Here is a 72,089-nt window from a genome sequence, read left to right as displayed (position 1 = left end):
TCCATGTGCTCGCCAGAGGTGCCTGACTGCCATTAGGTACCGAGATGAGACCATATGTGAGACCATATGCTGGTGCAGTTGGCCCTGGGTTCCTCCTAATGCAAGACAATGCTAGACCTCATGTGGCTGGAGTGTGTCAGCAGTTCCTGCAAGAGGAAAGCATTGATGCTATGGACTGGCCCGCCCGTTCCCCAGACCTGAATCCAATTGAGCACATCTGGGACATCATGTCTCGCTCCATCCACCAACGCCACTTTGCACCACAGACTGTCCAGGAGTTGGCGGATGCTTTAGTCCAGGTCTGGGAGGAGATCCCTCAGGAGACCATCCGCCACCTCATCAGGAGCATGCCCAGGCGTTGTAGGGAGGTCATACAGGCACGTGGAGGCCACACACACTACTGAGCCTCATTTTGACTTGTTTTAAGGACATTACATCAAAGTTGGATCAGCCTGTAGTGTGGTTTTCCACTTTAATTTTGAGTGTGACTCCAAATCCAGACCTCCATGGGTTGATAAATTTGATTTCCATTGATAATTGTTGTGTGATTTTGTTGTCAGCACATTCAACTATGTAAACTTTCATTCATTCAGATCTAGGATGTGTTATTTTAGTGTTCCCTTTATTTTTTGGAGCAGTGTATATGGGGGATACAATCTTCCCAGCTCTACAGATTTTAGAGTCATTAGATCATTTATTTTGGTATTGTCCATATGTAGCTTATTTTTGGTCACAGGTCCACGATTGGCTGAAGAATTGCAACATTTCCCTTGAACTAACGCTGCAGATAGCAATACTGGGTGATTTGAAAAGCTATAGTCAATCAATCAATAATATAATAATTATTTTAGCAAAAATGTTTATTTTTAATTTACAATCTGTAGAAGCAATGAGAATAAAAAGGTTCAGTACTTTTGTGAAGCTTCACAGCACAGTTGAAATATATAATATATGTATATATATATGGTGTGTTGAACGCAGTCTTCCACTCATTCCCCTCCCTTATGCAGACAAGGTACAAGGTATTCCAGAAGTCGAGTTTGCAGAGCTGATGAGTGGCAAGGGGTACTTGTTCATAACAGTGATATTATTCAGCCCACGGAGGTCTATGCACGGCCTCAGTGACCATTCCTTCTTCTTCTCAAAGAAATACCCAGCACCCACCGGGGAGGAAGACCCAGCACCCACCGTCGTACGGACGATGAGGCGGCAGCGACAGGGGATGGTGCTTGCTGAACACAGGAGCTAGATCGTGATACTCGGGAAGAACTGATGACAGGTCCGGAGGTTCTGGAATGAACACAGACTAGGCAGGGGAAAGGACAGAATGTAAACAATTAGAGTGACAAAATGAACTCCAAGTGGTTACCTTTCCGGCGGACCAGTCAATCTGTGGGTCGTGTAGCTTTAACCATGGATGGCCAAGAACCAGGTGAGAGTAAGGACAGTTGATCTTTTCAAGGTGACTTCCAGAGAGACGAAGGGTGACAGGGACAGTTCTCTCACAGACACGGGCGAGGAGCTGTCCGTTGAGACCGTTGGCATCGAGGGGTGAATCGAGTGGGACAGTGTCCAGGCCCAACTGGGTAACGACACCTCGGTCCAGGAAGCTCTCGTCAGCGCCCGAATTAATGAGAGCAGATTGAGGAAAAGCCTGGCTCTGCCACACAAGGTTGCCTTCAAGCAGGGGTTTGGGGGGAGATGGGCAGACGATTTGGCTCAACAGTATATCCCCCACTACTGCCGAGCCCCCGCTACTGCCGAGCCCCCCTGGACACCAACGCGTCCTTGAGGTTCTTAATGTGCACGTTCCGAAATACTCCCTGAAGGGCCTCCTCATTCCAGCCCCTCTCATCGGCGAGGGTGCGGAACTCACATGACATCTCAGCAACACTATGGGGGCCTTGACGGAGGGACAGGAGTCATTTAGTGGTATCCTTACTGCAGACCGGGTGGTCTAAGACTTTCTTCATTTCCTCCGTGAATCTGGAGTAGGAGAAGCAGATGGGGGAATCTCTCCCACACCGCCGTGGCCCAGGAAAGCGCTGCTCCACGGAGGCAGCTAATCAGAAAATAAATCTTGGCCCGATCACTTGCATAAGAGTAGGGCTGTTGCTCAAATACTAGTGAACATTGTACCAAAAAGGCTCTGCAAGCTCCAGGTTGCCATCTTAATGCTTGGGAGTTGGAACAAACGGCTCCCGGAGCAGAGGAGAAGGACTTGGGACTGGTTGTGAGCTCTGGGCAGACTCAGACGAGGAGACTGGGATAAAGTAACCAATTATTTATTGAAACACAAGGGGGAGATGGGAGTGCAGGTCAGGGGAAGCTTGGGCATGTTGCTGAAAACCGGGTGTTGAGGCTGAGGCTGGAACGAGAGGGGTTGAGACAGGGTAAGCAGGTCCGGAGGGGAATCCAAGGTTGTAGTAGAGTGGGGAATCCAGGACAGAGTAGCAGGATGACGAGACATGGGGCTGGAAACAGGGACCAGAGTCAGAGTGGGCAGAACTGTAGTGGAGAGGAAAACAGCTTCAGGCAAGGAAAACAGGCACACCCGAATAACAGGATCGGAATAGTAACAAACGGCTAGAAACGTAGACAGACTGAGCAGAGATTACGATCTGGCAGCGTGAAAGTGGCAGGGCTGAGTATTTGTAGAGGTCTTGATTATGGAGCAGGTTGCAGCTGGTGGGGATCTGCTCTGACTCCAGCACACCTGTCTCCATCCACACAATCACACACACAGAAAGAGAGGGAGAGGGGGAGAGTACTGGGGGAGTGGCGGCAGGTCAAGGAGACACAGGATGGGTTACATTATTTCTTATACATCAGAGAGGAAGAAACGTGCCAATACTAGGCTGAGAGAAATTGAAAGAGAGTTTGGGGAACAGGAGAACGTTTTTAGGACGAATTCCTCGTATACAGTCCTTGAGAAGATCACAAAGTTAAAATATGAATACAATACCATCCTTTCGAAACGGGTGGGCTCTTTACTTGCTAGAACGCAACAAAGTTACTTTGAACTGGGTGACAAACCACATAAATTATTAGCAAGACAGCTAAGGCATGTACAGGCATCTAGAGCTATTCACAAAATAAAAGACAAGAAGGGTAAAATAGTAACAGATCCGCAGGATATTAATAAATGCTTTGCGCAGTTTTACTCAGAGCTATACCAATCAAAATGTGATGCTACTGACCCAAAAACTATGGAACGCTTTCTCGCTGAATGTGAACTTCCTCAACTAGACAGGGAGGCAGCTGCTGCACTCGATGCAGGGATAACTTTAGAGGAAATTAACACAGCGATAGCACAATTTCCAAACAGCAAGGCCCCTGGGCCCGATGGATATGTAATAGAATTCTATAAGAAGTACTGCGCCAGTCTATCTCCACTTATGTTGCGAATGTTTAAACGATCCAAAGAAAATGCCAAACTCCCACAAACACGGTATGAGGCTACAATAGCACTGATCTTGAAAAAAAGATAGAGATTCCATGGAGATGTCGTCTTATCGCCCCGTGTCGTTACTCCCCATAGAAAACAAGGTGTTGACAAAGATATTGGCAAACCGATTGAAAACATATATTTCTGACATCATACACCCTGACCAGACAGGTTTTATCCCGGGCCGACATATATACCACAATTTGAGACTCCTTTTCAATGTAATGTATCACGATCATAAGGTTGAGGCAGTGGTAATAGCTCGATGCAGAGAAGGCGTTTGATCGGATTGAGTGGAAGTATATGATGTCGGTTCTGGAGCACTTCGGGTTCGGAAAGGAATTTATTAATTGGATAAGAATTATTTATGCACACCCAATGGCGTCTGTGGTAACCAATCAAGAAATGTCGCAGTCATTCCGCTTGTTCAAGGGAGCCGACAGGGGTGCCCTATTTCGCCTGCTCTCTTCGCCATAGCCATGGAACCCCTTGCTACTCGCATTCGGGCATGTGCCGATATAGCTTCTGTTAAAATAAAGGACACACAGCAAAAAATGTCCCTATATGCAGTCAATGTTTTCTTTTTGTCCAAGCCTAAAACTTCTATTCCACCCTTACTTAACTTGATAAACACATTTGGCTCCTTCTCTGGCTACAAGATAAACTGGCAAAAAAGTGAGTTGATGCCAATATCACGGCCTGTGGATATGCAATTTCTGCAATCTACCCCGTTTAGAACAGTGATGGACGAGTTCACAAGCCTTGGCATTGTAGTGACAAGAGACCTTGATCAGCTATTGAAAGCGAATTGGGACATGAAAATATATCAGCTTAAACAAAATATAGATTTTTGGAAAACTCTGCCTATCTCCTTGGTTGGTCGTATAAACGCTATTAAAATGGTTGTCCTACCCAGGTTTCTTTACCTCTTCCAATGTCTACCCAATTTCATACCACAAAGCTATTTTAAGAAACTGGATTCAATAGTAACTCCATTTTTATGGGATAACAAGGCAGCCAGAATTTCAAAGAAGCATTTATGCAAGTACAAGATAGAGGGGGGCTTTGGCCTTCCTCACTTTAAACTGTATTATTGGGCTGCTAATCTGAACATTGTGTCTTTCTGGAGGGAAAGTTCACCTGCGATGAGACAGAAGGATATGCCTGCATGGCTTTTGATTGAGCAGGCCTCCCGTCAACGTTCCTCACTCCCTGCACTTGTTAATAGCCCATCATATGTGAAAAAATCCACTTATGACTCTAACCCAGTCATTTGTCATACGCTTAGGATCTGGAAACAGATGAGGTATTTTCTTAACATACCCACTGTATACATTGACAGCCCGATTTGCCTGAATCATGCTTTCCACCCCGCATTGGATGGTGTGGTGTTTTCCCAGTGGAGGGAGAAGGGGCTCACAACAATTGGTAATCTATACATAGATGGTCAGTTAGCTTCATTTCAACAATTGCAGGGACAGTTCAACATGCCAACAACACATTTTTTCAGATACCTCTAAATCAGGAATTTCGTAAGGACACATATCCCACAGTGTGGCATTAAGCCAAATAGTCCTACATTAGATAGCTTGATCCTTGTCAAACCCCATTCAAAAGGGTCGGTCTCTAGACTGTATGATGTGCTACAGGCTCACATAGAGGTATCCACAGACACCATTAAAAGGGCTTGGGAACAAGAACTTGGGTCAGAAATCTCAGATGAGGACTGGGTAGAAGCTCTCAGGAATATAAACCACAGTTCAGTGAATGCCAGACACAACCTTGTACAGTTTAAGGTGATACACAGGTTACATTACTCAATAGTAAAACTGCATAAAATATTCCTGGACACCTCACCACTGTGTGAGAGGTGCAAGCAGGATGAGGGGACGTTGACCCACTTATTCTGGACATGTCCTAAGTTACATGTTTACTGGGCTCTCATTTTTGATTATTTATCTAGAGCCTTTGATAGAGTTCTAGCCCCAGACCCATTGACCGCTCTGTTTGGTACAGTTGATGGGAATAACCACGACGGGAAAGCTGTCTCTCTTTGTACTCTATTAGCTAAAAGGCTCATATTGCAATTTTGGAAACTGGAGACTGTACCTACCTTTGAAATGTGGTTACGGGACTTAGGGAATGTAATACATATGGAAAAGATTCGATACAATACCTCCAATAGAAGTCCAATGTTTTACAAAATATGGCAGCCGATACTGGATAAATGGTCTAGTCCCGCCTCATAACTGGGTTGACGATCTGCTGCTACTCTGTGCTGTACTCCACTCAATATCTATTTTTAGTATTGCGGTCTTTTTTATTAGATTTTTTATTGTAAAATAATAAACATATTATTTTAAAAATTAAAAAGGAGAGAGGATGAGCAGTTGACGGTGTTGCAGGAGCAGATGTGACACTACCATAAAGGCCTGATTGATGGAGTGCTGCAGAGATGGTTGTCCTTCTGGAAAGTTATACCATCTCCACAGAGGAACTCTAGAGCTCTGTCAGAGTTACCATCGGGTTCTTGGTCACCTCCCTGACCAAGGTCATTTACCCCGATTGCTCAGTTTGGCCGGGCGGCCAGCTCTAGGAACAGTCTAGGTGGTTCCAAACTTCTTTCATTTAAGAATGATGGAGGCCACTGTGTTCTTGGGGACCTTCAATTCTACAGAAATATTTTGGTGCCGTTCCCCAGACCTGTGCCTCGACACAATCCTGTCTCGGAGATCTACGGAAAATTCCTTCGACTTCATTGCCTCTAACATGCACTGTCAACTGTTGGACCTTATATAGACAGGTGTATTTCTTTCCCAATCATGTCCAATCAATTGAATTTACCACAGGTGGACTCCAATTAAGGGAAGGGGTCTGATTACTTTCCGAATTTACATCAATTAACAACAAAAAATCATTTGCAATACGACTTTTTTCTCACGGCCATTTTGGCCAGCAACAGATTTATTTATTGGCTTTTCTTTTTTCTCCCAAAGCCGTCAATTGCCGGCTAACAGAAACCCTGGTACGTACGGTCACTGTGAGGATAATGCCATTGATGCACTTATTAATGAAGCCAGTGACTGATGTGGTAAAGTCTTTGATGCCGTCTGTGGAGATTGTAAATGAGAATGTGTTCTCGGTCAACTTACCCGGGAAAATACAGATCAAATAAATGTAAAAAGTAGGTTATATCAACACAAACACACACACACTCTCTCTCTCTCTCTCTAAGCCAAAGCAGCAGTCAGAGCATCAGGCAGTCACTGGAGGAGCCACAGCCTGAAAAACCTCGGACACACTCCCTCACACTCCACAGCACAGCTGCTCAAACTTTAACCGAGAGAGATACAGAGGACAGCTGACTATCTGCACAATTAATTTTCATAGGACACCGGAGGTAATCTAGCTCACACTCCACTTCTCCCAGAAGGACATCAGCTGACAGACGGGGAGATCTCACTGGCATGCCGAGAGAAAAGACATCATCCTTCTTCCCTTCCAATTGTAAAAGCAGATCTACAGAGAAGACATCCGACTTCAACATCTCCTCCCTGCTCTCTGCTGTAAAAGAGGATGTCACAGCTACAACTGGGGAAGTTCTTCTACTGGCCACTAGGGAAGAGAACCGCTCTGCCTCCATTCAGCTTGGGCTCTGAGAGGTTGTCTGTCACTTACAGACTGGAGGTACTGTAAACAGGTCATGCTGCTCTGAACTAGTGGAGTCACTGAACACTGAATACCTGATAAGGATGAGGTGAGAATGAATACCTTTACCTTTCTACTGGGGTCATTCTGACCTGGGTTGGGAGTGGAGTACGAGGAAGACAAAGAGACTAATACTTAGAGAAAGAGATTGAAAAGGAGAGGGAGAGAGAGAGGGTGGGGAAGAGGAGGGAGACATAGGAAAGGGAGAGAGGAAGAGTAGAGAGAGGGAGAAAGGAGGAGAGAAAGGAAGCAGTGAAGGCATTAAGAGAGAGAGTGGAACAGCGAGATATACAAGGAGAGAGAGAGACAGAAAGCTCACCTGGAGGAGAGGTAAAGGATTAGCTAACATCATATTGAAGAGGAGAGTGACTGTGTGGAAGTCCTTCTGGTGCTGGAGAGACACCATATCTGGGAGACGACTGAGATATCAGCTGTGAGTAGCCTGTCTTTCACATCATTTAATGACTCAGGAAATTAAACACTGAACAAGGGAATTGCTCAGCTATAGTATGCCTACTGCTAGTGTTTGATTTAAACAGTGAAATTGCTCTGGTATAATAAAAAAGACCGATATGAGAAGAATTAGTCAATATTTGATGAGTTTATCCTGAATTAGATCACATGATGAGGTAGATTGGCTTCTACTTCTCTGTCTGATAAATATTTGATGACAATATTGCACAACTTACACTTTTAAAAAAATGAACACAAAAAAAAATTAAAAGTAAGCTATAGGTTACCTATATAATTAGAAAGATATACAATTATATTTTAAGGGTATGCCCTCCTCTCCTTTATGCAGCCTGAGTGTGCTCCTAAACGCCAAGAGCCTAAGCGTAATTTGGCGTCCACAGACACTGAGAAGCGATAGTACCACGTCCCATTGTGACATAGTTATGCGGCTCTAAAACCACCATCAGTGGGGGGACCGCACACCTCCCGAAATTCCCAACCAAAGCGCCTCCGCGTACGCGCCCTCTATTCATTTGAATGTGTTGACAGTTAGGTTTTATTTATTCACGGCAAAGAAAATAAGTGATAGACAAAACAGTACTTTTTTTTTTTTAACTGGTGAAAACGGTGTGCAGGTGAGGTTGGAAGCCCAAAATGGCTGGTATGAAAACCACAACACAAATATAAGTACAAAAAATAAAAGTTTATTCAATCATTTAAACAAAGCATATTAATTATAATTGTACATGATATACTCATTGTACAAGAAAACCCATGTTTGATTATGTGTGTGTGTGTGTGTGTGTGTGTGTGTGAGAGTTAGGCTACATGGAGGGGATTATTGGGTAGTTTGGTTCATCAGGCTGACCCCCAGTCTTCGTGGAGGGGATTATTGGGTAGTTTGGTTCATCAGATTGACCCCCAGTCTTCATGGAGGGGATTATTGGGTAGTTTGGTTCATCAGATTGACCCCCAGTCTTCATGGAGGGGATTATTGGGTAGTTTGGTTCATCAGGCTGACCCCCAGTCTTGTGGGGGGATTATTGGGTAGTTTGGTTCATCAGGCTGACCCCCAGTCTTCGTGGAGGGGATTATTGGGTAGTTTGGTTCATCAGGCTGACCCCCAGTCTTCGTGGAGGGGATTATTGGGTAGTTTGGTTCATCAGGCTGACCCCCAGTCTTCATGGAGGGGATTATTGGGTAGTTTGGTTCATCAGATTGACCCCCAGTCTTCGTGGAGGGGATTATTGGGTAGTTTGGTTCATCAGATTGACCCCCAGTCTTCGTGGAGGGGATTATTGGGTAGTTTGGTTCATCAGATTGACCCCAGTCTTCGTGGAGGGGATTATTGGGTAGTTTGGTTCATCAGATTGACCCCCAGTCTTCATGGAGGGGATTATTGGGTAGTTTGGTTCATCAGATTGACCCCCAGTCTTCATGGAGGGGATTATTGGGTAGTTTGGTTCATCAGATTGACCCCCAGTCTTCATGGAGGGGATTATTGGGTAGTTTGGTTCATCAGATTGACCCCCAGTCTTCGTGGAGGGGATTATTGGGTAGTTTGGTTCATCAGATTGACCCCCAGTCTTCATGGAGGGGATTATTGGGTAGTTTGGTTCATCAGATTGACCCCCAGTCTTCATGGAGGGGATTATTGGGTAGTTTGGTTCATCAGATTGACCCCCAGTCTTCGTGGAGGGGATTATTGGGTAGTTTGGTTCATCAGATTGACCCCCAGTCTTCATGGAGGGGATTATTGGGTAGTTTGGTTCATCAGATTGACCCCCAGTCTTCATGGAGGGGATTATTGGGTAGTTTGGTTCATCAGATTGACCCCCAGTCTTCATGGAGGGGATTATTGGGTAGTTTGGTTCATCAGATTGACCCCCAGTCTTCATGGAGGGGATTATTGGGTAGTTTGGTTCATCAGATTGACCCCCAGTCTTCATGGAGGGGATTATTGGGTAGTTTGGTTCATCAGGCTGACCCCCAGTCTTCGTGGAGGGGATTATTGGGTAGTTTGGTTCATCAGATTGACCCCCAGTCTTCGTGGAGGGGATTATTGGGTAGTTTGGTTCATCAGATTGACCCCCAGTCTTCATGGAGGGGATTATTGGGTAGTTTGGTTCATCAGATTGACCCCCAGTCTTCATGGAGGGGATTATTGGGTAGTTTGGTTCATCAGGCTGACCCCAGTCTTCGTGGAGGGGATTATTGGGTAGTTTGGTTCATCAGATTGACCCCCAGTCTTCGTGGAGGGGATTATTGGGTAGTTTGGTTCATCAGATTGACCCCCAGTCTTCGTGGAGGGGATTATTGGGTAGTTTGGTTCATCAGATTGACCCCCAGTCTTCGTGGAGGGGATTATTGGGTAGTTTGGTTCATCAGATTGACCCCCAGTCTTCGTGGAGGGGATTATTGGGTAGTTTGGTTCATCAGATTGACCCCCAGTCTTCGTGGAGGGATTATTGGGTAGTTTGGTTCATCAGATTGACCCCAGTCTTCGTGGAGGGGATTATTGGGTAGTTTGGTTCATCAGATTGACCCCCAGTCTTCATGGAGGGGATTATTGGGTAGTTTGGTTCATCAGGCTGACCCCCAGTCTTCGTGGAGGGGATTATTGGGTAGTTTGGTTCATCAGGCTGACCCCCAGTCTTCGTGGAGGGATTATTGGGTAGTTTGGTTCATCAGATTGACCCCCAGTCTTCATGGAGGGGATTATTGGGTAGTTTGGTTCATCAGATTGACCCCCAGTCTTCATGGAGGGGATTATTGGGTAGTTTGGTTCATCAGATTGACCCCCAGTCTTCGTGGAGGGGATTATTGGGTAGTTTGGTTCATCAGGCTGACCCCCAGTCTTCGTGGAGGGGATTATTGGGTAGTTTGATTCATCAGATTGACCCCCAGTCTTCGTGGAGGGGATTATTGGGTAGTTTGGTTCATCAGATTGACCCCAGTCTTCGTGGAGGGGATTATTGGGTAGTTTGGTTCATCAGATTGACCCCCAGTCTTCGTGGAGGGGATTATTGGGTAGTTTGGTTCATCAGATTGACCCCCAGTCTTCGTGGAGGGGATTATTGGGTAGTTTGGTTCATCAGATTGACCCCCAGTCTTCGTGGAGGGGATTATTGGGTAGTTTGGTTCATCAGATTGACCCCCAGTCTTCGTGGAGGGGATTATTGGGTAGGTTCATCAGATTGACCCCCAGTCTTCGTGGAGGGGATTATTGGGTAGTTTGGTTCATCAGATTGACCCCCAGTCTTCGTGGAGGGGATTATTGGGTAGTTTGGTTCATCAGATTGACCCCCAGTCTTCGTGGTGGGGATTATTGGGTAGTTTGGTTCATCAGGCTGACCCCCAGTCTTCATGGAGGGGATTATTGGGTAGTTTGGTTCATCAGATTGACCCCCAGTCTTTGTGGAGGGGATTATTGGGTAGTTTGGTTCATCAGGCTGACCCCAGTCTTCATGAAGGGATTATTGGGTAGTTTGGTTCATCAGATTGACCCCCAGTCTTCGTGGAGGGGATTATTGGGTAGTTTGGTTCATCAGATTGACCCCCAGTCTTCGTGGAGGGGATTATTGGGTAGTTTGGTTCATCAAGCTGACCCCCAGTCTTTGTGGAGGGGATTATTGGGTAGTTTGGTTCATCAGGCTAACCCCCAGTCTTCGCTAGAAGATATTGAGCAATGACGAGGTTTTGGCAAAAAAAAAAAGTACCTTTATTTAACTAGGCAAGTCAGTTAAGAACAAATTCTTATTTACAATGACGGCCTACCCCGAACGACGCTGGGCCAATTGTGCGTTGTCCTATGGGACTCCCAATCACGTCCGGTTGTGGCACAGCCTGGACTCGAACAAGGGTGTGTAGTGACGCCTCTAGCACTGAGAGGCAATGCCTTAGACCACTGCACCACTCAGGAGTCCAAAGTGAAGGTAATAATTCCAAGAATATGATACCTCTGTATCTGATAGAGAATTGAGTATGTGAGGTGCGGCAGTGGGGAAGGTGAAGGTTAATGCAGTGTCTTGTGTTATATAGATGTATTTCAGAATTAATCTGGAAGAATCCATTGAAGGGTTTAGGTAAACTGTCTGAGAGGTATGAGTATTTGCAGATAAAAGTGCATAATTGGCGTACATTATTGTGGTAAATAGACAAGATGTTCAGTTTCTTAAACAAAGGTGCAGATGGAGCCAGGACATAGAGGAGGTGGCTAGTCTTTCAAATGTATTTTGTATGATGAGTAATTTGTGTCAGTAGGAGGTATTTGTACTGGCCCAGACAATAGTTCAGTAAACGAGATATGGGTACATTAATTAAGCTATAGTATAAAGTTAGGAAGCAAGCCTGATGAACCAAAACACTAATCTTTCTGAAGATACCAACAGATTTTATCACTTTGCTACAGACAATTTGAATATAATCTTTCCAGGATACCTTTTCATCACTTAAAACTCAGAGTGGGTGTGACTAGTTTCATCACTTAGAACTCAGAGGAATCTAGTGGGTGTGACTTGTTTCATCACTTAGAACTCAGGGGAATCTAGTGGGTGTGACTTGTTTCATCACTTAGAACTCAGGGGAATCTAGTGGGTGTGACTTGTTTCATCACATTCCCACCAGACGGTGGGAGAAATAGCTAGAGCTGCTCTGAAAATTTGAAAAGTATGAAAGACAACAGTCCAATATTCTACAACGCTGCTGTGTGCACGTGCTTTGAACTCTGATAGGCGTTTAACCTGCCTCAACCTCTAACTGACAAAGGTTTAGAGAGGTGAGTTTCTAAAGAGGAACCATCTTTAAAACAATGGAGACAGACATCCAGCCACACAGAGGCATTTGGAGACTGGTTGTTAAAGACTCACTGCTCGCGGTTCATTGCAGTATTTCCCTCAGGGAATTTTTTTACAACAGTGTTGGCAAAGTTAGCATGTGGGGGAGGGGTGTGTGTAAGTGGGTGTGGTCAATGGCCGCGGAGACAACATTTTTGTTGTTTTAAAGCTAATTTCCTGCAATTCTACACATTTTGCCATGGCTTACATCATGTTCTTATGCTATCAAACATTATAACAAAATCAATGGGAGCCCCATGCCACTGTTTTAACATTTGAATCTTCCTGACGGTCTAGTTTTTTTATTTAGGTGATTTGTTAGTTCTCAAAGATGATCTTATTTAAAGATGAAATATGTAACTTTTGGGTGACCTGACCAAATTCACTTATAAATGTATGTTATAGCTCTGTCATTCTCATTGAAAGCAAGTCTAAGAATCGGTAGATCTGTTCTATGTACTCTATTTCTATGCTTCCTGTTCTTGTTTCATTTTTTCACATCTTTTACTTTTGGTTTTTGTACACCAGCTTCAAATAGCTGAAAATACAACATGTTTGGTTATGAAAAATATATTTCACAGAGGTTTAGATGGTACAATGATTCTCTAAACAATACCAGCTTATTTTGTCACATAAACTGAAATTAGGTGAACTATTAGAATTTTAGCAACCAGGAAATGGCGGAGCGATTGCTGCATAGTGCATCTTAAAAAATATATTTCGCTCCATCATTTGTTCTACATACTTCATATCTGATTTAAGTCATTATAGACTCTTCCTAGAGCTGGCCACCCGGCCAAACAGAGAAATCGGGGGAGAAGAAACTTGGTCAGGGAGGTATACAAGAACCCGATGGTCACTCTGACAGAGCTCCAGAGTTCCTCTGTGGAGATGGGAGAACCTTCAAGAAGGACAACCATCTCTGCAGCACTCCACCAATCATGTCTTTATGGTAGAGTGGCCAGAAGGAAGCCACTCTCAGTAAAAGGCACCCTAAGCACACAGCCAAGACACCGTAGAAGTCTATGACTGTCCTTGAGTGGCCCAGCCAGAGAGCGGACATGAACCCGATCGCATAAATCTGGAGAGACCTGAAGAAAGCTGTGCAGCGGACACTCCCCAATAAACCTGACGGAGCTTGAGAGGATCTGCTGAGAAGAATGGGAGAAACTCCCCAAATACAGGTGTGTCAAGCTTGTAGCGTCAAACCTAAGAAGAGGCTCACCGCTGCTAAATAAACATAGGGGAAACACAGTCATTGACGAGAGTAGTTGTTGCGACAGCCTCAACTCAACCAAGAACTAGCTGTTGCGACAGCCTCAACTCAACCAAGAACTAGCTGTTGCGACAGCCTCGACTCCTCAACCAAGAACTAGTTGTTGCGACAGCCTCAACTCAACCAAGAACTAGCTGTTGTGACAGCCTCGACTCCTCAACCAAGAACTAGCTGTTGTGACAGCCTCGACTCCTCAACCAAGAACTAGCTGTTGCGACAGCCTCGACTCCTCAACCAAGAACTAGCTGTTGTGACAGCCTCGACTCCTCAACCAAGAACTAGCTGTTGCGACAGCCTTAACTCAACCAAGAACTAGCTGTTGCGACAGCCTCGACTCCTCAACCAAGAACTAGCTGTTGCAACAGCCTCGACTCCTCAACCAAGAACTAGCTGTTGCGACAGCCTCGACTCCTCAACCAAGAACTAGTTGTTGCGACAGCCTCAACTCAACCAAGAACTAGCTGTTGTGACAGCCTCGACTCCTCAAACAAGAACTAGCTGTTGTGACAGCCTCGACTCCTCAACCAAGAACTAGCTGTTGCGACAGCCTTAACTCAACCAAGAACTAGCTGTTGCGACAGCCTCGACTCCTCAACCAAGAACTAGCTGTTGCAACAGCCTCGACTCCTCAACCAAGAACTAGCTGTTGCGACAGCCTCGACTCCTCAACCAAGAACTAGCTGTTGCGACAGCCTCGACTCCTCAACCAAGAACTAGCTGTTGCGACAGCCTTGACTCGACTAAGAACTAGCTCCTTTAGCATGGTCAACCTCAACCTGGAGTGTCCTGGTGTCTCAGTCTAAATCCTAGCACATTCAATATAATTCAGTGTAATTAGCCTAGACTAGCTCTATTTCCATCTTTTAGCAGACCAATGATCGATGTAATTGATCTGTCAACACACTGCTATTGAAGTGTAACCAAGCGTTCGTAATTACAACACTAAAAAGTAGGCGATAGGCCAACATTACTGTCGTTTGGTGATTGAAATTCAGATCAATCTTGGTTAAGCAAGAGAACATGTCCTGGTAGTGATTGTCAATCTTGTTATGTCATGTGAATCATTCTTGTGAATCATCAAAGACCTAATGTCTTTGACGCACACACACACACACACACACACACACACACACACACACACACACACACACACACACACACACACACACACACACACACACACACACACACACACACACACACACACACACACACACACGTGTCTCTTGAATATGATCACGTGTCTCTTGAATATGATCACGTGTCTCTTGTATATGATCACGTGTCTCTTGAATATGATCACGTGTCTCTTGAATATGATCACGTGTCTCTTGAATATGATCACGTGTCTCTTGAATATGATCACGTGTCTCTTGAATATGATCACGTGTCTCTTGAATATGATCACGTGTCTCTTGAATATGATCACGTGTCTCTTGAATATGATCACGTGTCTCTCTATGTGTGGGAATACTTGGGAACAGATTTATTCAATTAAAATCACTTGGAGCTCATTTCCTTTTGTTTTTACAGTCTTTTACTTACCACAATAAAGATTTTTTTTAAAATATTTAAATACAACTTTTTCTTTTGCTCAGAAAAATTGCAGGGTCAAATATAACCACACGCGGGCCGCCAGCTGGTAACCCTGCTGTAAAGTGTGGTGCTCTGCTCTGCTGTAAGTCTTGATGTGGTGTTGACCCACCGTCAAGACAGCCTGGCAGCCTTATAGCTTGCTCTGCTCTGACCTCCTCTGTTTGTGGCCTGTTTTAGCATTTGTCCCAAATGGCATCCTATTCCCTACAAAGTGCTCTATGGGCTCTGGTCAAAAGTAATGCACTAAATAACTTAACAGTAGATAGTGATGGAACAATAAGTTACAGGACTCTGCTGTGAAGCCATGAGCATTAAAAGGTATATAGATTAGAGACATAAATATCCCTGACCTTCCCAGGAACCAAGGTGAAAAATCTGTCGATGTGCCCTTGAGCAAGGTACTTAACCCTAATTAGCTCCAGGGGCACTGTACTACTATGGCTGAACCTGTAAAACAACACATTTCACTGCACCTATCCGGTGTATGTGACAAGAAAACATTTATTTATATATATATCATTTTTGATGTTTCTTTTTAAAAATGTAATCCCCATCAGTGGGAAGCATACTGGGAGGCCTGGTGTGATGTCCTGTTAGGTGTATGTCTTCAGTCCTGGGCTGATGTCCGGTTTCTCTCTCTCTCTCTCTCTCTCTCTCTCTCTCTCTCTCTCTCTCTCTCTCTCTCTCTCTCTCTCTCTCTCTCTCTCTCTCTCTCTCTCACACACACAGACAGACAGACAGACAGACAGACAGACAGACAGACAGACAGACAGACAGACAGACAGACAGACAGACAGACAGACAGACAGACAGACAGACAGACAGACAGACAGACAGACAGACAGACAGACAGACAGACAGACAGACAGACAGACAGACAGACAGACAGACAGACAGACAGACAGACAGACAGACAGACAGACAGACAGACAGACAGACAGACAGACAGACAGACAGACAGACAGACAGACAGACAGACAGACAGACAGACAGACAGACAGACAGACAGACAGACAGACTCACCATGATAGATCACTGATGAATCCTCCATTAGTAGTGCTGCGGCCTGCAGGGCTTTCAATTGATCCTCAGTGTTAATGTATACAGATAGACTGATGAGGTGTGTGTGTGTGTGTGTCTGTCTGTCTGTGTGTGTCTGTCTGTGCTTCCATGCATACGGTATTACAGATGAGGCAAGGTGCTATAGATGTTAAATAGCACAGGAGCAAGTGCATTGTGGTGCGTATGAACAAACAAATCTGATAGAGATGAGGATGGACACAATTAGACTAGCACAATGACAAGTGGTTATCCTTGCAGACGGTAACGTGTGCGTGCACTGCATTCACAAAAACATTCTATTCAATAGAATCTAAGATCTTCGACCACACAAAGGTTCAACCTTGAAGTGGAAATGATGTCCATTTCCTCTACAACGCCAGACTCTTTCCATCCAGTTATATTCAGAATGCAATCATCATCATCACCACCCAGACTGAGTTAAGATGGCGCCGGTGAAGAAGGCTGACATTTTACTTGTTTCTATTTAATTGTGTTTTTTGTTAGTTTCTTTGCGTTATTTCTAACTGGTAAGACAAGGGGCGACGGACTATGTATCTTTGTAAATAACAGCTGGTGCACAATACAGTGCCTTGCGAAAGTATTCGGCCCCCTTGAACTTTGCAACCTTTTGCCACATTTCAGGCTTCAAACATAAAGATATAAAACTGTATTTTTTTGTGAAGAATCAACAACAAGTGGGACACAATCATGAAGTGGAACGACATTTATTGGATATTTCAAACTTTTTTAACAAATCAAAAAGTTTTATATCTTTATGTTCGAAGCCTGAAATGTGGCAAAAGGTCGCAAAGTTCAAGGGGGTCGAATACTTTCGCAAGGCACTGTATCTAAGGAAGTCTCAGTGTTTCGCTCACCTGAGGTGGAGTTTCTCATGATAAGCTGGAGACCACACCATCTACCTAGAGAGTTTTCACCTGTGTTTTTCGAAGCTGTCTATATACCACCAAAGACTGAGGCTAGCACTACTACCACACTCAAAGAGCTGTATTCCACCATAAACAAACAGGAAAACACTCACCCAGAGGTGGCGCTCCAAGTGGCCGGGGATTTTAATGCAGGGAAACTTAAATCGGTTTTACCTCATTTCTATCAGCATGTTAAATGTGCAACCAGAGGGAAAAAAACTCCAGACCACCTTTACTCCACACACAGAGATGCATACAAAGCTCTCCCTCACCCTCCATTTGGCAAATCTGACCATAATTTTATCCTCCTGATTCCTTCTTTCAAGCAAAAATAAAAGCAGGAAGCACCAGTGACTCAATCAATAAAAAAGTGCTCAAATGAAGCAGATACTAAACTACAGGACTGTTTTTCTAGCACAGACTGGATTATATTCCAGGATTCCTCCGATGACATTGAGGAGTACACCACATCAGTCATTGGCTTCATCAATAAGTGCATCAATGGTGTTGTCCCCACAGTGACCGTACGTACATACCCCAACCAGAAGCCATGGATTACAGGCAACATCCGCACTGAGCTAAAGGCCAGAGCTGCCGCTTTCAAGGAATGGGACACTAACCTGGAAGCTTATAAGAAATCCTTCTATGCCCTCCAACGAACCATCAAACAGGCAAAGCGTCAATACAGGACTAAGAACGAATCCTACTACACCGGCAGGGCTTGCAAACACAAAGGGAAGCACAGCCGAGAGCTGCCTAGTGACACGAGCCTACCAAATGAGCTAAACTACTTCTATGCTCGCTTCGAGGCAAATAACACTGAAACATGCATGAGAGCACTAGCTGCTCCGGAAGACTGTGTGGTCACGCTCTCCGCAGCCGATGTGAGTAAGACCTTTAAACAGGTCAACATTCACAAGGCCACAGGACCAGACGGATTACCAGGACGTGTACTGCAAGCATGCGCTGACCAACTGGCAAGTGTCTTCACTGGCATTTTCAACCTCTCCCTGTCCGAGTTTGTAATACCAACATGTTTTAAGCAGACCACCATAGTCCCTGTGCCCAAGAACAGTAAGGTAACCTGCCTAAATGACTACCGACCTGTAGCACTCATGTCTGTAGCCATGAAGTGCTTTGAAAGGCTGGTCATGGCTCACATCAACACCATTATCCCAGAAATCCTAGACCCACTCCAATTTGTATACCGCCCAAACATATCCACAGATGATTGCACTCCACACTACCCTTTCCCACCTGGACAAAAGGAACACCTATGTGAGAATGCTATTCATTGACTACAGCTCAGTGTTCAACACCATAGAGCCCTCAAAGCTCATCAATAAGCTAAGGACCCTGGGAATCAACACCTCCCTCTGCAAATGGATCCTGGACTTCCTGACGGGCTGCCCCCAGGTGGTAAGGGTAGGTAACAACACATCTGCCACACTGACCCTCAACACAGGGGCCCCTCATGAGTGCCTGCTCAGTCCCCTCCTGTACTCCCTGTTCACTCATAACTGCACAGCCAGGCTTGATTCCAACACCATCATTAAGTTTGACGATGACACAACAGTGGTAGGCCTGATCACCGACAACGACGATACAGCCTATAGGGAGGAGGTCAGAGACCTGGCCGTGTGGTACCAGGACAACAACCTCTCCCTCAACGTGATCAAGACAAAGGAGGTGCTTGTGGACTTCAGGAAAAAGAGGACCGAGCACGCCCCCATTCTCATGGGGTGGAGCAGGTTGAGAGCTTCCTTGGTGTCCACATCACCAACAAACTAACATGGTCCAAGCACACCAAGACAGTCGTGAAGATGGCACAACAAAACCTATTCCCCTCAGGAGAGGGGCATGGGTCCTCAAAAGGTTCTACAACTGCACCATCGAGAGCATCCTGACTGATTGCATCACTGCCTGGTATGGCAACTGCTCAGCCTCCTTTTTGCATTGCTACTCTCTGTTGTTATCATCTATGCATAGTCACTTTAATAACTCTACCTACATGTACATATTACCTCAATTACCTCGACTATCCGGTGTCCCCACACATTGACTCTTTACCGGTACCCCCTGTATATAGTCTCACTATTGTTATTTTACTGCTGCTCTTTAATTACTTGTTACTTCTACTTCTTATTCTTACTGCATTGTTGGTTAGGGGCTTGTAAGTAAGCCTTTAACTGTTGTATTCGGCGCATGTGACAAATACAATTTGATTTGATCATCACATGCTTTACGTATGACTCAGGCCTCTTGTATAGGCCTACGACAGGGAATAAAACCCCAACTAAGACTTATGTTCTGATAGTTTCACCTACTGTACGATGTTCCACTTTAGATGACTGTGTATTGCATAAGAGCTTTGAACAGGAGAGAGAGGGTTATTTTAATGAAGATCTAGAACTGATAAAAGTCGAGCAGTCCCCTGGTTACAGTTGATTTCACAGCAGATGTGGATGGCAGATTTGTCCTGGGGAATTAGTTTAAGTTTGACAACCTCGATCTAGAAGTTCTTTCATTTTATCTTCCTATTGTGTAAGGGAACTCTCAAACTTTTCGGGTCCAAGGACCCCTTTTGTGATAGCAAATTCTTCCGGGACCCCTTTATAACTCGAGCGATATAAAAATAGCAAACAATGAGTTTTACTATGACTTTGGCAGTGCATGGCCGGACGAAGCAAGTCTCGGGCCCTTGGAAGGAACATTTTCAAGGCCCACCTCTTGGCATCGGAAAGAACATTTAGCCGTTTTCAAATTATATTCCTGCAATTCTACACATTTTGACATGGGGCTGAGAGATTTTTGTTGTTGTTGCAGCTTTAATGCTAATATCCATTTTAATATTTTATTTTTTTCTTATATCTAGAAAGTAAAATAATATTTAAATTAAAATTAATTATAAAATGTATAATTATTAGAGCAGTAGGTCATGGACTGTCCAGAGTCTGAACAGAACACTCTGAACAGAACACTCTGAACAGAACACTCTGTACAGAACACTCTGTACAGAACACTCTGTACAGAACACTCTGTACAGAACACTAGAAGGGATGCAGGTATTCAGGTGTGTGTATATCTCACCCTCTGTCTCCCTTGAAAGTGGGAGAAGCAGTTTTGCAAAATGATAATTGCAGTTGAGTAGACTTTTAAAATTTTATTTAACCTTTATTTAACTAGGCAAGTCAGTTAAGAACGTATTCTTATTTACAATGACGGCCTACTGGGGAACAATGGGTTAGACTGCCTTGTTCTGGGCAGAACGACACATTTTCCCCTTGACAGCTCAAGGATTCAATCTGGCAACCTTTCAGTTACTGGGCCAACACTCTAACCACTAGGCTACCTGCCTCCCCTGACATTTGTAGATTGTCCCGTATGAAGTCATTCTTGTTGTCCTCGTGCTGCCAGATCCTTGATGATCAGTGTAAAGTAATTGTAAAGTCACAGTAGCATTCTTACATAGTTAAGGTAAGATAACAGAGGCTCACCTCTATTTTCCTTGACCCACAGCTGAGCTCACAGCCAGAGAAGAATAGCTACCAGGGTTGAGGTCAATTCCCATTTCGATTCAGGATTTGACCTAAACTGAATTGAATTGAATTCCAATTCAAGCGAGCAGTGTGTCAAGAAGCAGTGCGGTTTGGCAGGGTCCTGTTTCGGAGGACGCATGGCTCTCGACCTTCGCCTCCGTACGGGAGTTTCAGCGATGGGACAAGACTGTAACTACCTATTGGATACCACGAAATTGGGGAGAAAAACGGGGAAAAGTTCAAACTAAAAATGTCATCCTCAAGCTGGCATCCAGCTAATCAACATGTCCGTCTGTAGGAAGGTAACATGATAAGGTACATGCTGCCCTGCTTAGGCCCCTATATTCTCATTTTCCTCTTACATAAAAGAATACTGATGTTTTTTTTTTACAAACCTGTAGGCTACTTAGTGAACATAGTGAAAAGTTGTGTGCAAGCTATGAGAGTTGGAGGAGTCTGTGACCTACCGGCCTCCAGATCGTCACGATTTGTCCTGTTCTCCCGGCATAACAAACACAAGTGGATACTCCAACACAACGCCTCAGATTTACAACAGTCAGGTTAGGATACAGCATGACCACACAGCTAAAGCTGCTACAGAGCAGGCACCAGTCGAGGGGGGCATAGAGAGCAAGAGAGAGAAAGGGAGGGGTTGGGAGAGAGGAGGAGAGAGAGTGAGAAATACAAATGAGCAGAGAGAGAGAATGAGAAAACGAGAGTGCGAAAAGGGGGGAGGGCTCATTATGTGGACACAATTCCTGATTTCATGGATACACTAATTGCCCAGAAAAGCGTCTCCTAAACACATTTCCGCCCACGAAGAGTCCTCTGGAGAGCTGTGGACTGCTGCTCCTCTCTCTTCTCTACAGTGACTAATCTTTCAGTGTGGGCAAAACACGGAGAGAGGGGCCACCAGGCCAACACGTCACCACAGTAAACCTCTGAGAGGAGAGAGGGGCCACCAGGCCAACACGTCACCACAGTAACCCTCTGAGAGGAGAGAGGGGCCACCAGGCCAACACGTCACCACAGTAACCCTCTGAAAGGAGAGAGGGGCCACCAGGCCAACACGTCACCACAGTAATTCTCTAGAGAGGAGAGAGGGGCCACCAGGCCAACACGTCACCACAGTAATTCTCTAGAGAGGAGAGAGGGGCCACCAGGCCAACACGTCACCACAGTAATTCTCTAGAGAGGAGAGAGGGGCCACCAGGCCAACACGTCACCACAGTAATTCTCTAGAGAGGAGAGAGGCCACCAGGCCAACACGTCACCACAGTAACCCTCTGAGAGGAGAGAGGGGCCACCAGGCCAACACGTCACCACAGTAACCCTCTGAAAGGAGAGAGGGGCCACCAGGCCAACACATCACCACAGTAATTCTCTAGAGAGGAGAGAGGGGCCACCAGGCCAACACGTCACCACAGTAATTCTCTAGAGAGGAGAGAGGCCACCAGGCCAACACGTCACCACAGTAACCCTCTGAGAGGAGAGAGGGGCCACCAGGAGGCCAACACATCACCACAGTAACCCTCTGAAAGGAGAGAGGGGCCACCAGGCCAACACGTCACCACAGTAATTCTCTAGAGAGGAGAGAGGGGCCACCAGGCCAACACGTCACCACAGTAACCCTCTGAGAGGAGAGAGGGGCCACCAGGAGGCCAACACATCACCACAGTAATTCTCTAGAGAGGAGAGAGGGGCCACTCAGTTCTTAATTTGTAAATAGGGATGTGCCAGAACAAAAAGTGAGCATGAGAGCGGAAAATGACTTTTGATGACTTTTTAAACATTGCATTAAACATATCTTAAAGCCTAGAGTAGAGATGCATACCTTTAAAAATTGGGCCTTTTGTAAACACATTACATTCAATTCTATGTCATTTTACATGACTGGACACTTCAGCAGAATCTTTTTAAAAATATGATAGAAATGTCAGGTTACCTTGACACTGACAAACTGAGAATGTGAGATCATTAAAATCGACCTTGTATTGAATCCGTCAATAGCCTAGGTATGTGGAGGAGACACCTATTGAATCCGCCAATAGCCTAGGTGTATGGAGGAGACACCTATTGAATCCGTCAATAGCCTTGGTGTGTGGAGAAGACACCTATTGAATCCGTCAATAGCCTAGGTGTGTGGAGGAGACACCTATTGAATCCGTCAATAGCCTAGGTGTATGGAGGAGACACCTATTGAATCCGTCAATAGGGAGATAGAGGGGGCGAGAGGGGCAGGGAGATAGAGGGGGAGAGAGGGGCAGGGAGACAGAGGGGGAGAGAGGGTCAGGGAGTTAGAGGGGGGGAGAGAGGGTCAGGGAGAGAGAGGGGCGAGAGGGGAAGGGAGACAGAGGGGGAGAGAGGGTCAGGGAGATAGAGGGGGCGAGAGGGACAGGGAGACAGAGGGGGCGAGAGGGTCAGGGAGATAGAGCGGGCGAGAGGGGAAGGGAGACAGAGGGGGAGAGAGGGTCAGGGAGATAGAGGGGGCGAGAGGGACAGGGAGACAGAGGGGGCGAGAGGGGCAGGGAGACAGAAGGGGAGAGAGGGTCAGGGAGATAGAGGGAGAGAAAGAAATTGTGTTCTAAAATCACTTAATTAAGTCAACCTAACGTTCATGTCCTCCACACAGTGACCTTATCAGAGCATTGCTCCAGCCCTAGTACCTCTCTCTCTCGTGCCCTAAATGTTTAGTATTCTAGGTTGAGGGAGAGATGTTTTATGTTCAACCAGGCAGGCTTGAGATAAGGATCTCTTCCTAATAATAGGTCTTAGTTAACCAGCTATGAGTTAGTAAAAAAAGGTTTCAGGTTTGCTAACAGAGGTCAATAACGGCTTTGTAATTTACATGATGTGCAATTATACTATCAACAGAGTACACTCTTTCACCCCAAAATAAAAGGGTAAATATGTCATGTTGTGCAACTGCTGTGTGCTACTTGTGATCTCAGGGAGTTGAATTAGGCTGTTCAGGCTGTTCTACGTTGGTGAATCACTGCTTCTCTAGATAGGGCCAGTATTTAGAATTGGTGAGCAATGGCCAACGGCCATCTTATATAGTATGCCTACCTCTCATTCTTCAAGCATGAGCCAATCTAGTGCTGTTACGAAGGAATATGATATGCCTTTCCAAGGCAAAACAAGAACATGTCTAGCTAAGTGTCTGGCACATTTACTCGGTTCTGGATAGGCTACATAAAGGACAGAGAAAGACATGTCTTCTGATACTATCACAGGTTGTAAGACGAGCCTAACTGATACTATCACAGGTTGTAAGACGAGCCTAACTGATACTATCACAGGTTGTAAGACGAGCCTAACTGATAGGCGGGACTGACAGCACTGTTCATCAAAGCTCAAGCTTGTAGTACAAGCAAGCATATTCTGAATGACCTTCTCAGTCAGGACAGAGCTGAATCTGTTGTCATGACCACACTGGTTAGGTCATTCAAAAGGAAAACGTCATGCATTCCTTACCGACATTAGACACCCCCTCCCCAACAAAAAAAAAAAGTATTTTTTAAATATTTTTTACAAAGTTTGATGACTGAGATTAGGATCTGTACTTATCTATTTCATAATTATAATTATGTTTTTTGATCAGAATAAGTACCCCATTCTGAGCGCATATAAGCAAATTAAACTAGTTTGTATGATTTATGGACAAACTACAACAACATATTTATTGTTTAAATTTTTTTAAATCATTTTTTCTCAAGTAAAAATTGTATATAATGACCTGAGAATTTTAGAGTGAAAATGTACAAAATTCAGGCAAAAATGTCAAATGTATTTAAAGTAAGGTACTTCGCCAAAAACTTGACATATTGGTCTTGATTTTTGCAGATGCATCATGGTTTTGTAACTCAATTTGCAATAGACATGTTTAAAACTACACTGAACAAAAATATAAACGCAACATGTAACAATTTCAAAGATTTGACTGTCTTTTTTGGAATTCTCTCAAGCTTCCAGTTGGCTCTCTACAACTTTTTCCATATGTGAAAATTATGTTGAATGAGGGCAATTGATATTGATGAAATGTGTAAAAAAAATCAACAAAAAACTCAATATGTTTACATCCTTGCGGAGGTGAGAAGTGATAACTAGCCAAATTTAGTTCAAAGACCTTCCGGAGATGTTCAACATGTCAGCTAGCTAGCTAATAAACGAATTATCGATATCGCAACAACAACAGCTATTTGAGTGTGATACGTTTTGCCAGCTCCTCACCCTTCCAAATGTGGCAGGTGACCCGCCGCACACCTCGGCCTTGATAATGGTCCCTTTTGCCCCTTCCGTTCCATATTGTCCGTCTTTCCCGGACCCCGTGTTCAACACTCGAGGCCCCGCTGTCACCCCCACCTCGGGTCATTGTTTCCGCCTGACAATGATTCATCATTGAATGACTTCAAAATTACGAGATATGAAAAACATGAATGACAAATTGTTTAAATAATTATAAACCAAATAGAAAACTTCAGTGATGAACATTTATCAAACAACAAATTACATATGATTTTTAATTTTTTTTATTTAAATTTGAAGTCAAAAAGCCTAAACTGATTTTTGAAAGATACACCAATATGTAGATAGTGTGTCTTATCCTTGTTTTTTCGTTTCTTTCAGGGGAGCCAACGGTAAATAATAATGGAGCCACAGAGAGACATTTCCCTATCTATCGCTTCACTGTAACATAAAGAGACAACCACTCAAAATGGACGTCAAGGACCTCAAGATCCAAAACTCCACGTTCGAAAGCAACACATCAGACATTCAGCCAGTCACACACAACCTATGGGAGGTCATCACCATAGGAACCGTATCAGCCATCGTCAGCCTGATAACAGTCGTAGGCAATGTTCTGGTGATGCTGTCGTTCAAGGTCAACAGTCAACTAAAGACAGTCAACAACTACTACCTTCTCAGCTTAGCCTTCGCTGACCTCATAATAGGAGTTCTGTCCATGAACTTATACACCTCATACATCCTAATGGGCTATTGGTCCTTAGGGAACCTAGCCTGTGACCTCTGGTTAGCCATGGATTACGTGGCCAGTAATGCCTCCGTTATGAACTTGTTAGTCATCAGTTTCGACAGGTACTTCTCCATCACAAGGCCGTTGACCTATAGGGCCAAGAGGACGCCGAAGAGGGCGGCTATTATGATTGGTCTAGCGTGGCTAGTGTCGTTTGTCCTCTGGGCGCCGCCTATCCTGTGCTGGCAGTACATTGTCGGAGGTCGGACGGTCCCGGCAGACCAGTGCCAGATCCAGTTCTTCTCCGAGCCGGTGATCACGTTCGGCACCGCCATCGCTGCGTTCTACATCCCTGTCTCCATCATGACCTTCCTCTACTGTAAGATCTACAGGGAGACAGAGAAACGCACCAAGGACCTGGCTGAGCTGCAGGGCCTCACCACATCTGGTCACCCAGAGACTGTTAATAAACCCCAGAAAACAGTTCTGTTACAGTCCTGTTTCAGCTCCAGCAACGACAGGAGGGACAGAAGGAACCAGGCCTCGTGGTCCTCGTCCAATCAGAGTAACATCACCAAGACCACGACCCGGTCGGACGAATTGGCCTGGGCCCGGGCCGACCAGGTCATATCCTTCAACAGCTACACCTCATCTGACGAGGAGACTCATCATCCTGTTTCCGCTGCAACTTCCCAGGGGTCGTCCAAAGGTCAAGGTCAGACTGAAAACGGACAGGCGCCCGCTGGTTATGGTGATGATGAAGAAAGCGAGTACTTTCCGACCGCCACCCCACCTCCGAAAAAACCCAACAAGAAGGGAATCTCCTACAAGTTCAAACCGGTCTCGAAGGATACCAGCAGCCCTCAGAATGACAAAAAACCCAACACAGACCCTAAAACAGACCCTCCATGTCTCTCTGAGCCTGACCAGACAGGAGGACAGAACCACCACCAGAACTCCTCTCCATCATCCTCAACCACCACCAAGCCCATGGACCCCGTCCTGAAGAGCCAGATCACCAAGAGGAAGAGGATGGTCCTCATCAAGGAGAAGAAAGCTGCCCAGACCCTCAGTGCCATCCTCCTGGCCTTCATCCTAACATGGACTCCGTACAACATCATGGTGCTCATCTCCACCTTCTGTTCTGACTGCATCCCTGTGTCTCTCTGGCACCTGGGCTACTGGCTCTGCTATGTCAACAGCACCATCAACCCCATGTGTTACGCGTTGTGTAATAAGACTTTTCAGAAGACCTTTAAGATGCTGTTGATGTGTCAGTGGAGGAAGAAGAGAGGGGAGGATAAGCTGTACTGGTGCGGACAGAACCCGGCCATCAACAGCAAGATGACATGATGTGGTGCGGAATAGAGAATATATATATTTGGGCATTCAGCAGCAGACCCCTTTTTTAAAAAATCCAAAACTCCTATCTGTACAGTAAGCAGATATGTTCAGCATATATGGCCCATGTGGGTATTAAACCCACACCTGGTGTTGCTCGTGCCAAGCACTAATCAACGGAGCACAATTGCCCCAACATTATGAACTGTAAAACTGGCGTAGTGTTTGAGCAGTGTCTGGTGAATGCATCTGTGCTTTTATCAAATTATAAAAAGTTGCACATTAAATGGAGGCTTTCGAACCTCATAATTTGTCATGTACCCCAGGGTTTCCCAAACTTGGCCCTGGGCCCCCCAGAAGAAAATGATTTAGTCAGCCACCAATTGTGCAAGTTCTCCCACTTAAAAAGATGAGAGAGGCCTGTAATTTTCATCATAGGTACACTTCAACTATGACAGACAAAATGAGAAGAAAAAAAATCCAGAAAATCACATTGTAGGATTTTTAAGGAATTTATTTGCAAATTATGGTGGAAAATAAGTATTTGGTCACCTACAAACAAGCAAGATTTCTGGCTCTCACAGACCTGTAACTTCTTCTTTAAGAGGCTCCTCTGTCCTCCACTCGTTACCTGTATTAATGGCACCTGTTTGAACTTGTTATCAGTATAAAAGACACCTGTCCACAACCTCAAACAGTCACACTCCAAACTCCACTATGGCCAAGACCAAAGAGCTGTCAAAGGACACCAGAAACAAAATTGTAGACCTGCACCAGGCTGGGAAGACTGAATCTGCAATAGGTAAGCAGCTTGGTTTGAAGAAATCAACTGTGGGAGCAATTATTAGGAAATGGACATACAAGACCACTGACCACTGACCCCCCCCCCTACGTGGATGATTTAAATCATCACAGCTACTCTGTGATTCGCATGGAATGTACATATTGAACAAATTACACACATTTCAACAAGTATGTTTCTGTACAGTATTAAAAAACAGCCTTTTCCTCCGTTTTGTTAAGGTTTTACTAACAGTTGTATGTAACGTACTTTGCCTTGTGCATTTCTAGTAGTCACATGTTATAATCGTTATTCATATCATTTTAGTCGTGTTCTTTCAGTTTAAGTAGATTGATCTTGCATCCAAGGGCTAATATTATACAATGTTTACAGGTTGTTATGCTGGTCTGCAGTTTCAATGTAATGGAAATGAGAAGCCTTTATGGAGATTGTACACGCCCACTCATCACGAACACGCCCACTCATCACGAACACGCCCACTCATCACGAACACGCCCACTCATCACGAACACGCCCACTCATCACGAACACACCCACTCATCACGAACACACCCACTCATCACGAACACGCCCACTCATCACGAACACGCCCACTCATCACGAACACGCCCACTCATCACGAACACGCCCACTCATCACGAACACACCCACTCATCACGAACACACCCACTCATCACGAACACACCCACTCATCACGAACACACCCACTCATCACGAACACACCCACTCATCACGAACACACACCCATTACCATCATTCCTCTTTACCTCTGTAAGCAGAGGCAGAGGTGAATCAGATGATACACCGTACGTACATGTAAACCACAGGAGGTTGGTGGTTACGTTAATTAGGGGAGGACAGGCTCGTGGTAATGGCCGGAGCGGAATCAGTGGAATGGTGTCAGATACATTAAACACGTGGTTTCCATGGTTTCCAGGTGTTTGATTCCATTGGCTCCATTCCAGCCATTATTATGAGCCGTTCTCCTCTCAGCAGCCTCCACTAATGTAAACACATCCCAACCCAAAATAACATCCTCCTACAAATATTACATTTCATATAGCCATTGCCCCTACTGTAAAATGTGGTCACTGGAAAACAGCCTATCTCACCCCTCACCTGCAGTACCTGAAGTACCTCTGAGGTCGAGTTGGTTTTTGAAGCTGTATATTATTGCAACACATACGTCCTTTCTAATGTAAAAATGTTTCCTCTGTAAAGTTCTGTGCCTTGTGTTGCGACCCGAGGACATGATGACGCTGACATATATTGTGAATGGATCTATGTTTATCTTGCTCTCTACTGTATAGTGTGCTGCTTGTGTCCCCTTTTTCATCTGATCCGTGACATAATACCAATTGAAAAATATCAGTAGAGATTCTCTGAAGGCTCTTTGGTTAAACACAATGCTTTGTTTACAACGTGTTGAAAGTATTATTACAAAAACAGACCTTGAATGGAAGACCCTACATCTAATGGTTCTACATCTAAGGACATGGTTCTACATCTATCTACATCTAAGGACATGGTTCTACATCTAAGGACATGGTTCTACATCTAAGGACATGGTTCTACATCTAAGGACATGGTTCTACATCTAAGGACATGGTTCTACATCTAAGGACATGGTTCTACATCTAAGGACATGGTTCTACATCTAAGGACATGGTTCTACATCTATCTACATCTAAGGACATGGTTCTACATCTAAGGACATGGTTCTACATCTAAGGACATGGTTCTACATCTAAGGACATGGTTCTACATCTAAGGACATGGTTCTACATCTAAGGACATGGTTCTACATCTAAGGACATGGTTCTACATCTAAGGACATGGTTCTACATCTAAGGACATGGTTCTACATCTAAGGACATGGTTCTACATCTAAGGACATGGTTCTACATCTAAGGACATGGTTCTACATCTATCTATCATCTAAGGACATGGTTCTACATCTACAGGACATCAAAACTGTTCAACATCTAAGGACATGGTTCTACATCTAAGGACATGGTTCTACATCTAAGGACATGGTTCTACATCTATCTACATCTAAGGACATGGTTCTACATCTAAGGACATGGTTCTACATCTAAGGACATGGTTCTACATCATCTAAGGACATGGTTCCCAGCATGGGGGGGAGCCAAGGACACTGACACCCTTCAAAACTGTTCCAAAATATAAACATGGGACCAGTCTGCTATTATTACACAGACTGTAATTATTATTAATTATTATGTATTATTATTCATGTATGACATAATAGAGCATTAATGATGGAAACCCTCTGCATATTTAACAGGAGGGTTTGCAGAAGACAAAGGGACACCACCTACCTAGGAGACAGTGATCTGAGGTGACTCATGTGGTTCATTGGTCCCTGGGTTACAGGTGACTCGTGGTTCATTGGTCCCTGGGTTACAGGTGACTCGTGGTTCATTGGTCCCTGGGCTACAGGTGACTCGTGGTTCATTGGTCCCTGGGTTACAGGTGACTTGTGGTTCATTGGTCCCTGGGTTACAGGTGACTCGTGGTTCATTGGTCCCTGGGTTCATTGGTCCCTGGGTTACAGGTGACTGTGGTTCATTGGTCCCTGGGCTACAGGTGACTCGTGGTTCATTGGTCCCTGGGTTACAGGTGACTCGTGGTTCATTGGTCCCTGGGTTACAGGTGACTCGTGGTTCATTGGTCCCTGGGTTACAGGTGACTCATTGGTCCCTGGGTACAGGTTCATTGGTCCCTGGGTTACAGGTGACTCATGTGGTTCATTGGTCCCTGGGTTACAGGTGACTCATGTGGTTCATTGGTCCCTGGGTTACAGGTGACTCGTGGTTCATTGGTCCCTGGGTTACAGGTGACTCGTGGTTCATTGGTCCCTGGGTTACAGGTGACTCGTGGTTCATTGGTCCCTGGGCTACAGGTGACTCGTGGTTCATTGGTCCCTGGGCTACAGGTGACTCGTGGTTCATTGGTCCCTACAGGTGACTCGTGGTTCATTGGTCCCTGGGCTACAGGTGACTCGTGGTTCATTGGTCCCTGGGTTACAGGTGACTCGTGGTTCATTGGTCCCTGGGCTACAGGTGACTCGTGGTTCATTGGTCCCTGGGCTACAGGTGACTCGTGGTTCATTGGTCCCTGGGCTACAGGTGACTCGTGGTTCATTGGTCCCTCATTGGTCCCTTACAGGTGACTCGTGGTTCATTGGTCCCTGGGCTACAGGTGACTCATGTGGTTCATTGGTCCCTGGGCTACAGGTGACTCGTGGTTCATTGGTCCCTGGGCTACAGGTGACTTGTGGTTCATTGGTCCCTGGGCTACAAGTGACTCGTGTGGTTCATTGGTCCCTGGGCTACAGGTGCTCGTGTGGTTCATTGGTCCCTGGGCTACAGATGACTCGTGGTTCATTGGTCCCTGGGCTACAGGTGACTCGTGGTTCATTGGTCCCTGGGCTACAGGTGACTCCTGGGTCATTGGTCCCTGGGCTACAGGTGCTCGTGTGGTTCATTGGTCCCTGGGCTACAGGTGACTCGTGGTTCATTGGTCCCTGGGTTACAGGTGACTTGTGGTTCATTGGTCCCTGGGCTACAGGTGACTCGTGGTTCATTGGTCCCTGGGCTACAGGTGACTCGTGGTTCATTGGTCCCTGGGTTACAGGTGACTTGTGGTTCATTGGTCCCTGGGCTACAGGTGACTCGTGGTTCATTGGTCCCTGGGCTACAGGTGACTCGTGGTTCATTGGTCCCTGGGCTACAGGTGACTCGTGGTTCATTGGTCCCTGGGCTACAGGTGACTCGTGGTTCATTGGTCCCTGGGCTACAGGTGACTCGTGGTTCATTGGTCCCTGGGCTACAGGTGACTCGTGTGGTTCATTGGTCCCTGGGCTACAGGTGCTCGTGTGGTTCATTGGTCCCTGGGCTACAGGTGACTCCTGGGTCATTGGTCCCTGGGCTACAGTCATTAACACATCACGACTGTTCTGTTTCTGGATCACAACAACATGATCTCTCCTGTGAATGACAGGATTCATGTCATACCCTGTCTATGTACCAGGAGATTTTCAGAGAACAAAGAGACACCTCAGCAATCTGACTGACTAGTGACACCCACCTAGAGGACAGGGATCTGACTGAGTGACTAGTGACACCCACCTAGAGGACAGGGATCTGACTGAGTGACTAGTGATACCCACCTAAAGGACAGGGATCTGACTGACTAGTGACACCCACCTAGAGGACAGGGATCTGACTGACTAATGACACTCACCTAGAGGACAGGTATCTGACTGAGTGACTAGTGACACCCACCTAGAGGACAGGGATCTGAGTGACTAGTGACGCCCACCTAGTGGACAGGGATTTGAGTGCCCACCTAGAGGACAGGGAGTGACTAGTGATGCCCACCTAGAGGACAGGGATTTGAGTGACTAGTGACACCCACCTAGAGGACAGGGATCTGAGTGACTAGTGACGCCCACCTAGAGGACAGGGATTTGAGTGACTAGTGACACCCACCTAGAGGACAGGGATCTGACTGAGTGACTAGTGACACCCACCTAGAGGACAGGGATCTGACTGACTAGTGACACCCACCTAGAGGACAGGGATCTGACTGACTAATGACACTCACCTAGAGGACAGGTATCTGACTGAGTGACTAGTGACACCCACCTAGAGGACAGGGATCTGACTGACTAGTGACACCCACCTAGAGGACAGGGATCTGAGTGACTAGTGACGCCCACCTAGAGGACAGGGATCTGACTGACTAGTGACGCCCACCTAGAGGACAGGGATCTGAGTGACTAGTGACGCCCACCTAGAGGACAGGGACTTGAGTGACTAGTGACGCCCACCTAGAGGACAGGGATTTGAGTGACTAGTGACACCCACCTAGAGGACAGGGATCTGAGTGACTAGTGACGCCCACCTAGAGGACAGGGATTTGAGTGACTAGTGACACCCACCTAGAGGACAGGGATCTGACTGAGTGACTAGTGACACCCACCTAGAGGACAGGGATCTGACTGACTAGTGACACCCACCTAGAGGACAGGGATCTAGACAGAGAATAGTGAACCATTGCAGATGTTACCCAAGCTGTTTCAGAACAGAGCAGGTGGCTGCCCCTTTGCTAAAGCAGTGCATTACATATGGATCCCTTTTGGGGACACAACATTCTCTCCCATGTTAGATTGGTCTATAAATAGACATCCAACTGAACAGTTGTTCCCACAGCAACCCTGAGTGTAGTTGATCATCAAGTGGTTTTTATTGAGGACATATATCATGGATAATATGTTTTAATATGTATATTCACACTTTGCCTCTGCTTGCCTTGGTTTAAAACAAAACAACCAAACAGCTGTCCAAGCCGGGGAGAGGTTGTCGGGAGACGTAGCTAGTGGATGACAATGTCATCTCAATTCATTCACACTTTACAAACTGTGCAGGTGATACACTGTTTTATTTTAAAGAAACCCCAGGGACCACTTTATGATAAATGCAAAATACAACACAAACCAAGGTATGATAACTAAGAATTTCACTCAGAAATCAAAGCAATTAAAAGGTGATCAGGTGTAAGAAATATGGTTCACACTCCCTCTAGCCCACAAACAGCAATCCAATCATTTATACATGGTCAGATCATTGTTCACCTCGGGAGAATTGGAAAATAACCTACACTGTGCCTAGTTAAACCACTTTCATGTGGGTTAACCATTAAACTGACTGGTTGATACATTTTTATCCATGTTTATTAATCAATGATGTTCCACATCCATAGAAAAACCGCCAGACATTCCAGTAAGGTAGTTCTAGAACATGACAGTGAAAGAGAGGGAACACAGCATAGTGAATGTGGGCCGTGCGCAGTAGATCAACTGCTGTGTGTGGGGGAACGATGGTGATTCAACACGTAGAGTCAGGAAATGGAAAAGAAAATGACAGATGTTCTATGGTCAGAGGCGACAGGACAGCCACCCGCTGAGCCCTGCCAACATTTTCTATGGTGTTCCCTTCCCAAAGATTGACAGAAATATGGCTGAGACGCAAAGAAAATTAACGGAGAGGGGGTATTAAAATGGTCAGATTAATACTGCCACTTGAGAAAATTCTAAACAACCCGAGACATGATCTTTTTCAAGGAGTCTCACAAAAATAAACATTCTATCTACCCGCTATTCAAAGTGCTCTGAACAAATGAAGGGAATTGTTCACAAACATCGGCACATCCTAAAATCCGATGACAGTATAGGTAATGTGTTTTCGGACCTTCCCCTGGTCATATTTTCGTGGGGCAGAAATCTCAGAGATCAATTGGTAAACTCTGATTTACCACCCCAAGGTATCCATGCACAACGTCTATTTGCGCCCCTACTGGATGGAAACTACAAGTGTAATGGCTGTGCTCAATGCAATGGCACTTATATATGTAGATCTTTCAAAACACCCACAAACAGGGAAACAGATCCCAATTAAAAAGGTGTTATCATTATTTACCTTATAAACTTGTCCTTGTGGTAAAAATGTGGGTGGAACAAAGTGCAAATTAAAAGTACAAATCTCGGCGCATTGTAGCACCAGTAGGTGCAAAAACACGACTTATCCAGTTGCGGCCCACGAGTTGCGGCCCACGTTTTGGAACCAAACCACTGGATTTCACCCCAACGTTGTAACGGCACCGACCATGTCACCATCCCTAGGAGGGGGTGACGTTGACAATTTGTTAAAAAGAGAGGCTGCCTGGATCTTTTAATTTAAATACCCATGCTCCTTTCTATCTCAATGTAGACTTTGATCAGAAGCCATTCTTGTGATCATTGTGATTTTGCGTTTCATTGTAAATGTTTTGTAGGCTTATGGAGACAAATTGTATCTATGATCAGATGCTATCCATTCAAGTTTTTGGTATGTTATTTTTTTTTTTATTATCTGAGAATGAACCAATCATATCAGGCCACACCCAGCCATGACTACAAACACCTGTGTGTGTGTGTGTGTGTGTCCATTGACACTATATTAAACTTGTCACCCCGCAGTGTGTCATTATACCCTGATGAAGACAGCTTGTCTGTCGAAACATTGGACATTAGGTTCAATTATTTCATGTTCCCTCCTCAAGGAATACACCATCCACAGAACACAACTGATCACGAGACAGTTCCATCATTTACATTTTATTTCACCTTGGTATTTAAATACGTTTTTTTTCATTCCTGATCATTAAAATGATATCCATTTTACAGTCCATTCACAGTTGTATTACTTAGACCCCTCATATTCAACTCTGGACCTCAAAGCCAGTTCCACTGCTTTCAAATAATAATAATAATAATAATAATATTCTCCTCTAATCAGGGACTGATTTAGACCTGGGACACCAGGTGGGTGCAATGAATTATGAGATAGGACCGAAAACTAGCAGGCTACGGACCTCGTAGGGTCAGAGTTGAATACCCTGACCTCGGCCCTAACTCAAAAAAAAAATAAAACCTCTGAATATGAATGCATTCTCTCATTCAAGTAGTAGAATTAGAACTAACATTCATGTATGATGCCTCAGTAAAGTAGTACACACACCCAAGGGTTGTTAGAGACAGTTATCCCATTTAGCCAAGGAGACAAGGGTTAAACAAGGAGTATATGAAGGAACCAAGCAGGCATAACAAAGTCACTCACAGGTACAATGCAAAACATCAAATGAAGAGTAAAATGGGTTTCAACAGCGCAGTGCAAAAATTAATATATATATTTTTTAACCTCAAGCCTTCTCATATCCTCAGTCATTCCACTTACAATCAGACTTGTATTTCAGACCACAGTGAAAGACCCCTCTCAAAAAACAACTGTACAAATGAAAAAGCTCTTTAAAAAATGCTATTATTTCCATGGTATGACTAGTTAAGAGTGGTTCCTCAGGCCCGGGGGTACATGTAATGTTCTGCCACTACCTCCTCTTGACTGCTGGGCGGCCACTAGCCTTGCTGCCACCTACAGCCTTGTTGCTGGAGCTCTTGGACCCGGAGAACAGCTTGGTCATGAACTCAGACACGTCAGGTAGCTCAGGGTTGGGGTTCAGCATGTTCATTGACTGCTCCATTTCCTGGGAAGGTAGAGTGAATAAACACACAAGATTAGTTAGTATCACACTGGTGTGACCTAGCCTGGTCTCAGATCTGTTTCTGCTATGGCATGACAATGAGAGTTGGCAAGACAGCACAAACACATTATGTAGGTGCTTCACATTGGTGGCGGATGAGGTGAGTTCCCTTACTATGAAATATACATTTAGATTATGAGCAAGTTTATCTAAATGTATCAACACTGAATGTACTGGATGGCAGACAATTCACAACAGGTGAGTAGAGATGTGTCAGAGTACAGGTGTCCTGATTTACCTTTCTCATCTCAGGGTCGTTGGTGTTGACAACCTTAGGGAGCAGGACGATAATGAGCAGAGGAAGGACCATCATCAGGACCTGGGGAATCAGACACGCATTAAATCAAACATTTGTCACACGCTTCGTAAACAACAGGTGTAGACTAACAGTGAACGGCTTACTTACGGGTCCTTTCCCAACAATGCAGAGTAAAAACACACACACACACACACACACACACACACACACACACACACACAAGTTTGGGATCACTTAGAAATGTCCCTGTTTTTGAAAATAAAGCACATTTTTTGTCCATTAAAATAACATCAAATTGATGAGAAATACAGTCTAGACATTGTTGATGTTGTAAATGACTATTGTAGCTGGAAACGGCAGATTTTTTATGGAATATCTACACAGGTGTACAAAGGCCCATTATCAACAACCATCACTCCTGTGTTCCAATGGCAGGTTGTGTTAGCTAATCCAAGTTTATCATTTTAAAAGGCTAATTGATCATTAGAAAACCCTTCGCAAATTATGTTAGCACAGCTGAAAACCGTTTGTACTGATTAAAGAAGCAATAAAACTGGCCTTCTTTAGACTAGTATCTATATGCTTTTCTTTTAAAAACAAGTGACCCCAAACTTTTGAACGGTCGTGTATATTACACACACAGTACCACTCATTCCAGGGGTTTTCCTTGATTTTTTACTATTTTCTACATTGTAGAATAATAGTGAAGACAAAGCTATGAAATAACACAAATGTGATGACATAGTAAACAAAAAAAAGTGTTAAACAAATCTAAATATATATTATATTTGAGATTCTTCAAACCCTTTGCCTTGACGACAGTCAAATGCTAAACAGCAGAGGGCATCACATATTATTTTTCTGATATTGGCTAGACCTTTTATTCTATTACTCACTAGTACAAACACCATGTGAAAAAAGGCACTAGTTAAATGACACCTGTTAGGGAGGCATGTGTGTTGAAGGACCGGTATGATACCTTTGCATGGGACAGTAAAGCAATTACAATACAGTAATACTACACTATTAGCACAGTAGGACTCTCCTCCAATCACAAAGCTGCAAGTTCACATTTACTTAGAATCTGATGACACAGCATGGCCCTCTTTCAGAATATGTGCCAAGGGACACAGTAAACACTATTCTATGCATCATTCGCATCTGATCATCTCACCATGGGATTCATGAGGAAGTCAGTCCACCCCCAGGTCTCTCTCTTCATGAAGTAGGTGTGTGGCCCAGAGGACCTCAGCTGGAGCGGGTACGGCTGCCGGATCACCTCAGACGTCTTGATGAAGTTCACCAGACGGGCCCTGTGAAGACAACCACCGCTTAGAGATCAAGTCGTCTCCTTCCCTACCACGTATACTAGCTATAAGCCTGGCAAAGAGGCAAGACATCAAGGGCACTTCTCCCAGACACAGAATAAGACTAGTGAAACCGGGCCCCAAGTATGTGGACAATACATGTGGAAGATCATGAATGAAGATTAGAGGTCTACCGATTAATCAGAATGGCCGATTAATTAGGGCCGATTTCAAATTTTCATAATCGGAAATCGGTATTTTTGGACACCGACTTGGCCGTTTTTTAAAAACCTTTATTTAACTAGGCAAGTCAGTTAAGAACACATTCTTAGTTTCAATGACGGCCTTGGAACAGTGGGTTAACTGCCTCGTTCAGGGGCAGAACGACAGGTTTTTACCTTGTCAGCTTGGGGGATTCAATCTTGCAACCTTACAGTTAACTTCTCCAACACTAACCACCTGCCTCTCATTGCACTCCACGAGAAGACTGCCTGTTGCGCGAATGCAGTAAGCCAAGGTAAGTTGCTAGCTAGCATTAAACTTATCTTATAAAAAACAATCAATCATTATCACTAGTTAACTTCACATGGTTGATGATATGACTAGTTTATCTAGCATGTCCTGCGTTGCATATAATCGATGCGGTGCGTATCGTTGCTCCAACGTGAACCTAACCATGAACATCAATGCCTTTCTTAAAATCAATACACAGAAGTATATATTTTTAAACCTGCATATTTAGCTAAAAGGAATCCAGGTTAGCAGGCAATATTAACCAGGTGAAATTGTCACTTCCCTTGCGTTCATTGCACGCAGAGTCAGTGTATATGCAACAGTTTGGGCCGCCTAATTTGCCAGAATTTTACGTAAGTATGACAAAACATTGAAGGTTGTGCAATGTAACAGAAATATTTAGACTTACGGATGCCACCCGTTAGATAAAATATGGAACGGTTCCGTATTTCACTGAAAAAATAAAAGTCTTGTTTTCAAGATGATAGTTTCCGGATTCGACCATATTAATGACCTACGGCTCGTATTTCTGTGTGTTATGTTATAACTAAGTCTATGATTTGAGCGATGGTAGGCAGCAGCAGGCTCGTAAGCATTCATTCAAACAGCACTTTTGTGTGTTTGCCAGCAGCTGTTTATGACTTCAAGCCTATCAACTCACGAGATTAGGCTCGTGTAACCGATGTGAAATAGCTAGCTAGTTAGCAGGGTGCGCGCTAATAGCGTTTCAAACGTCACTCGCTCTGAGACTTGGAGTGGTTGTTCCCCTTGCTCTGCAAGGGCCGCGGCTTTTGTGGAGCGATGGGTAACGCTGCTTCGAGGGTGGCAGTTGTCATTGTGTTCCTGGTTCGAGCCCAGGTAGGAGCGAGGAGAGGGACGGAAGCTATACTGTTACACTGGCAATACTAAAGTTCCTATAAGAACATGCAATAGTCAAAGGTTAATGAAATACAAATGGTATAGAGAGAAATATTCCTATAATAACTACAACCTAAAACTTCTTACCTGGGAATATTGAAGACTCATGTTAAAAGGAACCACCAGCTTTCATATGTTCTCATGTTCTGAGCAAGGAACTTAAACGTTAGCTTTTACATGGCACATATTGCACTTTCACTGTCTTCTCCAACACTTTAAACCAAATTGAACATGTCTATTTATTTGAGGCTAAATTGATTTTATTCATGTATTATATTAAGTTAAAATAAGTGTTCATTGTAATTGTCATTATTACAAATAAATAAAGCGACCGATTAATCGGCTTTTTTTGGTCCTCCAATAATCGGCATCTGCGCCGAAAAATCATAATCGGTCGACCTCTAATGAAGATATGCTGACACGGTACGAAAATGCAGTTTTGTTCACCTCCCTCAACGACTCTCACACCCTGAACAAAACAACTATACCTCATTTTTCCTTTAGATGTGATGTCTACACGGACTGCTTCAAATTTGTATCCAGGTGAGATTACTTCCACAACGTAAGATCCTGAGGGAACATCATTGACGACAAAGCTGCCATCAGTTCTGCAGAGACAGAGAATTGAGAAATTCTAAGTTGCAGGTTAGGGATTTACTAAGGAATCAATGAACATTATACAGTAACAGCCATGTTCAGTTTGATCTAGCATTATAACAGGTGTTGGAGTTCTTGGCAAATTGGGCCCTTGGCCAGAGTGGGAACTAACAAAGTGTGTGTGTGCTAGTTAACTAGCAAACAATATTTACTTAAACCCCTTGACAATGCACTGTGGAACTTGAAATTTACCACATGAAAAAGTTGGACACTCAGCATAGTCTCAATTAGTTATTCTTCATCTCAATTATCAGGCATTTGATAAACCAGACTGGAAATAGACTGAGATGATGACCCCGATAACGTCGTTGCTAGCTGTCAACTACAAACTAGCGATGGGACAAGACTAACTACCAATTGGATATCACGAAATTGTGGTAAAAAAAGTACCACAAAAAAAACTAATCTAGAAACATCGAGGCTGGTTGCTAGTAGTGACCACAACACAGGGCCCCGGCTAGTGTTAGCCCTTAACTTGCACAATAATCCGACAGCTGTAACTATGAGTTGTTTTTCTTCGTTCAAGCCTCAAGTCTTACCTCATAAAGCCTATATACTCTTCACCCTCTACCGTGACTCGGGCTGATGAAATCCAGTCTTGTGTTTTCACTCCAGGAACGATTGCCCGACCCTCGAGTTTAAAACGATCCCCGTTTGGTTGAACAGATCCACTCGTCGCGATAGGCCCCGATTCTATATCGCTGAAACAGCACGCTAAAACAAACATAGCCTGTAGAAAAATACATAATTCTGATAGTCTATCATGCAGCAACATGTTTACGTTCAGTATTTCAACAAGGATACGTTTTCTATATAACTATAATAGAGTAGCTGAAATCATGTAGCCGACAAAAGCAGGTGTAAGTTTTGCATCAGCTGTCTCCGTCGGGATATATTGACGTCACGTTGCTACATAAAAAATAAAAAAAAGTTACCGAAACCCGGAAATACGCCACTTCCTTGTCTAAACAGAGATCTGTCGATAGTCAAAACATCTATGATAATGGATGGCCATTTACGTGCTAGTTTTTTTTTTTTTTTTCCCTCGAGATCAAAGACATTAACCAGGTTTCCATGCAGTTTTTATGCAAGTAAAGCCATACCGTATAAAGAAAAATCACGACAGCTGTGATGGAAACAGGAAGTGGAAATGCCGACAATTTGTTAGTTCGACATCGTGGGATCTTTTTGATCGGTAAAATTAATGATGCGATAAATGGCAGTGAAAACATTTCCATGCCCAAATATTAATATAATAACCATCATATCGAAGTAAGTTTGGAGTCACGTGATGATATGCTGTGTGGTCCTCCCACTACGACTCAGGAAACCATGCAGTTTATTAGGCGACATAAATTATGATGAAAGTACATGGTGTTCTTGATGCGCCTTTACAGTTAATATCGAGGGTCTGATTCTGGTGATATGATTATCGATGCAACTGCTGTGCAGTTTGACAAATACAAATGGCTTTTATCTATAATAATCTCATAGTGTAGACCAGTCTACCTGCACTGTATCTGCCAGTTGTTGGCTAGATCGCACGTGTCAAGACCAGAGTAGCCACATTTGCTATTTAACGCAAGGTGTTTTTGTAACAAAACTATCGGTAGAGTTGATAACAGAGGAAACCCATTTAACACACGGAACTTGGGATTTTTTTACAGGGTGTATGCAAATGTAAGCGAAAAGGTACACTTTGTGTGCCCTACGTCATCATGCACTTTAAAAGAAAAAATCTGCAACAAATCCGGTGGTGGAAACGGGCATATTTTCTTTATGCGGATTTCAGAATATTCGCATGAAAATGTCGTCAATTGGATGGAAACCTAGCTACAGTCCCGTTATCCGAGGTTGTTTAATGACAAACGTTACTGCCTGAGCCATAAGAGTGCATTTTCTTCCTATTAGAGTGCAAACTTTTTTTGTCATGGCAGTGACACAGACTGGTTATAGCATGATTCAGATGGACATATTTTCCCATTTAGGTATTTTCACAAACATAAGCTAAATGTTTTCATAAAACCAGTGCAGTGAGTCTCTTTTCCCAGCAATATCTGTTCTCAGAAACAAAACAAAAATGCCTTGGGCCAGACTTACATATTTTTTGTTTTACACATGTACCTATTCATGTCATAAACAGTGTCCTCTCATATCACCATATACAGTGTCCTCTCATATCACCATATACAGTGTCCTCTCATATCACCATATACAGTGTCCTCTCATATCACCATATACAGTGTCCTCTCATATCACCATATACAGTGTCCTCTCATATCACCATATACAGTGTCCTCTCATATCACCATACAGTGTCCTCTCATATCACCATACACAGTGTCCTCTCATATCACCATACACAGTGTCCTCTCATATCACCATACACAGTGTCCTCTCATATCACCATACACAGTGTCCTCTCATATCACCATACAGTGTCCTCTCATATCACCATACACAGTGTCCTCTCATATCACCATACACAGTGTCCTCTCATATCACCATACACAGTGTCCTCTCATATCACCATACACAGTGTCCTCTCATATCACCATACACAGTGTCCTCTATCACCATACACAGTGTCCTCTCATATCACCATACACAGTGTCCTCTCATATCACCATACACAGTGTCCCTCATATCACCATACACATCACCATACACAGTGTCCTCTCATATCACCATACACAGTGTCCTCTCATATCACCATACACAGTGTCCTCTCATATCACCATACACAGTGTCCTCTCATATCACCATACACAGTGTCCTCTCATATCACCATACACAGTGTCCTCTCATATCACCATACACAGTGTCCTCTCATATCACCATATACAGTGTCCTCTCATATCACCATATACAGTGACTCATATCACCATATACAGTGTCCTCTCACATCACCATATACAGTGTCCTCTCACATCACCATATACAGTGTCCTCTCACATCACCATATACAGTGTCCTCTCACATCACCATATACAGTGTCCTCTCATATCACCATATACAGTGTCCTCTCATATCACCTTATACAGTGTCCTCTCATATCACCATATACAGTGTCCTCTCATATCACCATATACAGTGACTCATATCACCATATACAGTGTCCTCACCATATACAGTGTCCTCTCATATCACCATATACAGTGTCCTCTCATATCACCATACAGTGTCCTCTCATATCACCATATACAGTGTCCTCTCATATCACCATACAGTGTCCCTCATATCACCATACATCACCATATACAGTGTCCTCTCATATCACCATATACAGTGTCCTCTCATATCACCATATACAGTGTCCTCTCATATCACCATATACAGTGTCCTCTCATATCACCTTATACAGTGTCCTCTCAGTGTATCACCATATACAGTGTCCTCTCATATCACCATATACAGTGTCCTCTCATCACCATCACCATATCACCATGCAGTGTCCTCTCATATCACCATCACCATCCTCTCATACAGTGACTCATATCACCATATACAGTGTCCTCTCATATCACCATATACAGTGTCCTCTCATATCACCATATACAGTGTCCTCTCATATCATCATATACAGTGTCCTCTCATATCACAATACAGTGTCCTCTCATCACCATCACAATCACACAGTGTCCTCTCATATCACCATACACAGTGTCCTCTCATATCACCATACACAGTGTCCTCTCATATCACCATATACAGTGTCCTCTCATATCACCATATACAGTGTCCTCTCATATCACCATATACAGTGTCCTCTCATATCACCATATACAGTGTCCTCTCATATCACCATATACACAGTGACTCATATCACCATACACAGTGTCCTCTCATATCACCATACAGTGTCCTCTCATATCACCATGCACAGTGTCCTCTCATATCACCATATACAGTGTCCCTCATATCACCATCACCATATACAGTGTCCTCTCATATCACCATACACAGTGTCCTCTCATATCACAATATACAGTGTCCTCTCATATCACAATATACAGTGTCCTCTCATATCACAATACACAGTGTCCTCTCATATCACCATACACAGTGTCCTCTCATATCACCATATACAGTGTCCTCTCATATCACCATACACAGTGTCCTCTCATATCACCATACACAGTGTCCTCATATCACCATCATATCACCATACACAGTGTCCTCTCATATCACCATACACAGTGTCCTCTCATATCACCATACACAGTGTCCTCTCATATCACCATACACAGTGTCCTCTCATATCACCATACACAGTGTCCTCTCATATCACCATACACAGTGTCCTCTCATATCACCATACACAGTGTCCTCTCATATCACCATACACAGTGTCCTCTCATATCACCATACACAGTGTCCTCTCATATCACCATACACAGTGACTCATATCACCATACACAGTGACTCATATCACCATATACAGTGTCCTCTCATATCACCATATACAGTCAATTCAAAAAGTATTCATACCCCTTGACTTAGTCCACATTTTGTTGTGGTACAGCCTGACTTCAAAATGGATTACATCCATTTTTTCTAACCCATCTACACACAATACCCCATAATGACTAAGTGAAAAAACGTTTTTTGAAATATTTGCAAATGTATTTAAAATGAAATACAAAAACCTAACTTATATAAGTATTCACACCCCTGAGTCTGTACTTTGTAGAGGCACCTTTGGCGGGGATTACAGCTTTGGGTATGTCTGCATCAGCTTTGCACATCTGGTTTTGCAGATTTTTTCAAGCCCTGTTAAGGTAGATGGAGAGCGACGGTGAACAGCAATCTTGAAGTCTTCCCACAGATTTTCAATGGGATTCAATTTTGGGCTTTGGCTGGGCCACTCAAGGACTTTCACATTCTTGTTCTGAAGCCATTCCAGTATTGCTTTGGCTGTATGCTGCTGACCACACCGCTCGTGTCGCAACGCGCTGCAAAATAAATGTACACGTACATGTTATTCAATCATTGCACCCACACTGCTCAGACGCGTCAACGAGCATCTGCGTAGCCAGGCGCTGAAATAGATCTTGGTTCCATTTGTGACGCTTTGATGCGCTGCAAGTCCCGCCTCTCCCATCTCCTCATTGGTGTTTAGGAGCATATACCTATGTGGGTGATTGAAAGATGAACTGAGGTCTACACTCCACTCCAGTTGGTGGTGGTAATGCACCATAAAGTTGGTTGCCAACCACCATATAAAGTCCAAAGAAGAAGAAGAAGCCTGAAGGAGGAGAGATACCTAGAAACTAACTTAGTTTACCCTTTTATCTGTGGATTAGTGGTCAGAGTAGAGGACCTTGTGCATTTCAGGTAAAATAACAACCGAATGTTTCTATCCCGCGACAAATTAGCTAGCAACAGCAAGCTAGCTAAATTGCCATAAATGTTTGCTTAATGTAATTGGTTCAATTGGTTAATTTTGATACTTCAACCTGCACGTCCTGCTCGCATCTGGTGTGTGGGGACAAAATCAACCTGCGCGGTCAGCATGTAAGGTCATCTGCACTCTGAAGCAGGTTCTCGTCAAGGATTGGCCTGTATTTGGCTCCATTCATTGTTTCCTCTATCCTTACCAGTCTCCCAGTCCCTCCCGCTGAAAAGCATCCCCATACCATGATGCTGCCAGCACTATGCTTCACAGTAGGGATGGTGTTAGATCAAATCAAATGTTATGTCACATGCGCCGAGTACAAGTGTAGTAGACCTTACAGTGAAATGCTTACTGACAAGCCCTTAACCAACAATGTGGTTAACAAATAAGTAAAAAGTATTTACTAAATAAACTGAAGTAAAAAATATATATATATACAAATGAAAAATAGAAGAAAATGGAAAAAAAACAAATAGCAACAATAAAATAACAGTAACAAGGCTATATACAGGGGATCCCGGTACAGAGTGAATGTGCGGGGGCACAGGTTAGTTGAGGTAATTGAGGTAATATGTACATGTAGGTAAAGGTGAAGTGACCATGCATAGATAGTAAACAGAGTAGCAGCAGCGTAAAAATGGAGTCAATGCAAATAGTCTGGGTAGATGGGTGATGAGCTGTGCCTGTCTTCCTCTAGACATAGCACTATACATTAAGGAGTTCAAGCTGTGTCTTATCAGACCAGAGGAATCTTTTTCCTTACCATCTCAGATTCTTTCACGTGCCTCTTTCTCAGGAGTGGCTTCCATCTGGCCACTCTACCATAAAGCCCAGATTGATGAAGAGACTGTTGTACTTCTGGAAGGTTCTCCCATCTCAGCCAAGGAATTCTGTAGTTCTGTCAGAGTGGTCATCGGTCATCTCCCTGATCAATGTCCTTGCCCAGTTGCTCAGTTTGGTCAGACGGCCAGCTCTAGGCAGGGTCTGGGTAGTTCCATATTTTCTCAATAATGGAGTCCACTGTCCTCTGAAATTTTCAACACTGTAAAACATGTTTTATACCCTTCCCCAGATACACTACATATACACAAAAAGTATGTGTAAACCCCTAAAAAAATGTGTGGATCTGTATTTTTCAGCCACACCTGTTGCTGACAGATGTATAAAAATCGATGGGTTTTCTTTGACCGAGCAGCCACACACAAGAACACCATGCTCAATGCCAAGCATTGGCTGGAATGGTGTAAAACTCACCTCCACTGGACAGGCGTTCTCTGGAGTGATGAATCACGCTTCACCATCTGGCAGTCCAACGGCCAAATCTGGGTTTGGCGGATGCCAGGAGAACGCTACCAGCATGAATGCATAGTGCCAACTGTGAAGTTTGGTTGAGGAGGAATAATATTTTGGGGCTGTTTTTCATGTTTTGGGCCCCTTAGTTCCAGTGAAGGGAAATCGTAACGCTAAAGCACACAATGACATTCTAGAATACTCTGTGCTTCTAACTTTGTGGCAACAGTTTGGGTAAGGCCCTTTTCAGTTTCAGCATGACAATGCACCCGTGCACAAAGAGAGGTCCATACAGAAATGGTTTGTACAGATCGGTGTAGAACTTGACTAGCTTGCACAGAGCCCTGACCTCAACCCCATTGAACACCTTTGGGATGAATTAGAACGCCGACTGCAAGTCTGGCCTAATTGGCCAACATCGGTGCCTGACCGATGTGGTGGGGGGGGGCGCTAACTCCATATTAATGCCTGTGATTTTGAAATGAGATGTTCGACAAGCAGGTGTCCACATACTTTTGGTCATGTAGTGTATATGCCTCAGTATTCTCTCTCGGAGATCTAGATGGTTTCCTTAGACTTCCTGGTAGTTTCACTGCCATCTGTGGGACCTTATATAGTCCAGTGTTTCTCTCTAAATCACGTCTAAACAATTGAATTGGCAACAGGTGGACTCCAATCAAGTTGTAGCAAACATCAAGGATGATCAAAGGAAAGTGGAGCTCATTATGAGTCACAGCAAAGGTCTGTGAATACTTGTGTAAAAGAGATTTCTGTATTTCATTTTTAACATACTAGCAAAAAAAAAAAAAATCTTAACAAGTTTCACTGTCATTATGGGGAATTGTGAGTAGATGGGTAAGAAAAATGATACATTTCAGCCTGTAACACAAAATGTGTAGTAAGTCAAAAAGGTATGACTACTTTCTGAAGGCGCTGTATAACCATGGGCATAACACGAATATCAAGTGCCCACCATTTTAAAAACTAAAATATAAATAAAATCTTTCAAGACAGATTTTAGCAAATTTATTTTAAAGATGATTAAAAGAATCACTGTATTTACACTTTTACAGTCAAACATCATTCATGAACAGGAAAAACAACAAGAAGAGCTCTCATAACTTAAGACCACAGCAGTTTAAGTTCTTCATTCAGGACATGATTGGAAGAATCAAGAAGTATTAAAACTAGGAAGGGGCATGCATTATTTTACATCCATGATCTGTGCAGGTTTTACGCACCACGATGAGGAAGAGTGGCTGTGGTGGAGAGAGAGAACTTGGCACGTCACAGAGCGGCCCAAGACCCAGTCTCAGGGCGCATCAGAAACGGCACCCTATTCCGGTAAAACGTGCCCTATATAAGAAATACGGTGCCTCTGTTGCCAAGTCTCATGGAGGTCGACTGAAGACTTGCCCCGTCGCAAGACGACGATCCACTTCAATGTGAAGTAGTCATTCCTGGTTTTGCAAAGAGAAAAAGGCTCCTTCCTCCCCTTGCGTCTCTCCTCCCTCCTTTTGTTAGTGTCTCTGCAGCTGTGATTGAGTGCGGAAGGTTGTCTGAATTGCTCAGGTCATCAATCCCCATATAATAGAACAGTGTTCCTGTCGGTGTGTGGAGCATTGTCTTGTCTTTATTGCCACTGGCTCCAGGTAACGATTAAAAACACAGCTCTCTCCGGCAGTAGTGGTCGCTTCCTCAGTGCTACATTGACTGATTGGTCAGCGTAGTTGTAACAAGTAAGACTCAATGGCCTGTTGAGAGAGAGAAAGAGAGAAGAGACGACTTGTGAAATGTCAATCTAGACCAGGGATGGGCAACTGACGGCCTGTTTTGTAGGCCCCCGGATCAAAATGTTTTGCTCGTTAGGTGGGGTGGGGGCCTTAACAAAATGTTAACTTAGGGCCCCTGAAAAGCTAGGGCCGGCTCGGACTGTATGTGTGGGTATGGATTTGGGTATGCAGATCTGCAAGCTTACCGAGACCCCTCACGATGAGTTCAGATTTTTGTTGTGGTCCCTACCTCCATATCTAGAGCCAATGGCCTTGGAATGAACGAAGACAAAGGATAAATAACATGAAGGGTCGCCATGACACCTTACCTTTGCCATCTCTCCTGTAGTTCCTGGAACCAAACATAACCGGGGTCCTTCTTCCCACAATTCCAACAGCTGCTGCTTCAAGACTTGGAGGTTCCTGTAAACAGACGTAAGTCAAATTAGGCTCGTAGCAAAATCATGCACAGAGCCTCCTGTGTGCGCTGCCACCAAGACCATAACCGTGCTGTCCGGAGAAAGAGGAAGTTTGGTAAATATAAATGTAAAAATGTTAAAAGAAACCAAACACCAAAATATGAAAAGCTGTTAATATACCTGTCCTCTGAGCAGCTGTCCTGCAGTCTATTGCTGTTTGTGGAGAGTTCTGGCCACCATTTCTTAATGACAGACTGAATCCAGTGTAAACCCACAATCAAGTGTCTGGTAAAGGAACAGAACAAAATTATAATCCATTATGGACCCCACATGTACTTCTACAGCAGCAGCAACTACAGGTCATTGCTGTAAAAGAGAAAGTGTTCTCTGTCAACTTACCCGGTCAAATATAAAACAAATAAATTCCACAGTTGAACTTACTCTTCATATTTACTGGCGAGGATGGTTTTGACTTGTGGCAGGAGGTCTACACAGCAGCCCAGTGATATGCACGGCACTTCGTCTTGAAGGCTACAGAAGCAAAAACAAGTGACACGCGTATTCATTTGTGTCTCAAGTTCACTCATCACAGCCATACATTATCATGTTTAAATTCAACTGGGATACTCACTTTTTAGTTATAACTGGCAGACAGTCAAGAAGCACGCCCGTGTCTTCAATTCTATGGAACAGTGTTTATTGGACGTGAACATGTTGGTTAAAATCATTAACGGTATGATAGATAGACGAGGAGTCTGTGTTCCTACCTGATCAAGTATGCCACTAGTTCGCTGGCGTTTCTTCGCCATAGTGTCAGAGCTACATTTAATCGGAGATTCCTCCCAAAAAGCACGTGTGTCATTGCGTCATGATCCTTCGATAGCTGGTCAGGAAAGATACCCCACAAGGCAGTGGGGCATGACAAAACAAGTCAATACAATCCACTTCAAAAAGCTACAAAGGATCAAACAGAAAACACTTGAATTGTCTCAGAAAAGAGAATGACACTTTTCTTTCCAATAAACAGGGTCTTTTTTTATTTTACCTTTATTTAACCAGGCAAGTCAGTTAAGAACAAATTCTTATTTTCAATGACGGCCTAGGAACAGTGGGTTAACTGCCTGTTCAGGGGCAGAACGACAGATTTGTACCTTGTCAGGGGGTTTGAACTTGCAACCTTTCGGTTACTAGTCCAACGCTCTAACCACTAGGCTACCCTGCCGCCCCAATATCAGGTCAATATCATGTCTTTATTAGGTCAATAACACATCTTTATTTGGTCAAAATCAGGTCAATATCACTACTCCATCATGTCAATATCAGGTCAAAATAAGGTCAATATCACATTTTTATTAGGTCAATAGCTGATAATTATTAGGTCTTTATTAGGTCAATATTTATTTTTTATTTAGGATAGTCAGTTAAGAACAAATTATTTTTTTCAATGACGGCCTAGGAACAGTGGGTTATCTGTCTTGTTCAGGGGCAGAACAACATAATTTTTTACCTTGTCAGCTCGGGGGTTTGAACTTACAACCTTCCGGTTACTAGACCAACGCTCTAACCACTAGGCTACCCTGCCGTCTACCGATCTATCCCAGTGTGCAAGGATTGGAGAGGTATTGGGAATATGGTGACAATTCCAAACCTCTCAGAGGGTGCAACGGTTTGATGGTGGGAATGGACAGTATGAGGTACAGAAGTGATAATGATCATTGATCAATGGTCTACAAACATCAAAGGGCCAGGGTAGGGAGTGAATTGGGGACTGGCTGGTAGTATCTCACCTCAGTGAAGTAATCACCGTACTTGTTTCCCGGCCCTGCCATCTTGGAGCCAGCTTCTGCTACAGAGTTCACAGGGAAAACGCAGTTGTCATTGTAATGTATGGCCTGCACTTCCTCTGGGCAGGTCAGTTCATTCTCCTTGTTGGCCATGTCACAGACAGCCCGACTTGCGGGGGACTCTCTGTGGCTCACGCCGGAGCTCACCACTACACTGTGACGCGACAACGAACACTTTCTCTTGTTGCACACAGACACTTGTTTTGCTCTGCCGGAGATATGTGCACCGCGACTCACGGGGAATCTGTTGGGGAGGAAAGGAGTACAGTTAAAAGAAGATATATAAATGAATAAAAAAAGGATTTTGTCTTGATACATGCACTGGTTAGTTAGGAGACACTATGGTAGTGTTTGGAGAAGTGCTTGGGGAAAAAGATGGAAATGTGTTTAGATGGTTAGATCTTCCCCAGTGACTGAGCAGCCGTAACTGCAGTGCTAGGAAAGGCAGCTTGTGCATTAGATCTACACAGAACTGAAAAACTCACCGATCTTTATCTATTTCTTCCTTAATTAAAAAGAACACCTAAAACAAAAAGGATAAGTGATAAAAACGTACAGTTTCCTTTAAAAAGAGAAATGTTTGACTAAGGTTAGTAAACACCTCTTGGTTCATATTCATAACAGAATCACTGTGTGATCCCGATTCGCCACACTGTGCGCATTTACACGATCAGTGTCAGATTTAACAAACGGTGAAAACTCTTTCTAGGCAATGCTTACAACAATTTAATGTTTTTATTTCAATGACAGGGATTGTGCAAGTGCACACTGTGTGTGTGGGGGGGAACAAGTGGAGAACCGGGATGCACACTTCCCACCTTGGAAATCCACTCACCTCCTTCATATTCTGGTCAGCTGCAGAGTGGTTGCTGATGTGATGGAGAAATTCATAAGGTTTGTCCTGGTTGAGCTGTTGGAATTCCCTGCTTTGCCTATCATGACTTCCAGAGGCCATAGTAAGAGACACTATTGGAGAGAGAAAAATAAAAAAATAAAAACCGTGTTAAAAAAAAAAAGGTAATTCATTCATAGTGCACAAAACATCATGCCAAATGATCAAGTCAATAACCCAAAGTTGTCTGAACTGTCACTTCACTAGCAGAAACAACCCACTCAAAACACGAGGTACACAAGACATACAGCGCATCCAGAATGTTTAAAAAAAGTATTCAGACCCCTTGATTTTGATCCACATCGTTACGTTACAGGCTTATTCTAAAGTTAATTACCCCCCCCAATCTACACACAATACCCCATAATGACAAAGCAAATGTGTATGTGTGCAAATGCATAAAAAATATAAAAAACTGAAACGACATGCGCATAAGTATTCAGACCCTATACTCAGTACTTTGTAGAAGCACCTTTGGCAGTGATTACAGCCTTGAGTCTTCGTGGGTATGACACTACAACCTTGGCACACCTGTATTTGGATAGTTTCTCCCATTCTTCTCAAGCTCTGTCAGGTTGGATAGAGAGCATTGCTGCACAGCTATTTTCAGGTCTCTCTAGAGATGTTCAATCGGGTTCAAGTCCGGGCTCTGGCTGGACCACTCAAGGACATTGAGACCTGTGTTGAAGCCACTCCTGCGTTGTCTTGGCTGTGTGCTTAGGGTCGTTGTCCTGTCGGAAGGTGAACCTTCGCCCCCAGTCTGAGGTCCTGAGTGCTCTAGAGGAGGTTTTCATCAAGGATCTTTGTACTTTGCTCCGTTCATCTTTCCCTCTAACCTGACTAGTCTCCCAGTCCCTGCCGCTGAAAAACATCCCCACAGCATGATGCTGCCACCACCATGCTTCACCATAGGCATGGTGCCAAGTTTCCTCCAGACGTGACGCTTGGCATTCAGGCCAAAGAGTTCAATTTTGGTTTCATCAGCGGGCTATCATATGCCTTTTACTGAGGAGTGGCTTCCGTCTGGCCACTACGATAAAAGTCTGATTGGTGGAGTGCTGAAGAGATGGGAGAACCTTCCAGAAGGACAACCATCTCCACAGAGGAACTCTGGAGCTCTGTCAGAGTGACCATCGGGTTCTTGGTCACCTCCTTGATCAAGGCCTTTATCTCCAGATTGCTCAGATTGGTCAGGCAGCCAGCTTTAGGAAGAGTCTTGTTTCCCAACTTCTTCCATTTAAGAATGATAAAAACCACTGTGTACTTGGGGACCCTCAACGTTGCAGAAATGTTTTGGTAACTTTCCCCAGATGGCAACTGCTTGGCCTCCGACTGCAAGGCACTAGAGGGTAGTGCGTACGGCCCAGTACATCACTGGGGTAAATTTCTAAAATCCTGTTTTTGCCTTGTCATTAATTAAGGGGTATTGTGTGTAGATTGATGAGAAAGAAAAAATATATATATTTTAGAATAAGGCTGTAATGTAACAAGATGTGAAAAAAAGGAAAGGGGTCTGAATACTTTCTGAATGAACTGTATGAGTCTGTCATAGCAGTGACAATGGAAGTCTGGTGTATGCTGTACTCGTTTTGTAGGGGTTCATGACCTGGTCACAAAATCTCCTTATATTACAAGCTGCGTTTAACTGATGACAGTACCACTACTAGTTCATAGGACAACTATGAGTCGACTAGCTACAGGGTACACTACCTCATTATTGCAGAGTCCTACCACGAAGACTACATTTGCATTCTAGAGGACTGACATCAGCATGGTGTTATCAACTTAAGCCTATATAAAAAAGGCCTATTTCGTTTGAATATAGAAGGTAAAGTGTAGGAACTATAATATTTCATTGATACTTCTGCTGTGTGCAACCTTGATGGATCTCATGGGATGATGCTGCGCTTGTAATTTCCCCAAAGTTTAGCAGGGATGCCCTGCTTCACGATCTACTGCCTAGGACAGCGCTCTCCAACCCTGTTTGTGGAGAGCTGCCATCCTGAGAGTTCACTCATAACCTAGCACATCCAATTCAATAATTAGCTAGTTGATAAACTGAACCAGGTTAGCACTTTAGGATTAAAATCAAACTGATGAAGAATAGCTTAGCCATATGCATTGATAGCCTAATATGTATGTTTGGTGAATTTACAAAGCATTGTAGACAAGACATTGCGATAAACAGATTACAAGATATATATAGCCTATTCTGCCTGCCTGCCCCGATCCTCTCTCCCTCGCATGCTCTGTCTCCTCACTATGAAAAACTGTAGTGTGTCTTGTAGAATAGCTCAGCCTACTTACTCATTGATAGCCCCTACTTAAGTGAACTTACACGAGTCATTGCAGGCCAATAAATTGCGAAATACTGCATTGCAAATAGGCCAACTGATGTATGGTTCTGACTGTCTGCTTGATGAACGAGATGCCTACCTATGCCTCCCTGGCTGTGTCCCTCTTCTCTATATATCCCTAGCTAATGTCGCTCTTTCTTTGCTGTGAAAGATCAGAGTTTGTTCTCGGGAAGTAGCCTACGGCAACTAACGTTAGTTTCCTCCGCAAAAATACTCTTGTCGAAGACCAGGGGAATCAAAGCTTGACACCCATAAAGGGGAGACGGGCCAGGAGTTGACTCCCTCTAGTAGACTAACAACGAAGACAAGGCGTTGGCTGTGGTCAACCATAACGTACCTACTACTAGCAGCAAACAAAACTTAAAAAAAAAAAAAATGTTACAAAGCAACAAACATTGTTACATGATATCTTACCTTGCTAGTTAATAAGTAGACATTTAGCTAGCATTGCTAAGTTACTAAGCTTTCCCAGCCCACAGAGTAAGTTACGCAGCAATGTGTGATCTAATGTCAGTTAGCAGCAAGCTCCCTAGTTAGCCACCTTTCTAGAACAATGAGCTATGAACACATTATATATATATATATATAAGTAAAGCAGCTCTCTAACTAAGTGTTAACTACGAGTCTAAACGTTTTGATAGTAAACATGTCGAAATACTCATCTTTATCGGAGTGGTAAGAAAGCAGGCACGCTAATGACATGTTAATTAGACCCTCTCCGACTAAACCTTTTCATCACTAAACCGTGGAGTTTAGTCGGTTAATGAGACCCTCTATAGTTAGCAATTTGCTAACGGGCTAATATGATGCTAATATGACATTTTTTTTTTTTAAATAGCTAGTAAATTAATGAGATCCCCGTGATGGGGCCTAACTAGCTGGCTAGTCCAAGAAAACATTTAATTTTGTTCAGGCTAACGGAGTTGTCGAGCTCAAAACTAAGTATAAAGTGTCAAAGTTTAGCAGTAGCTCGCTTGACTAGCTACTATTGGAGATGTCGACTAGCTTTGCTGTTGATAAGTTAGCTAGCTAAGACTAGATAGCCTAGCAAAGGGTGGGTGGCTAGCTAGCTAACGTCGGCTAGTTTTATTTCTAGGAAACATATGGCAAGAAAAAAACAAAAGTTGATTTAGCTACTAATTCAGTTATTTGCAATCATTATTTTACTAACCGTCACATTTTGCGAAATGTCAGGAAAATCTCCTCAGCAATGTATGTCCACGTGGAAGTAGTAAGGAATTACCTGTAAAGTATAACAACAAATGTCTGGCTAGCTTTTCAAATTGAATTCACCTTCAGAGCCATTCAAATGAATACACCGTTTGCAAGGATTATGGGATTGATATTGGCAGTGAAACTACTGGAGTTTTTTTGCGGCATCTAGCGACGAAAAGTGTAACTACACCTGCCATTTTAGTGTCTGGTCCTAGTTCTCCATCTAGTGTTAGATATGTATTTACACATGGTGTTATGTCACAACACTAAAACAATTGTCAGTCCATTGGTAAATAACTTTCAGTTGAAAAAAAAAAAGTACCTTACTACAACCTACCCCCCAAAAAATGCTGCTGCTATAGCTAGCTATGTTACAGCTCTTTCTCCTCCCTGTGAAACTGGGACCCGGACTTCCTGACGGACTGACCCCAGGTGAAGGTAGGTAACAACGCCACTCTGATCCACCATCATGGGGGCCCTACAGGGGTGCGTGCTGAGCCCCCTCCTGTACTCCCTGTTCACCCATGACTGCGTGGCTAAGGAGGTCTCCAACTCAGTCACCAAGTTTGCTGACGACAGCAGTGGTAGGCCTGATGACCAACAATGACGAGACAGCCTAGAGGGAGGAGGTGAGGGCCCTGGAGGAGTGGTGCCAACATCTACAAAACGAAGGAGCTGATCGTGCATTATAGGAGACAGCAGAGAGAGCACGCCCCCATCTACATCGAAAGGGCTGCAGTGGAAAGGGTCAAAAGCTTCAAGTTCCTTGCCGTGCACATCACTGATGACCTGAAATGGTCCCTCCACACCAACAGTGGGGTGAAGAAGGTGCAACAGCTCCTCTTCAACCTCAGGAGGCTGAAGAAATTTGAAATCAGGAGGCTGAACACCCTCACAAAGTTCTACAGATGCACCATCGAGAGCATTCTGTCAGTCTGTATCACCGCCTGGTACGGCAACTACACCGCCCGCAACCATATAGCTCTCCAGGGGGTGGTGTGATCAGCTCCAACGAATCATCGGGGGCACACTGCCTGCCCTCCAGGACATCTACAGCACCCAGTGTCACAGGAAGGCCAAGAAGATCATTAAGGACCTCAGCCACCGAGCCACGGCCTATCCACTCTGCTACCATCTAGAAGGAAGAGACAGTACAGATGCAACAAAGCTTGGACGGACAGACTGATAAACAGCTTCTATCTCCAGGCCATCAGACTATTAAACAGTCATCACTAGCATGCCTCCGCCCGGTACCCTGTCCTGAACCTTAGTCACTGTTACTAGCCGGCTACCACCCGTAACTCAACCCTGTACCTTAAAGACTGCTGCCCAATGTACATAGATAGAGTTAATGAACACTGGTCACTTATTTACATATATATACATCCTATATAACTACTACTGTACACACATGTTCTATTCATATATGGGGCGGCAGGGTAGCCTAGTGGTTAGAGTGTAGAGGCGGTAGGGTAGCCTAGTGGTTAGAGTGTAGAGGTGGTAGGGTAGCCTAGTGGTTAGAGTGTAGAGGTGGTAGGATAGCCTAGTGGTTAGAGTGTAGAGGTGGTAGGGTAGCCTAGTGGTTAGAGTGTAGAGGTGGTAGGGTAGCCTAGTGGTTAGAGTGTAGAGGTGGTAGGGTAGCCTAGTGGTTAGAGTGTAGAGGTGGTAGGGTAGCCTAGTGGTTAGAGTGTAGAGGTGGTAGGGTAGCCTAGTGGTTAGAGTGTAGAGGTGGCAGGGTAGCCTAGTGGTTAGAGCGTTGGACTAGTAACCGAAAGGTTGTGAGTTCAAACCCCCGTGCTGACAATGTACAAATCTGTCGTTCTGCCCCCTGAACAGGCAGTTAACCCACAGTTCCTAGGCCGTCATCGAAAATAAGAATTTGTTCTTAACTGACTTGCCTAGTTAAATAAAGGTAAAAATATATACTGTCTATACACACCATTTATACAACAGGCTTACAATTCCTCCACCATAAATGATTTATTTTGTATGTAACCTTTATTTAAATAGGCAAGTCAGTTAAGAACCAATTCTTATTTCCAATGGCGGCCTACCCCGGCCAAACCGTAACCCGGAAGACGCTGGGCCAATTGTGCACCGTAAAAATACACATTTATTTATCTGTTATTGTGAATATTGAATTTCTACCCTATTTTACTTCTTGACTTCTTGCACCAGCCAAATGACTGTCTATTATATGACTATTATTATACGCCTGTTATGCTAGGGGAATAGTTACTGAATAAACACAATAACAGACATACTGGTCTGATGCTTGGTTAATAGATCTAAACCCAGAAGTCAAATATTTATCTTTATATTAATGGCATTTTATTTGATGGAATTTGTGTGTGTGTGTGTGTGTGTGTGTTAGTGGTACTTAAAATAGTTACATCCAATTTAATATGAAAAAAAAATCAAGAAATATGTTGGATTTTTAGATCAAGACAGCCACAGAAATGAGCCTGCCATTTTGTCAAGCCCTGTGGTTATGTATTATCCAGCTGCTGTAACCAACCCTGATCATTTCCGGGATATTGGAAGTAGAAATAGAATCAAAGACGGACTCTTTGGGACACAAATGAAACAAACCCAAACGGTGGAAATTGATCTCAATCACCGTAATTTAGCTGCTGAATTAACAGTTACCATTTCATTTGGTATGTAGCTACATAAATGTTTTGACGTTATAGTTTAATGATAAACTGGCCAACTGAAACTAACGTAAGGGCAAAACGAATGGTCCTTTATCCAAGGTCATCTACCATGTGACCTTGACATTTATGGGCACCGAATCAATATTAAATCGAAATGTTTGGAAAATTAGATTTTACTCTTGGCTTACCTTCTATAAAAAACAGTGAAATAGCACATCCCAGACTCGTTTAGTTAATCAACAGAAGCACAGAGCCTGAAGAGCTCTGTTGGAATGGCATCAGTACCTGTGAAGAGGTCCAGAATGAAATGACAGTTTCAAGGAAGTCAATGTCAACCATCTTAACAGCTGTAGACGGACCATTAGACGTCTCTCCTCGGTTCTCCGTGGTCCAATGAAGATCCCCAAAACTCCTAGAATAATGAAGAGAAGGATGAGGAACGAGAAAATATAGTTATTTGTTTTTAATTTGTGACATGACCATCATGACCTTAAGTCCAGGCCTTGTTAGAACAAAACCATTAAAATGCAGTCAGCTACCTTTAAACAATAGTGCTCATTATACAATAGAGAATAGGCCTTTATATAGGCCTTTATAATACTGAATTTTCACGGTGAAGTTCCATACACACAAGGAATTATATAATACTGTATAGGTTTATTTGCTGAGGCCTACCAGGAAGTACTGTACATTGTGCTGTAGCCATGCTGCTTATAGAAGAACATCATGCAACTTCTGGAACTTAAAAAGAGTAATAATGTCTTTGTGACACGCTACAAAGTATCAATGTTTTTTTTTTCGTGTGACAATCTGTCATTTAACAGTTCAAGGAAGGAACCGCGGAGTGGGAGGGAGGGAAAAACCAAACACAATGTTCCTTTTGCTCAAACAAACTATTCTCCCCTCTCTTTCGCCAAACATTTTTTATATAGAAAATAACTCTAAAATACATACAGCTTGTGAAATAACTGATTTTCTCAGACAAATTCCATCACCCACAGTGTCAAGTCCAGTCCAGTCTGTAAGAGGGTTAAGAGATTTCCATTTACACACACAAGGATTTCTAGGACAATATTTCATCTACATAAAACAGCTTGTTATAGGGATTCCAGTCTCCATGTTGGAAACAGGTCGAGTTCATTAGTAGGCAATCCAGTCTGAGGTACTTTTAGTGGAATTCTCTGAGGTTATTCAAGACTAAGACTGTTTGAGCAGGAAGTGCTTATGGATAAGGAGAAAATTGCATGTTTGCTGTGTAAAACAGACATACAAATAACTGTCTCTGCTGTGTAAAGCAGACTCACATCTCTGCTGTGTGAAGCAGACTCACATCTCTCTGCTGTGTGAAGCAGACTCACATCTCTCTGCTGTGTGAAGCAGACACATCTCTGCTGTGTGAAGTAGACACATCTCTGCTGTGTGAAGCAGATTTACATAACTCTGCTGTGTGAAGCAGATTTACATAACTCTGCTGTGTGAAGCAGACACACATCTCTCTGCTGTGTGAGGCAGACTCACATCTCTCTGCTGTGTGAGGCAGACACACATCTCTCTGCTGTGTGAGGCAGACACACATCTCTCTGCTGTGTGAGGCAGACACACATCTCTCTGCTGTGTGAGGCAGACTCACATCTCTCTGCTGTGTGAAGCAGACTCACATCTCTCTGCTGTGTGAGGCAGAGAGATGTGAGTCTGTTTCGTATTGCGTCAGACAACAACATTGACGAATACGCTGATTCGGTGTGCGAGTTCATTAGAACGTGCGTTGAAGATGTCGTTCCCATAGCAACGATTAAAACATTCCCTAATCAGAAACCGTGGATTGATGGCAGCATTCGTGTGGAACTGAAGGCGCGAACCACTGCTTTTAATCTGGGCAAGGTGTCTGGTAACATGACTGAATACAAACAGTGCAGCTATTCCCTCCGCAAGGCTATCAAACAAGCTAAGCGCCAGTACAGAGACAAAGTAGAATCTCAATTCAACGGCTCAGACACAAGAGGCATGTGGCAGGGTCTACAGTCAATCACGGACTACAGGAAGAAACCCAGCCCAGTCACGGACCAGGATGTCTTGCTCCCAGGCAGACTAAATAACTTTTTGCCCGCTTTGAGGACAATACAGTGCCACTGACACGGCCTGCAACGAAAACATGCGGTCTCTCCTTCACTGCAGCCGAAGTGAGTAAGACATTTAAACGTGTTAACCCTCGCAAGGCTGCAGGACCAGACGGCATCCCCAGCCGCGCCCTCAGAGCATGCGCAGACCAGCTGGCCGGTGTGTTTACGGACATATTCAACCAATCCCTATACCAGTCTGCTGTTCCCACATGCTTCAAGAGGGCCACCATTGTTCCTGTTCCCAAGAAAGCTAAGGTAACTGAGCTAAACGACTACCGCCCCGTAGCACTCACATCCGTCATCATGAAGTGCTTTGAGAGACTAGTCAAGGACCATATCACCTCCACCCTACCTGACACCCTTGACCCACTCCAATTTGCTTACCGCCCAAATAGGTCCACAGACGATGCAATCTCAACCACACTGCACACTGCCCTAACCCATCTGGACAAGAGGAATACCTATGTGAGAATGCTGTTCATCGACTACAGCTCGGCATTCAACACCATAGTACCCTCCAAGCTCGTCATCAAGCTCGAGACCCTGGGTCTCGACCCCACCCTGTGCAACTGGGTACTGGACTTCCTGACGGGCCGCCCCCAGGTGGTGAGGGTAGGCAACAACATCTCCTCCCCGCTGATCCTCAACACTGGGGCCCCACAAGGGTGCGTTCTGAGCCCTCTCCTGTACTCCCTGTTCACCCACGACTGCGTGGCCACGCACGCCTCCAACTCAATCATCAAGTTTGCGGACGACACAACAGTGGTAGGCTTGATTACCAACAACGACGAGACGGCCTACAGGGAGGAGGTGAGGGCCCTCGGAGTGTGGTGTCAGTAAAATAACCTCACACTCAACGTCAACAAAACTAAGGAGATGATTGTGGACTTCAGGAAACAGCAGAGGGAACACCCCCATCCACATCGATGGGACAGTAGTGGAGAGGGTAGCAAGTTTTAAGTTCCTCGGCATACACATCACAGACAAACTGAATTGGTCCACTCACACAGACAGCATCGTGAGGAAGGCGCAGCAGCGCCTCTTCAACCTCAGGAGGCTGAAGAAATTCGGCTTGTCACCAAAAGCACTCACAAACTTCTACAGATGCACAATCGAGAGCATCCTGGCGGGCTGTATCACCGCCTGGTATGGCAACTGCACCGCCCTCAACCGTAAGGCTCTCCAGAGGGTAGTGAGGTCTGCACAACGCATCACCGGGGGCAAACTACCTGCCCTCCAGGACACCTACACCACCCGATGCTACAGGAAGGCCATAAAGATCATCAAGGACATCAACCACCCGAGCCACTGCCTGTTCACCCCGCTGTCATCCAGAAGGCGAGGTCAGTACAGGTGCATCAAAGCTGGGACCGAGAGACTGAAAAACAGCTTCTATCTCAAGGCCATCAGACTGTTAAACAGCCACCACTAACATTGAGTGGCTACTGCCAACACACTGTCAATGACACTGACTCTACTCCAGCCACTTTAATCATGGGAATTGATGGGAAATGATGTAAATATATCACTAGCCACTTTAAACAATGCTACCTTATATAATGTTACTTACCCTACATTATTCATCTCATATGCATACGTAGATACTGTACTCTATATCATCGACTGCATCCTTATGTAATACATGTATCACTAGCCACTTTAACTATGCCACTTGGTTTACATACTCATCTCATATGTATATACTGTACTCGATATCATCTACTGTATCTTGCCTATGCTGCTCTGTACCATCACTCATTCATATATCCTTATGTACATATTCTTTATCCCCTTACACTGTGTATAAGACAGTAGTTTTTTTTGGAATTGTTAGTTAGATTACTTGTTGGTTATTACTGCATTGTCGGAACTAGAAGCACAAGCATTTCGCTACACTCGCATTAACATCTGCTAACCATGTGTATGTGACAAATAAAATTTGATTTGATTTGATTTGTGTGAGGCAGACTCACATCTCTCTGCTGTGTGAGGCAGACTCACATCTCTCTGCTGTGTGAGGCAGACACATCTCTCTGCTGTGTGAGGCAGACACATCTCTCTGCTGTGTGAGGCAGACACATCTCTCTGCTGTGTGAGGCAGACACATCTCTCTGCTGTGTGAGGCAGACTCACATCTCTCTGCTGTGTGAGGCAGACACATATCTCTGCTGTGTGAGGCAGACACACATCTCTCTGCTGTGTGAGGCAGACACATCTCTCTGCTGTGTGAGGCAGACACATATCTCTGCTGTGTGAGGCAGACACACATATCTCTGCTGTGTGAGGCAGACTCACATCTCTCTGCTGTGTGAGGCTGACATTCACAGAGTACAACAGATGTAGACCTTAACGTGAAATGATAGGCCTGCATTGAGCTTTATGTCCTGTCTATGTTTTATCTAACAGCTGATAGGCCTACATTGGGCCCTATGTCCTGTCTATGTTCCATCTAACAGCTGATATGCCTACATTGGGCCCTATGTCCTGTCTATGTTCCATCTAACAGCTGATAGGCCTACATTGGGCCCTATGTCCTGTCTATGTTCCATCTAACAGCTGATAGGCCTCATGTTCCATCTAACAGCTGATAGGCCCATTATGTCCTGTCTATGTTCCATCTAACAGCTGATAGGCCTACATTGGGCCCTATGTCCTGTCTATGTTCCATCTAACAGCTGATAGGCCTAACACATTGGGCCCTATGTCCTGTCTATGTTCCATCTAACAGCTGATATGCCTACATTGGGCCCTATGTCCTGTCTATGTTTTATCTAACAGCTGATATGCCTACATTGGGCCCTATGTCCTGTCTATGTTCCATCTAACAGCTGATCGGCCTACATTGGGCCCTATGTCCTGTCTATGTTCCATCTAACAGCTGATATGCCTACATTGGGCCCTATGTCCTGTCTATGTTCCATCTAACAGCTGATATGCCTACATTGGGCCCTATGTCCTGTCTATGTTCCATCTAACAGCTGATAGGCCTACATTGGGCCCTATGTCCTGTCTATGTTCCATCTAACAGCTGATAGGCCTGCATTGAGCTTTATGTCCTGTCTATGTTCCATCTAACAGCTGATATGCCTACATTGGGCCCTATGTCCTGTCTATGTTCCATCTAACAGCTGATAGGCCTGCATTGAGCTTTATGTCCTGTCTATGTTTTATCTAACAGCTGATATGCCTACATTGGGCCCTATGTCCTGTCTATGTTCCATCTAACAGCTGATAGGCCTACATTGGGCCCTATGTCCTGTCTATGTTCCATCTAACAGCTGATAGGCCTACATTGGGCCCTATGTCCTGTCTATGTTCCATCTAACAGCTGATAGGCCTACATTGGGCCCTATGTCCTGTCTATGTTCCTCTTTGCAGCATTTTCTCCCTATCACCACAGGTGATTTGGGCTGTTATTTTAATTGGCCAGGGTCACAGGAAGTCAAATAGAAGCCTGCCCTAGACTATTCATAAGACCCAATCTGAACATCTAACGTCAGCTAATCAGTCAGGAATCTGAGTGTGAAAGCGTCAAACAATTTAACATCGCTCATATCCCTGCCATTGACAAACTGCTCACTAATTTGAATGCCTTCTTTTATCAAGGGAATCGATTGGACACACGGAGTAAGTGATCATCTTTGCCCCCTAATCTTTCTTTTCATGCACCCCCCAAACCCTTCTGCCCCCATGTCCCCCTTCTGCACTCCCACCCCCTTTAAAGCAGTTACAGCTCCTTTTTCACAAGTCACCTAGAGATCACGACGGGGAGTGAGGAAAATAGTAACCCTTTTGCTCTGATGGCTGACGTTTCCAACCATCAGGGGTAAATAGTTGTAATTGTGTTTATATTACGCAGGAACTTCTTTCCTCAACTCCTCTCACATCACACAGCGTCTCTCTGTTCTTAGAAGCTGAGAGCTGTGTGATGTTCTGCCATGTTGGTGGAAGAGTTATGTTTTGGTACAGTGTCTTCTGGCCACAGAAACCAGACCAATCAAAGGCATGGTTCGGTTCGCAACCCAAATGGAACCCTATTCCCTATATAGTGCACTACTTTTGATTAGCCCTGGTCAAAAGTAGTGCACTATAAAGGGAATAGGGTGCCGTTTGGGATGTTAACATGGATGATCGGGCGCAGGAGGCTGAGATGCTAGCATTCCTCTCACATGAAGCACTAACAGACAGACATCCAGAGAAGAGATGGCCAAAAAGGGAGTTGTCTAATGGGAGTCTTGTGACGGGCGGCAGTGGTGGCTTTGACGGCTGCTTTGTCCGCACTGTTGAGATTAGAGACCAGACACAGATCACAGTCTGACATGATACAAGCTCCACCAAGACTGTAACCCATCACTCCATCTCCTGTACAACACACTGGGCTCTCCAACTTCCATGCCATAGGCAAGCAATGGCTGTGGGAAACTGGCAGAGAGAGCTTGTTTGTGCGTGTGTGTGTGTGTGTGTGTGTGTGTGTGCTCTCTATTATGTCCTAAAGAAGTCAGTCTGCGATTAGACATGGCATTTCATTTGTTAACTAAATTTGTCACATGAATGAAACCTGGATTCCCCCCTTACAAACAAATAAGGCTTGTCCCATACAACAGCTTCATACCATCTGTTATGTAAATATCCCACAAAGTACAGGATGTTTGTTGTCAACTGTCAACAGTGTCACAGGTCTCTATAGTAACAGCTGACTCTTCACAGTTCTATTGTATTGTTTGTTTGTTGTCTACTGTCTCTATTGTATTGTTTGTTTGTTGTCTACTGTCAACAGTGTCACAGGTCTCTATAGTAACAGCTGACTCTGTATGGTTCTATTCTGTTGTTTGTTGTCAACTGTCAACAGTGTCACAGATCTCTATAGTAACAGCTGACTGTATGGTTCTATTCTGTTGTTTATTGTCAACTGTCATCAGCATCACTGGTCTCTATAGTAACAGCTGACTCTGTATGGTTCTATTCTGTTGTTTATTGTCAACTGTCATCAGCATCACTGGTCTCTATAGTAACAGCTGACTCTGTATGGTTCTATTCTGTTGTTTGTTGTCAACTGTCAACAGTGTCACTGGTCTCTATAGTAACAGCTGACTCTGTATGGTTCTATTCTGGTGTTTATTGTCAACTGTCATCAGCATCACTGGTCTCTATAGTAACAGCTGATTCTGTATGGTTCTATGCTGTTGTTTGTTTTTTGTCAACTGTCATCAGCATTACTGGTCTCTATAGTAACAGCTGATTCTGTATGGTTCTACTGTATTGTTTGTGAGTACCGGATGAGATGCTGCTGATTTACAAAGGGGTGTATTTGGATGTGTCTCATAAACAGCACGGCAGATCCTTTTGTTGTAGGCTATGGGAAGCAGGGCATAAAGCCTTCTATGTAGGTGGCCCTTTATGCCGAACAGATGCTGGGATTTTGAAGCCTAGAAGACAACTACCAAAAACCTGCTCTGGGTAGAACTTGCCCTCATGTAAATTCACAGATCTAGGATCAGCTTATCCTTAATGTATCCTAACCTTTTTCATTCAGAGGTGAAATTTAAAAAAAGGACCTTTTATCAGTGTCTATGGACAACGTCAAATGTCATCCAACTGCATTTATTCCCTCCACCACTAGATGGAGCTATGCATCTGTGTGGCTGCTGTCTGTGAGTGTGTCGCTGCTGTCTGTGAGTGTTTCGCTGCTGTCTGTGAGTGTTTGGCTGCTGTCTGTGAGTGTGTGGCTGCTGTCTGTGAGTGTGTGGCTGCTGTCTGTGAGTGTGTGGCTGCTGTCTGCGGCACGGTGGCTGTGTGAAACAGTGGCTCAGTCTGCCATGCCTGTCTAGAGGTTTGGCTGAGGGTTTTCCTCGACACACTGTAGGACTGCCAGGTCCTCTATAGAGCTATAGTCTAACTGTAGGACTGCCAGGTCCTCTCCTCTATAGAGCTATAGTCTAACTGTAGGACTGTCAGGTCCTCTCCTCTATAGAGCCTGGTCTCTAGGACTGCCAGGTTTGCTATAGTCTACCTGTAGGACTGTCAGGTTTTCCTCTATAGAGCTATAGTCTAACTGTAGGACTGTCAGGACCTCCTCTATAGAGCTATAGTCTAACTGTAGGACTGTCAGGTCCTCTCCTCTATAGAGCTATGGTCTAGGACTGCCAGGTCCTCTATAGGACTGCCAGGTCCTAGAGCTATAGGACTGTCAGGTTATATGGTCTAACTGTAGGACTGCCAGGCCAGGTAGGACCTCTCCTCTATAGAGCTATAGTCTAACTGTAGGACTGCCAGGACCTCTCCTCTATAGAGCTATAGTCTAACTGTAGGACTGCCAGGTCCTCTATAGAGCTATAGTCTAACTGTAGGACTGCCAGGACCTCTCCTCTATAGAGCTATAGTCTAACTGTAGGACTGCCAGGACCTCTCCTCTATAGATTGCTCAGTTTGGCCAGCTGTAGGAAGAGTCTTGCTGGTTCCTAATTTCTTCCATTTAAGAATGATGGAGGCCACTGTGTTCTTGGGGACCTTCAATGCTGCAGACGTTTTTGGTACCCTTCCCAATCCTGACACAATCCTGTCTCGGAGCTCGACGGACAATTCCTTCGGCCTCATGGCTTGGGTTTTGCTCTGATATGCTGTGGGAACTTATAAAGACAAGAATGTGCCTTTCCAAATCATGTCCAATCAATTGTATTTACCACAGGTGGACTCCAATCAAGTTGTGAAACATCTCAAGGATGATCAATGGAAACAGGATGCACCTGAGCTCAATTTCGAATCTCATAGCAAAGGGTCTGAATGCTTAACTATTTGCGCTTTGTCATTATAAGATATTGTGTGTAGATTGAGGATTTAAAAAAAAATCAGTTTTAGAATAAGGCTGTAACGTGTTAAAATGTCTGAATACTTTCCGAATGCACTATTTATCAGAGTCTATTACTGTAGAAAATAATGAAAGAGCTTGGACTAGTTTATAATGACCTTGAAAACTATGTATGACCTTCAGGCCTGTAAATCCCTCCTCCCTCCTCCCACATCTTTCTCTCTGTATCTCTCTCTCTCCCTCTCGTTCACCCTCTATCGCACTCTCTCACTTGCCTTTTTTCTTCTCTCTCTCTCTCTCTCTCTCTCTCTCTCTCTCTCTCTCTCACCCTCTATCGCACTCTCTCACTTGCCTTTTCTCTCTCTCTCTCTCTCTCTCTCTCTCTCTCTCTCTCTCTCTCCCTCTCTCTCTCTGTGTGTCTCTCTCTCTCTGTGTCTCTCTCTCTGTCTCTGTCCTCATCTCTGTCCTCATCCTCATCACATTCCTCTCTTCTTCCCCCTCTCTCTTGTGTTGTATTATCTAGTCACGATCCTCCAGGGAAGAGCTTCCTCCAGATCCTTCAGGGAAGAGCTTCCTCCAGATCCTCCAGGGAAGAGTTTCCTCCAGGGAAGAGCTTCCTCCAGATCCTCCAGGGAAGAGCTTCCTCCAGATCCCCCAGGGAAGAGCTTCCTCCAGGGAAGAGCTTCCTCCAGGGAAAGCTTCCTCCAGATCCTCCAGGGAAGAGCTTCCTCCAGGGAAGAGCTTCCTCCAGATCCTTCAGGGAAGAGCTTCCTTCAGGGAAGAGCTTCATCCAGGGAAGAGCTTCCTCCAGGGAAGAGCTTCCTCCAGATCCTCCAGGGAAGAGCTTCCTCCAGGGAAGAGCTTCCTCCAGATCCTTCAGGGAAGAGCTTCCTCCAGGGAAGAGCTTCCTCCAGGGAAGAGCTTCCTCCAGATCCTTCAGGGAAGAGCTTCCTCCAGGGAAGAGCTTCCTCCAGATCCTTCAGGGAAAGCTTCCTCCAGATCCTCCAGGGAAGAGCTTCCTCCAGGGAAGAGCTTCCTCCAGATCCTTCAGGGAAGAGCTTCCTCCAGGGAAGAGCTTCCTCCAGGGAAGAGCTTCCTCCAGATCCTTCAGGGAAGAACTTCCTCCAGGGAAGAGCTTCCTCCAGGGAAGAGCTTCCTCCAGATCCTTCAGGGAAGAGCTTCCTCCAGGGAAGAGCTTCCTCCAGGGAAGAGCTTCCTCCAGATCCTTCAGGGAAGAGCTTCCTCCAGGGAAGAGCTTCCTCCAGATCCTTCAGGGAAAGCTTCCTCCAGATCCTCCAGGGAAGAGCTTCCTCCAGGGAAGAGCTTCCTCCAGATCCTTCAGGGAAGAGCTTCCTCCAGGGAAGAGCTTCCTCCAGGGAAGAGCTTCCTCCAGATCCTTCAGGGAAGAGCTTCCTCCAGGGAAGAGCTTCCTCCAGGGAAGAGCTTCCTCCAGGGAAGAGCTTCCTCCAGATCCTTCAGGGAAGAGCTTCCTCCAGGGAAGAGCTTCCTCCAGATCCTTCAGGGAAAGCTTCCTCCAGATCCTTCAGGGAAGAAATTCCTTCAGGGAAGAGCTTCCTCCAGGGAAGAGCTTCCTCCAGGGAAGAGCTTCCTCCAGATCCTTCAGGGAAGAGCTTCCTTCAGGGAAGTGTTGTGTTGTATTATCTAGTCATGATCCTTCAGGGAAGAGCTTCCTCTAGATCCTCAGGGAAGAGCTTCCTCCAGATCCTCCAGGGAAGGGCTTCCTCCAGGGAAGAGCTTCCTCCAGATCCTTCAGGGAAGAGCTTCCTCCAGATCCTTCAGGGAAGGGCTTCTAAGATGGATTGTGTTTTCGCCCTGTTCTCTTCTGATACGGGTCAAGAAGTGATAGCTCCTGTTACATTCTTGAGCGATCTATTCGTGAATGGCAGATTGGAAGTTCCTTAAAACCAGTTTACTATTCCGGCGGAATAATACCTTTATCTTAATTGCCACAAAGTCAATCACTTCTACATGGCCTGCTGTGTATTACCGACTTATCTTAGTGGTGACATTCGTGAGTCCCAGGCAGCCAGTGGGTGTTGGACTCAGATTTATGACAGTGGTTTTCATTTCCAACCAGAGGTCCTGTGACTGGTGCTGGTTAGCGTGAATGTCATCCTCCGATTGATGCCACATTCCTGTCTGCCTACTCAACCCAATGGGGAATGTTATTGAAAACACAAAAACCTAAAATAGGGGTCAGTGAGACCTCAGTGGGTGGACACACAGGGAAGTCTGTTTGAAATGGAATGTGTAAAAAGTCAAAATACCAATGTGCAGGAGATTCTCTTTGAAATGGAATGGCATGGGGCGGGGGGAATCTCCTCTCAGTACTGCAGACATAGACTAGTGTGTTGGGATGGGTGAGAATCTTGAATCCTTGCTCAGAGCAGTGCACATCTGTGACCCATAAGCAGACGGATTCATTGGGGGAAAGCAAAGCCTGCTTGGATTTGGATAAACTGCTCCCATCATAATATAAACAACACATACTGTAACACATACTGTAACACATACTGTAACACATACTGCAGTCTTGTTTTTGAATGCAAATGGATCTATCCACAGCCCTGTGACTGGTAGTAAACAGTATTGAGACTTGATTCCACAGCCCTGTGACTGGTAGTAAACAGTATTGAGACTTGATTCCACAGCCCTGTGACTGGTAGTAAACAGTATTGAGGCTTGATTCCACAGCCCTGTGACTGGTAGTAAACAGTATTGAGACTTGATTCCACAGCCCTGTGACTGGTAGTAAACAGCATTGAGAAACAGTGACTGGTAGTAAACAGTATTGAGGCTTGATTCCACATTGACTGACAGTAAACAGCCCACAGCCCTGTGACTGGTAGTAAACAGTATTGAGGCTTGATTCCACAGCCCTGTGACTGACAGTAAACAGTATTGAGACTTGATTCCACAGCCCTGTGACTGACAGTAAACAGTATTGAGACTTGATTCCACAGCCCTGTGACTGGTAGTAAACAGTATTGAGACTTGATTCCACAGCCCTGTGACTGGTAGTAAACAGTATTGAGACTTGATTCCACAGCCCTGTGACTGGTAGTAAACAGTATTGAGACTTGATTCCACAGCCCTGTGACTGGTAGTAAACAGTATTGAGACTTGATTCCACAGCCCTGTGACTGGTAGTAAACAGTATTGAGACTTGATTCCACAGCCCTGTGACTGGTAGTATTGAGACTTGATTCCACAGCCCTGTGACTGGTAGTAAACAGTATTGATTCCACAGCCCTGTGACTGGTAGTAAACAGTATTGAGACTTGATTCCACAGCCCTGTGACTGGTAGTAAACAGTATTGAGACTTGATTCCACAGCCCTGTGACTGGTAGTATTGAGAATTCCACAGCCCTGTGACTGGTAGTAAACAGTATTGAGACTTGATTCCACAGCCCTGTGACTGGTAGTAAACAGTATTGAGGCTTGATTCCACAGCCCTGTGACTGGTAGTATTGAGACTTGATTCCACAGCCCTGTGACTGGTAGTAAACAGTATTGAGACTTGATTCCACAGCCCTGTGACTGGTAGTAAACAGTATTGAGACTTGATTCCACAGCCCTGTGACTGGTAGTAAACAGTATTGAGACTTGATTCCACAGCCCTGTGACTGGTAGTAGCCCTGTGACTGGTAGTATTGAGACTTGATTCCACAGCCCTGTGACTGGTAGTAAACAGTATTGAGACTTGATTCCACAGCCCTGTGACTGGTAGTAAACAGTATTGAGACTTGATTCCACAGCCCTGTGACTGGTAGTAAACAGTATTGAGACTTGATTCCACAGCCCTGTGACTGGTAGTAAAGTCCACAGCCCTGTGACTGGTAGTAAACAGTATTGAGACTTGATTGACTGGTAGTCAGTATTGAGGCTTGATTCCACAGCCCTGTGACTGTAGTAAACAGTATTGAGGCTTGATTCCACAGCCCTGTGACTGGTAGTAAACAGTATTGAGGCTTGATTCCACAGCCCTGTGACTGTAGTAAACAGTATTGAGACTTGATTCCACAGCCCTGTGACTGTAAACAGTATTGAGACTTGATTCCACAGCCCTGTGACTTGATTCCACAGCCCTGTGACTGGTAGTAAACAGTATTGAGACTTGATTCCACAGCCCTGTGACTGGTAGTAAACAGTATTGAGACTTGATTCCACAGCCCTGTGACTGACAGTAAACAGAGTTGATATCTCTTTTGATACTCTGAAGTGTTTTTTTCTGTATGAGAACATTTGGGGATGGACATATTTATAATTTACTACAGTGTTTCCTGTCCCAGACCTGCCTGCTGACCACTCGTTGTCTCCTTAGATACATTTCAATCTGTTATGACTCCTCAGACATGGGGCAATAGGTTTGTTCCGTCTGCTTAAAAACTGAGGGTAGCATGTTATCTTAATAGCTCCCTCTTTAAACTGATATTGGATGTTCAAAACAACTAGCGATAACATGTTACTCATACCGATAATACCCGAAGGCTTTGGGACTTACAGACTTAATGCATCCCATCGAAAATATTCAGATTCTTTCAAAAAATGGAGTGTGTCTGAGTTAAATTGTCTCTTTGATGAGCTGACCCTGATCTAGCTATCTACAGTATATCTCTAGTCCTACACTTCGATCACACCGACGGTGTCATTGCACAAGAATAGTACGCAGCCTCATCTGGATATATATGTAACAAAAGTTCAAAGTTCACCTTCTGCTACTATTTCTGTCAAGACGCCAACACATACAGTTTGATGTATACGTTCTATAAAACCAACATTCTATAAATCCAACGTTCTATAAATCCAACGTTCTATAAATCCAACGTTCTATAAAACCAATGTTCTATAAATCCAAAGTTCTATAAATCCAACGTTCTATAAATCCAACGTTCTATAAATCCAGCGTTCTATAAATCCAACGTTCTATAAATCCAACGTGCTATAAATCCCAGCGTTATAAATCCAACGTTATAAATCCAACGTTCTATAAATCCAACGTTCTATAAATCCAACGTTCTATAAATCCAACGTTCTATAAATCCAGCGTTCTATAAATCCAACGTTCTATAAATCCAACGTTCTATAAGTCCAACGTTCTATAAATCCAACGTTCTATAAATCCAACGTTCTATAAATCCAACGTTCTATAAATCCAACGTTCTATAAATACAACGTTCTATAAATCCAGCGTTCTATAAATCCAACGTTCTATAAACGTTCTATAAATCAGCGTTCTATAAATCCAACGTTCTATCTATAAATCCAACGTTCTATAAATCCAACTATAAATCCAGCGTTCTATAAATTCTATAAATCCAACGTTCTCCAACGTTCTATAAATCCAGCGTTCTATAAATCCAACGTTCTATATAAATCTATAAATCCCAGCGTTCTATAAATCCAACGCGTTCTATAAACGTTCCAACGTTCTATAAATCCAACGTTCTATAAATCCAACGTTCTATAAATCCACGTTCTATAAATCCAACGTTCTATAAATCCAACGTTCTA

General features: G+C 44.2%; 4 protein-coding genes across 6 annotated transcripts; 2 read left to right on the top strand and 2 right to left on the bottom strand.

The window, feature by feature from the left end:
* Nucleotides 1–25,488: 25,488 nt before the first annotated feature.
* LOC112251684 (muscarinic acetylcholine receptor M5-like) lies at nucleotides 25,489–27,326 on the top strand. Its single transcript, XM_024422641.1, has one exon. It carries the CDS (start codon nucleotides 25,561–25,563, stop codon nucleotides 27,172–27,174), a length of 1,614 nt encoding a protein of 537 aa, XP_024278409.1. The 5' UTR covers nucleotides 25,489–25,560; the 3' UTR covers nucleotides 27,175–27,326.
* Nucleotides 27,327–35,134: 7,808 nt separating this feature from the next.
* LOC112249883 (ER membrane protein complex subunit 7) lies at nucleotides 35,135–40,694 on the bottom strand. Its single transcript, XM_024419595.2, has 5 exons — nucleotides 40,324–40,694; nucleotides 39,616–39,735; nucleotides 37,564–37,702; nucleotides 36,369–36,449; nucleotides 35,135–36,073 (listed from the first exon to the last, which is right to left on the bottom strand). Exons 1-5 carry the CDS (start codon nucleotides 40,557–40,559, stop codon nucleotides 35,918–35,920), a joined length of 732 nt encoding a protein of 243 aa, XP_024275363.2. The 5' UTR covers nucleotides 40,560–40,694; the 3' UTR covers nucleotides 35,135–35,917.
* A 6,789-nt stretch (nucleotides 40,695–47,483) lies between these two features.
* On the bottom strand, nucleotides 47,484–57,986 carry katnbl1 (katanin p80 subunit B-like 1). 3 transcript variants are annotated; one of them, XM_024419594.2, is made up of 10 exons: nucleotides 57,914–57,986; nucleotides 51,343–51,473; nucleotides 50,993–51,030; nucleotides 50,451–50,751; nucleotides 49,431–49,546; nucleotides 49,295–49,345; nucleotides 49,105–49,194; nucleotides 48,844–48,948; nucleotides 48,574–48,667; nucleotides 47,484–48,226 (listed from the first exon to the last, which is right to left on the bottom strand). In XM_024419594.2, exons 2-10 carry the CDS (start codon nucleotides 51,460–51,462, stop codon nucleotides 48,194–48,196), a joined length of 948 nt encoding a protein of 315 aa, XP_024275362.2. In that variant the 5' UTR covers nucleotides 51,463–51,473; nucleotides 57,914–57,986; the 3' UTR covers nucleotides 47,484–48,193. The 3 variants fall into 3 exon arrangements, with proteins under 3 accessions (XP_024275362.2, XP_024275360.2, XP_024275361.2); XM_024419592.2 differs by lacking the exon at nucleotides 57,914–57,986 and adding an exon at nucleotides 54,928–55,086; XM_024419593.2 differs by lacking the exon at nucleotides 57,914–57,986 and adding an exon at nucleotides 55,000–55,077.
* On the top strand, nucleotides 55,441–68,219 carry LOC121846572 (basic salivary proline-rich protein 2-like). Its single transcript, XM_042322688.1, has 2 exons — nucleotides 55,441–55,515; nucleotides 67,077–68,219. The coding sequence occupies exons 1-2, from the start codon at nucleotides 55,441–55,443 to the stop codon at nucleotides 68,217–68,219; spliced, it is 1,218 nt and encodes a 405-aa protein (XP_042178622.1).
* The last annotated feature ends 3,870 nt before the right edge of the window (nucleotides 68,220–72,089 follow it).

This window comes from Oncorhynchus tshawytscha, linkage group LG05 (assembly GCF_018296145.1).
Source record: "Oncorhynchus tshawytscha isolate Ot180627B linkage group LG05, Otsh_v2.0, whole genome shotgun sequence".
Taxonomy (NCBI): Eukaryota; Metazoa; Chordata; class Actinopteri; order Salmoniformes; family Salmonidae; genus Oncorhynchus; species Oncorhynchus tshawytscha.
This window is presented reverse-complemented; position numbering and strand designations above follow the sequence as displayed.

Bases quoted from the DNA above. Each gene is read 5' to 3' on its own strand.
- LOC112251684 (XM_024422641.1), top strand. From the start codon at position 25,561: ATGGACGTCAAGGACCTCAAGATCCAAAACTCCACGTTCGAAAGCAAC.
- LOC112249883 (XM_024419595.2), bottom strand. From the start codon at position 40,559: ATGTTGCTGCATGATAGACTATCAGAATTATGTATTTTTCTACAGGCT. The intron at 36,450-37,563 runs GTGAGATGATCA...CTGATTCCCCAG, and splicing joins ACTTCCTCATGAATCCCATG to GTCCTGATGATGGTCCTTCC. The intron at 36,074-36,368 runs GTAAATCAGGAC...CTACCTTCCCAG, and splicing joins ACGACCCTGAGATGAGAAAG to GAAATGGAGCAGTCAATGAA.
- katnbl1 (XM_024419594.2), bottom strand. From the start codon at position 51,462: ATGGCCTCTGGAAGTCATGATAGGCAAAGCAGGGAATTCCAACAGCTC. The intron at 50,752-50,992 runs GTGAGTTTTTCA...CCTCCCCAACAG, and splicing joins GAAGAAATAGATAAAGATCG to ATTCCCCGTGAGTCGCGGTG. The intron at 48,949-49,104 runs GTAAGTTCAACT...TTCCTTTACCAG, and splicing joins CTCGCCAGTAAATATGAAGA to ACACTTGATTGTGGGTTTAC.
- LOC121846572 (XM_042322688.1), top strand. From the start codon at position 55,441: ATGGGGGCCCTACAGGGGTGCGTGCTGAGCCCCCTCCTGTACTCCCTG. The intron at 55,516-67,076 runs GTCTCCAACTCA...TGTATTATCTAG, and splicing joins ATGACTGCGTGGCTAAGGAG to TCACGATCCTCCAGGGAAGA.